This window comes from Lithobates pipiens, unplaced genomic scaffold (genome assembly GCF_037356315.1).
Source record: "Lithobates pipiens isolate NorthernLeopardFrog02 unplaced genomic scaffold, aLitPip1_a1.2 Scaffold_16, whole genome shotgun sequence".
NCBI lineage: Eukaryota > Metazoa > Chordata > Amphibia > Anura > Ranidae > Lithobates > Lithobates pipiens.
The window spans coordinates 134849242-134921330 of NW_027507748.1; the positions used below are offsets into that span (position 1 = coordinate 134849242).

The following is a 72089-nucleotide window of genomic DNA, read 5'->3' on the forward strand; positions in this document are numbered from 1 at the left end:
GTATAAATTTTGAGGGCACCCCCACGCCATTTAAAAAAAATTGGCGTGGGGTTCCCCGCAAAATTCATACTAGAACTAAGGGCCCAGTACAGATTTAGGGGGGACCACACGCTGTTTTTAAAAAAAATTGGTGCGGGTTTCCCCTGGACTATCCCAGAAGGGTCTAGTATGGATTGGTGGACCCCACGCTGTTTTTTTTTTTTCAGTGAATTTTTAATTGCCGGTGTCCAGTCAGAATCGGCGACCCATCAGAATAGGTAACCGAAGTGATGTTCCATCACAACACTGGGCCAATCATCTTATTACACCCTTAACTCATCCACAGTAAGCTTGCAGTCAGAAGGCGGCAGCGGACATCTTTTTACACCCAGCCAAGTCTTGGATTTCACACTTATTTTTACCAGTAAACAGCTTATTTAGTGAAATACAGTATTTTGAAATCTGTGACACTGTTTTTATGTTGAATTTTAAAAGCAGAAACAAACCTGCTGATCTCACAGGTTTTCCAATATGACAGAACAATAATGCTTTTAAAATGTTTAAAAATGTGTGCAGCCAAAAACAGCAGCTTTAAAAACCTCCAAAAATGTCCAGTGTGCATAAGGCCATAAACTAAACCATAGTAATTGCCATGGTACCGATCATACTTACTGTCCTGCCCACATCTGATTCCCCCTGCTGCCCGGGCCCCGTACAGGGGGACAGAGGGTACTCCTTTATCGGCAGCCCTGAAGCTAAACTAATGCAGCACTACCCCTTCTGGAGCCTCAGAGAATAATGAGTTCCCTTGTTCATTTTTGAGCCCTAGGAGAGGCACGACCCCTACTAACACAACTGTAAAACTGTAACACAATGCCACCTTGGATATCACACGAAGAATAAACATATCACTTTTGATGAGAAAAATATTTGGCTTATGTAAAATTTAGGTAGGCAGTGATATCAACACAAAAATCAACATATTGTACACAAAGAGAGTCACAAGTAACAAAGTAAACAATAAAAGCATTTAACGGTGCCACTTTAAATAGACCAAATTGTCCTACAGGATTTTAACCACTTCAGCCCCAGAAGAATTTACCCCCTTCCTGACCAGGCCATTTTTTGTGATATGGCACTGCGTCGCTTTAACTGACTATTGCGCAGTCGTGTGACGTTGCACCCAAACAAAATTGATGTCCTTTTTTTCCCAGAAACAGAGCTTTCTTTTGGTGGTATTTGATCATCTCTGCGGTTTTTATTTTTTGCACTATAAACAAAAAAAGCGACAAATTTGAAAAAATATATATTTTTTACTTTTTGCGATAATAAATATCAAATAAAAAAAAATTTCCTCAGTTTAGACCAATATGTATTCTTCTACATATTTTTTACTTTCAATGTTCCTTTATTGAGACAAATAATCAGTACAAGATACAACGTTTGTCCAAAATGGACCAAATCAAGACATACAGTACAAGTGATCTACAATCAGCGAGTAATTAGTATGACAACCACACATCAGTGGAACCCTGTTCCCGTAGATAATCCCCTGCACTCAAGGGCTGGGTGGGCGAGGGGTCAGCATCTGAACATCACACACGTGATCCTACTGACAAACAACTACCCTTTAGCAAATTTCTTGAGACAATTCCTGTTCAAGTATGTTAGCTTGTAGAGAGGAAGCACTGCGCTAACTGATCTCTCCCATGAAGCAACTGTAGGGGGGAGGGGGCATTCCATTTCAAAATAATTTCCCTCTTCGCATAAAAGAAAAGGTAGGACAGCAGTAGTTTCGTACATCTTGGCCTCTGATCTTCATCCTGGATTCCCAGAAGCGCCAGTTTCGGGGGGAGACAGGAAGATCCAGCTGAAGGCAACGATTGATAGTCTCCGGATGTATATCTGTGAGCTTCCGCGCTCTATGTAAAATTGGGAGAGGTAAAAACAAAAAGCAGCAGCAATCACTATGTGAGTGAACTCTCAATCTATGAAACAAATTTAAAAAAGGGGGTGTGTGCGCTCGCTTTAAACCAAAAAGACAGAAAAAAATAACGAACAATCTTATAAATAGTGACCAGGTGTAAATAAATGTGAAAATATGTGGACCAACAAAGGTAATAAACAGGTGGACATAAAATATGTGGACCAGCACGAGCAATAAAAAATAAAAAGTGACGTTAGTGCAAACTCTAGGTAAAAATTACTGCATACATAAAAAGTGCATAAAACATGTGCATAAAATATTCAAAACAAATCAGTGAATCGCAGCACAGAATGTCCCAAATAAGATGCAGACATGCAACTAAAAAAATCGCAGCACAGAAAAAACATCAATAAATTTAAAGTGCAATGTGCCAAAAGTGGGACGATCCTCTGGTGGTGATCCGTGCCAGTAGTAGTGCTATCGCTAGGTAATTACCTCCCCGCTGCGGGATTAAGCAGCGAAAAAAACACAAAGGCAATCAGGGAACAGAGGATGATCCAGGAGATGGCTGTACAATAGAGTCTTGGGGATGACACAAATGTCTCCAGTTTGCTCGTGTATGGTCACCGGGCTAGGAGCCGGAAGTGACGTCTACATCCGGGCAAGACGCTCGGCGGTCTGCTGTGCTTTTGTTTACATTCCCTTGTGAGTAGTTACTTTTATTTGAAATAAAATAATGTTTTAAAATACTACACTATGGCGGTATCTTTTGGTTTATCCTTCTGAGCCCGGTGACCATACACGAGGAAACTGGAGACATTTGTGTCATCCCCAAGACTCTACTGTACAGCCATCTCCTGGATCATCCTCTGTTCCCTGATTGCCTTTGTGTTTTTTTCGCTGCTTAATCCCGCAGCGGGGAGGTAATTACCTAGCGATAGCACTACTACTGGCACGGATCACCACCAGAGGATCGTCCCACTTTTGGCACATTGCACTTTAAATTTATTGATGTTTTTTCTGTGCTGCGATTTTTTTAGTTGCATGTCTGCATCTTATTTGGGACACTTTAGTTTGATGCACTGATATCACTGTGTTTCACATATATGGTTTGTGCCATATTGCATTCTACTATTTACTGCTGCGATTCACTGATTTGTTTTGAATATTTTATGCACATGTTTTATGCACTTTTTATGTATGCAGTAATTTTTACCTAGAGTTTGCACTAACGTCACTTTTTATTTTTTATTGCTCGTGCTGGTCCACATATTTTATGTCCACCTGTTTATTACCTTTGTTGGTCCACATATTTTCACATTTATTTACACCTGGTCACTATTTATAAGATTGTTCGTTATTTTTTTCTGTCTTTTTGGTTTAAAGCGAGCGCACACACCCCCTTTTTTAGATTGATAGTCTCCACCACCTCAGCCCAGTACCCAACGATCTTGGGGCAGCTCCAAAACAAGTGAAAGTAGGACCCTACTTCATTCTGGCACCGGGGACAGTCTTGTGATCCATGCGGGTAAACCTTATGAAGCCTTTGGGGAGTATAATAGACCCTGTGGAGGAACTTAACCTGAATCAACTTCTCTTAGGAAGAGATCAGTATAGGAGGCACTATTAGCCAAGCAGTCGTCCCAGTCCTCCCTGTCTATGACATGCATGTCTGCCCTCCACCTGTCCCAGAGCCTCTCCAACTTGGTGGAGTCTTTTTTCAGCAGGTCCATGTATAACGCAGATAAAGGCTTCCTGAGTTCCTCCTGAGCCAACATTTCCTCCACAGGGTCCATAGTAAGGTTGGGTATTGCCGGGAATTGTGCCCGAGCAGCATGTCGCAGCTGGAGGTACCGAAAGTACATCCACCCCGGTAGTTGGTGGTTATCCCTGAGGGATGTAAATGGCAACAGAATACCCTCCGAAATAATATCTCCCAGCTTTTTAATGTCGTACCTAGCCCAAAGATGTGGCTCGGGAATTGTCTTAAACTGTGAGAGGTTGGAGTTTCCCCATAGCGGGCAAAGGGGGGACCAGTTTTGAGGGTGGGCAAGTCTCTGTGTCACGATCAGGGGCCAGGCTCAAAAACCAATTGCTATAGCAGTTGCAGGACTACCACTAACCAGCAGGATAGGAACACAGGCAGTCACCCTGGCAGATGACACAGGCTCACTCGAGGTGCAGAGTCTAAGTACTAACCGGTTTTCACCAGAGCTCCAGATGGTGGAGATGGATTTAGCTGCATGTTAGTACCAGGTCGTGGTCCTCAGGATCGCCCCATCAGGAGGTGAGCAAGCCAGGGTTCAGTAGGCGATGAGCAGGTAAGGATCAAACAGAAGCGTAGTCGTGGAACAAGCCAAAGGTCAATAACGAGCAGTAGCAAATATAAATGGCAGCAGGGAAGACAGGAGCGAGATACAGGCTGGAGATAGCAGAATATTCTGGCAAGGAGGAAGTGCAGAGACATGGCTTATATCAGGAAGTTCATGGGAGGAGCAAAGAGTTCAAGGTTCAGCTGAAATCCAGGTACAAGGCAGGGTTGTCTAAAGGATATGACAAGGCACTGTCCAGCATCTCAGAGCGAAGATTTATTGCCAGACACAGCTGAGGTCCCGGTTTCAAGTCCAGGTCCTGATAGTACTCCCCTCCTCCCAGGACGTCCACTGGATGTCTTAGGGCCCGGTTTGTGAGGGAACCTCTGGTGGAATTCTCTTGTTAATCTAGGAGCATGAACATTCTACTCGGGCTCCCAAGAATTTTCTTCTGGCCCATATCCTTCCCATTGAACCAGATATTGCAATTTGTTCCTATAGATCCTGGAATCAAGAATTTTCTGCACCACACATTCTTCTTCACCCTGTACCTTGACAGGTGAAGGGGGTGGAAGAATTCTTCCCGAAAAAGTATTTTCATGAAAAGGTTTCAGTAGCGATATGTGAAACACAGGGTGAATCTTCATACTGGCTGGAAGTTTTAGGTGAAAGGAGACTGGGTTGATCTGGGCCGAGATCTGGAAAGGTCCCACAAACTTTTGTCCCAACTTTGCAGATGGAACATGAACCTTCAGATTTTTAGTAGATAACCAAACTTGATCACCCACTTGAAAGGTAGGAAGTGCTCTGCGATTGTCTATTTGCAGCCTTCTTGTAACTTTCCTGAGCTTCCCTCAAAGTTTCGATCAATTTATCCTGGATCTCCTGTAAAGCAGTTAATCTGTTGGTAACAGCAGGAATTGGAGTTGAGATAGGGAGATCAGGGATAAAAGCTGGATGATGCCCGGTATTTAGGAAAAAAGGGGTCTGAGAGGTGGATTTATGTTTAGAATTGTTATAAGCAAACTCTGCTGTAGGAAGATAGTCCACCCAGTCATCCTGAAGATAATTAACAAAACATCGAAGGTACTGCTCTAACGTTTGATTGGTCCGCTCGGTCTGACCATTAGACTGAGGATGAAAAGCAGAAGATAGATTAATTGTTACTCCCAGAGCTGAGGAAAAGCTATTCCAAAATTTTGAAGTGAACTGTACTCCTCTGTCAGAAACTACATCTTCTGGAATTCCATGTAGATTTCTCGAACCATCAATTCCGCAGTTTGTTCTGCAGAGGGTACCCCCTTGACCGGTATAAAGTGAGCCATCTTCGTGAAGCGGTCAATAACAACCAAGATGGTGGTCATTTCTTTAGAGGGGGGTAAATCGACTACAAAGAGAAGCTTGGGGTGTCTTATTGCGAGCACAGACCAGGCACGAGGCTACATAACCTTTGACATTTTTTTTGTACCCAGGCCACCAAAAGAACGGGATAAAAGTTCCTCTGTCTTAGAAACTCCAAAATGTCCAGCAAGTTTGGAGTCATGAACCAACTTGAGGACTTCAACCCGAGCAACTTCAGGCACATAGAGGTGATGTGCTTGAGTCCAGAAGCCATTTTTGTACTCAAGGATGATGTCCATAGGAGGATTTTTGAGGAGTGGGTCATTCTCATACCCTTCCTTGAGGAGACTCAAGAGTGCTTTAGAACTTATGGCACCTAGAAAGTTATTTTGAGGCAGGACTGTGTATTCAGAGTTGTTTTCCTGGAGAGGTCCAGACAACATTCGTGATAAGGCATCAGCCTTACCATTCCTTGACCCAGGTAGATATGTGATAATAAAATTGAACCTGGAAAAGAACAATGACCAACGTGCTTGTCTAGAAGACAATCTCTTGGCAGAACGAATGAATTCCAGATTCTTATGATCTGTGAGAACGGTCACAGGATGCTTAGCACCTTCCAGCAAATGCCTCCATTCAGAAAATGCATCCTTAACCACTTCAGGACCGCCGTATTGCCATTGTACGTCAGCACAATGGCACAGGCAGGCAGAATCACGTACATCTACGTGATTGCCTTCCAGCGGGTGGGGGGTCCCATCGGACCCCCTCCCGCTGGTTACGGCGGTCCGATTCGGTCCAGCAGCGATCCGTGATGAGGGGATGGCCGTTCGTTTTCGGCCACCCCCTCTGGATCGCTCCTGGCCAATGAGAAGCTTCCTCCCCTGTGTATTGTTTACACAGGAAGGAGGAAGTGATGTCATTCTCCTCGGGGCGGTCTTTTTGACCGGACTACGAGGAGAAGAGTAAAAGTAAGTCTGCACGAACACTACACTGACATGTAGGTACACACAGGCACACAAACCCCCCCCGATCCCCCCCCCGATCGCCCCCCGATCCCCCCCCCGCCCCCCTCCCCCCCCAGTCACAGTGTCACTGATTGCATTGATCATTTCTTTACTGATCAATGCATTCAGTGTCAGTTGTGACAGTAAAAACTGTCAGGACAGTTAGTGTTAGGTCCAGGGTAGCCCCCTATCACCCCCCAATAAAGATTTAACCCCCTGATTGCCCCTAGAGTTAACCCTTTCACCCCCTTTTGCCAGTGTCACTAAGCGATCATTTTTCTGATCGCTGCATGTGTCGCTAGTGTCGCTAGGTAGCTAGTTATTTTTTTAGGTTCACCGCCAGGTTTTTATATCGCTAGGTACCCCGATATACTACCCAATAATGTTTTTAACCCCCTGATTGCCGCTAGTTAACCCTTTCACCCCCTTTTGCCAGTGTCACTAAGCGATAATTTTTCTGATCGCTGCATGTGTCGCTAGGTAGCTAGTTATTTTTTTAGGTTCACCGCCAGGTTTTTATATCGCTAGGTACCCCGATATACTACCCAATAATGTTTTTAACCCCCTGATTGCCGCTAGTTAACCCTTTCACCCCCTTTTGCCAGTGTCACTAAGCGATCGTTTTTCTGATCGCTGCATTAGTGTCGCTACAGTCGCTAGGTAGCTAGTTATTTTTTTAGGTTCACCGCCAGGTTTTTATAGCGCTAGGTACCCCGATATACTACCCAATAATGGTTTTAACCCCCTGATTTCCGCTAGTTAACCCTTTCACCCCCTTTTGCCAGTGTCACTAAGCGATAATTTTTCTGAACGCTGCATCAGTGTCGCTAGTGTCGCTAGGTAGCTAGTTAACTAGGCTCCCAAAAAGTCCCCCACATGTGGTATCCCCGTACTCGGGAGAAGCAGCAGAATTTATTTTGGGGTGTAATTTGACTTCTGCCCATAGCATGTGTGAGCAATATATCATTTAGTGACAACTTTGTGCAAAAAAAAAAAAGTTTGTAATATTCCCGCAACTTTTGGCAAAATATAAAATATTCCATGGACTCAACATGCCTCTCAGTAAATAGCTTGGGGTGTCTACTTTCCAAAATGGGGTCATTTGGGGGGGTTTTGTGCTATTTTGGCATTTTATGGCCTTCGAAACTGTGATAGGTAGTGAGGAGTTAAATCAAAAATTTGCACCCTTAGAAATCCTGAAGGTGGTGATTGGTTTTCGGGGTGCCGTGCGCGAATAGACTCCCAAAAAGTCCCACACATGTGGTATCCCCGTACTCGGGAGAAGCAGCAGAATGTATTTTGGGGTGTCATTTCACATATAACCATGGCATGTGTGAGCAATATATCATTTAGTGACAACTTTTTGTAAAAAAAATTTTTTTTTTTTTTTTTGTCATTATTCAATCCCTTAGGACAAAAAAAATAAATATTCAATGGGCTCAACATACCCATCAGCAATTTCCTTGGGGTGTCTACTTTCCAAAATGGGGTCATTTGGGGGGGATTTGTACTGCCCTGCCATTTTAGCACCTCAAGAAATGAGATCGGCAGTCATAAATTAAAAGCTGTGTAAATTCCAGAAAATGTACTCTAGTTTGTAGACGCTATAACTTTTGCGCAAACCAAAAAATATACGCTTATTGACATTTTTTTTACTAAAGACATGTGGCTGAATAAATTTTGCCCTCAATGTATGACTAAAATTTAGTTTATTCGATTTTTCTTATAACAAAAAGAAGAAAATATCTTTTTTTTTCAAAATTTTCGCTCTTTTTTCATTTATATCGCAAAAAAAAAAAATCGCAGAGGCAATCAAATACCATCAAAAGAAAGCTCTATTTGTGGGAAGAAAAGGACGCAAGTTTCGTTTGGGTGCAATATTGCATGACCGCGCAATTACCAGTTAAAGCAGCGCAGTGCGAAATTGCAAAAAGACCTCTGGTCCTTAAGGTGTTTATTGGTCCGGAACTGAAGTGGTTAATTGCCAGTAACTCCTTATTCCCAATATCATAATTTGTTTCGGCTGAAGACATTAAACGACAGAAGTAAGCGCAAGGATGAAGCTGCATCTTTTCACCACGTCGTTGAGAGAGGATAGCTCCCACGGCAGAGTCCGAAGCATCCACTTCCACTATAAAAGGTAATTCAGGATTGGGATATACCAATACTGGTGAAGAAGTAAAAAGAGTTTTTAACCTTCCAAAAACAGCCTGTGCCTCAGATAACCACACAAAGGGCACCCCTTTCTTTGTTAGTTGGGTAATTGGAGCTATCACCTTAGAGAAGTTCCTTATGAATTTTATTTAAAAGTTGGCAAACCCGACAAATCGCTGGATTTCCTTAAGGTTTCCAGGGGCAGGCCAATCTACCACTGCTTTGATCTTCTCGGGATCCATGCTCACTCCATCTGGAGAAATAATATACCCTAAGAACTGGATCTGGGCTTGTTCTAACTCCAGTTTGATGTAAAGTCGATTCTGCCTTAATCTTTCAAAGACAGTGCAAACATGCCTGCGGTGCTCTTCCAGGTTATCGGAAAAGATAAGGATGTAATCCAGATAAGCAATGACAAATTGGTCCAACAGATCTCGAAAAACATAATTTATGAAGTGTTGAAAGGTCGCAGGGGCATTGCAGAGACCATAAGGCACGACCAAGGACTCAAAATGTCCATATCTGGTTCTAAAGGCGGTTTTCCATTCGTCTCCTGGACGAATACGAACCAGGTTATATGCCCCCTGTAGGTCAAGTTTTGTAAACACTTTCGCAGAACTAAGTCTTTCCAACATTTCCAAGATTAAGGGGAGTGGATAACGGTTTTTAATAGTGACCTTATTCATGTACCTGTAATCAATGCATGGACAAAAGGTGGAGTCTTTCTTTTCAACAAAGAATAGGGCTGCTCCTGCAGGAGATGTTGAGTGTCTAATGATGAACCGTCTCCATCTCGATAGGAGCAGATGTATTTCTGGCTTGAATGTTATTGCGGTGGGCAAACTCTATGTCCATAAAATTTCCTCCAGCCCCAGAGTCCAGCATAGCAGAGCAGGGGATTTCACAGCCCTCAGAAATAAGCTTAATAGGGATGACAAAATGACACAGTGGAGAATTTTCTTTATTTTCTTCGAGAATCAATGGGGAGATAGACTGGGTAATAGAGTTGATTTGTTCAGGCAGGATCACATCAGTCGCCGCAATTGTTCTTCTAACCTTGTTAGGACAGTTAACTGCGTAATGCCCAGAGTCTCCACAATATAGACAGAGGTTCTCCGAATGTCTTCTTTATTTCTCCTGAAAAGAAATGGATCTCTTAATTGCATCAACCTGCATAGGTTCAGCTGTGTCAGAATCTGGAGAAAATCTTGGATCCTTGTGAACAAATTGACTAGCAGGGAAACGCATGCCACCATTACTTCCAAACATTCCCAGCCTCTCCTTCCTCTTTTCTGTAAGCCTCTGATCAACTCGGATACATAGTTGGATGAAGGCTTCAAGATCATTAGGAGTCTCTACTCTGGCAAGCTCATCTTTTACCTGTTCAGAAAGCCCTTGGCGGAACTGACTTTTTTGCGCTGCTGGGTTCCAAGTGGTATCTGCCATCCAACGTCTGAATTCAGCTTTGTATTCAGCAACAGAGCGTTTACCCTGCCGTAAACTATGCAACTTTGCTTCAGCCGTAGCGCAGCGGTTGGGATCATCAAAAACTTGATTCATTGCATCCTCGAAAGTCTGGAAATTATTCAGCATGGCACTGTTTTGTTCGATATAGGGGGAGGCCCAGGCTAGAGCTTCCCCAGTCAGGAGGTTGATAACAAACATTACCTTCTGTCTTTCAGAAATTAATGCAGTGGGTCGCATTTTGGAAATAGATGCGACACTGGTTAAGAAAACCTCTGTAATGGCACACCTAGTCCTAAGTTGGGACATGATCGGGCGCAGATTCAGGTCCGTGAAGCTGGTCATATCCCTGCCAACCTGGATACCCAAATACCTAAATTGGTCAACTCAGCATAACGGTATTGTCGTGTCAGGGTCACGGGCCTGGGGTCTAGAGGGAAAATGTTAGATTTAGACCAGTTGATACATATTCCGGAATACTTACCGAACGTTTCAAAAATCTCTAATGCTGCTGTTAGTGACTCGCCTGTGTCTTGCAGATACACTAGAGTGTCATCTGCATAGAGGGAGATTTTTTCTTCCAGGGGGCCCATCCTCAGTCCCTTCACTCTGTCCAAATTCCGAATCAATGTCGCCAGAGGTTCAAGCGCCAGTGCGAACAGGGCCGAGGATAGCGGACAGCCTTGGCGCGTGCCCCTCTGTAATGCAAAGGGCTCCGACAGCCTGTCATTGGTTTGGATTCGAGCCACAGGCACCCGGTACAGCATGTGTAGCCACCTGATGAATCTAGGGCCAAAGCCAAACCTCTTCAGTACCTCCCACAGAAAGACCCACTCCACTGAGTCAAAAGCCTTCTCAGTGTCTAAGGAGGCGATGACTCGTCTACCGCTGTTAGCGTGCGTCATAGACATATTAAGAAAGAGGCGTCGTATATTGATATCAGTTCCCTTCCCAGGCATGAATACAGTTTGATCCGGATGAACTACCTCCTCCAGGACCATTGACAACCTATTTGTCAGTATTTTTGCCAAAATCTTGGCATTGACGTTTAGGAGAGAGATTGGCCTGTAGGAGGAGCAGTCCAATGGATCCTTACCCGGTTTAGGAATCAAAACCATGACAGCCTCAGTATCAGGGCTCTGCTCGTGCTTTGCGGGCGAATCTGCGTGCGCGCGTGCTCCTCAGGTGCACGCGCGTGCGCAAAGGCCGCGTGTGCGCGCTAGCGCGGTTTGGCACCAGTGGCCCTATTTAAAGGTACAGCTGCATTTGTTCAGCGCTGTTTGTCTGCAGCTTGTACCTCAGACTCCTGTTACCCGTTCATCTGATTGCTATTACTGACTCGGCTTACGTCTGACTCTGCTGATCTCCCCTGCCCTGATCCTGGCCTGCCTGACTCTGTTTATGGACTGCCTATTTGTTGCTGAACCTTTGCTAGCCTGTGACCTTGCCTTTGCTTGCCGTTACTGCCTGATTGCTTATCTGCTCTGACCCGGCTTGTCTGACCAACCCTCTGCTTGTTCCAAGTGTGCTGAGTCTATCCAGGATCCGCTGCTGCTGTTCCTGTGCCGTCTTCAACCCGGCTTGCTATTTGTCCTCCTGCTCTACCTACTTCTGCCAGCTCTGCCAATTTCTGCCAGCTCTGCCAGCTTCTACCAGCCTCTGCCAGTTTCTACAGTTCCAGCCATCCGGAGGACCATCTACACTGCCTGCATCAGCTGCTGCATCCAGCTCAGACACTCATACCCCGCTGCGCTCACGGGACCACTGTCTTCACTCCAGTGGGCCCTGAACCAGAGTCGTAAGAGAAGTCTTCTTCCACCAAGTCAGGCTCACCACCCAGGTACCTAACACTCAGACATGGAATCAGGGAGTGCCTCTAACTCGAAGAATTGGGCATACAGTGCCACCAACCGAGGGGACAGCAATTCCTGATGTTGGGAGTAAAATTCAGTCGGCAGACCGTCTGCCCCCAGGGTCTTCCCAGCCTGGAGCTGGGATATAGCGGTCTGAACCTCCTCCAGGGTGACAGCAGCCTCCAAGTTAAGACACGTCTTTTCCCCAAGAGTTGGGAGAGGAATATCAGCTAAGTATTCGGATAACTCCTGAGGAGAGTAATCCACCCGGGAGGAGTACAGGCACCTGTAGTATTGGGCGAATCTGGAGTTGATGTCACTAGGTGAGTGCAACAGGTTCCCCACTGAGTTTCTGATGCCGCCAATGTGGGTAGTGGCAAACTGGCCCTTGGCCAGCCACGCCAACAAATGACCGCTCTTGTTGCCATATTCAAATATTTTGTGGGCTGTGGTAAGGAGTGATTTCTGAGTTGTCTCCACTCTACACAATGATAATTGCTGCAGTGCGAATTGCCATGCGTCATAAGTAGCCCTGTTGGGGTCTGCCACATACGCCTCCTCCCCCACCCTGGCCTCCTCCTCCAACTTCTCCAGGGAGTACACAGATCTCTTACGAGCTGCTGATATGTGTGCCACATACTCCCCAGTGGTCCAGGCCTTAAAGGCATCCCAGGTGACCAGAGGAGTAGCAGTGCCAGCATTGTCCAACCAGTAATCACACAGCCCATCCTGTTCTGCCTCCTGGACTCCCTCATCCTCTATCCAAAACCTAGAGAGCCTCAACAACCTTACCCCCGGTGGGGGGGCAAAAGATACCTTGAGTAACAATGGGGCATGATCTGAGATTCCCCTAGACAGGCTGTCAACATTGGTGACTTTTTTTAAGCATAGAGTGGGAAGCATACATCATGTCTTTTCGGGATAGAGTTTTGAATGTAGCGGAGTGGCAAGTAAATTGTTTAGTAACAGGGTTACAGTGGCGCCACACATCCGTCAAAGCAAAAGAGGTGGCCCAATCTGAAAAACCTGGCACCAACGAGACACAGAGTGTAACCTATCCATGTCTGGCATGGAGGTTAAATTGAAATCACCCATCGCTAGAATGTCCTCCACTCCATATTCTATCACCTTCTGCATAATTGTATAAAGTAAAGACGGATCAGCCTGAGGAGGGAGGTACAGCCCCACCAGAACACACGGGTTGTTGGCAATCAATGCGTGGAGAAGGATGTACTTTCCCCCTGGGTCCATCCTGACACTCAGAATTTGGAAGAGCAGTTGTTTACGTGTAAGGATGCTAACCCCCCTGGAGTAAGTGGAATACTTTGTATGGTAATGAGACCCCACCCAAGCCTTTTTAAGGCTTAAGATTCAAGATCCAAGGAAATGGGTCTCCTGCAAAACACAGATGTGCGGTAAGTACTTCTTTAGATAGTTAAATACCAGTGATCTTTTATGGGCAGAGTTTAGACCCTGCACATTCCACGAAATCACAGATATCGGAGCCATGGCATTCTAGCAGGGCATTGGTGTATCGAACAGTGGGGTGTGGGTGGAGCCACTCCAATCCCTCCAGGTGTCAACCAGTCAACACCGGTTGTCCCAGCTCCTCCCATACTGCACGTGATATCGAGATGATCCAGCCATAAAGGAACAAACAATATACAGAACATTTCAAGCTGAATACTATATGTCAAACCCAAATATAAAACCAAACCTTGGTCAGCAACGGCTGACCGCCCCTCCCCCCCACCCCGCAGATCCCAGCCAGCGTAAGATTGCATGTTTCCCAATTTAACGAGCCCAAAGGCCACCATCATCTGGGAGGCGTGCATGTATTGCACAAGTATCAGCAATATAGCAACCTCAGTGTCCTAAAAGTAGGTAGAGATAAGTGTGGGATAGTTTAAGCTCAAAAATCATGACACAGAGGGAGCAAACAGAGTTCCCGAGAGGTGCTGCTATGTCATTGTAACTGAGACATATGGATCTCCTGGACAAGCCAGGGGCTTCAAACTTATGCCTTACTGTATCAACAAATAGGGATGTGGTAACCCAACAAAAGTACCACAGGCAATCTGCTCCTTGTCTTTCTTATAGACAGGTTAAGCCATCAGTGAAGGAGATAGCGGCCACCTCCATGCTAGTAGACAGGGGCAAATCACAGTGACAAGGTATATGCAACAGCATGTCTACCAACATGATGCCTCCGCCCAAGAATCTGGCAGAGAATGTATGAGTGTATGAGTTTTGCATGCATGCTGTCAGTCAACGGTTGGTGTTGGAGGTACCTCCGTGTAGAAGAGTAGGTCTGTCAAATTTCCCATGTATTACCGCAGCTTTGTGAAATGAGTAGTAACATCTTGAAACTGTTAAACCAAGGAACGTAGACATCCGGAAGAACAAATAGAGTTATTGTAGCTCCATGAGAGTTTTCACCCCAGCGGGGGCATCACAGCTGCACAAAATGTCACCCCTGTGGGGGCACCGTTTCCAGCCAGCGTGTGTCCTCCCTTGGGGTAGTGAAAAAGCTAACCATCTCCCCGTCGATCACGCACAACTTAGCGGGGAAGAGCACACTATACTTAATTCCTTTGGCGCGGAGGCCAGCCTTGACTGCATCGAATGAGCACCAGAGCTTTTGGGTTTCGATGGAAAAGTCCGGAAACAGCATCAGGCAGTTGTTCCTGTATGTCAGCTCTCCGGCAGCTCTGGCCGCTCTAAGCAGTTCATCATGGTCTCTAAAGTTGAGGAGACGCATAATAAAAGTACGAGGTGGAGAGCCTTGTGGGCCTGGTTGCGGTGGAAGTCTGTGCTCTCTCCACCGTAAAGTATGGGGATAAGTGAGCCGACGGGAGGAGGGAGCGAAGCAGCTCCTCCGCAAAGACCATGGGGTTCTTAACCTCTGCGCCTTCTGCCAGCCCTATGATGCGGAAATTGTCCCTTCGGCATCGGTTCTCTGAGTCCTCGGCCCGATGTTCCAACAATTTCACCTTGGATTGCAGAGCGCGGATCGCTCCCGTGCTCTCCCCCACCGTGTCCTCCACCAGACCAATACAATGTTCGGCCATCGTTAGCCTGGTGCGGACTTTATCCAGGTCTTGCCTAATAAGACCCACATCCATCTGCACCTCCTCGATCTTGGATGTGAGGGCCGCCTGGCAGGAGACAACAGCCATTTGGCAGGTAGCAATTGCAGCCATGACCTCCCCGGGGGAGAGGCAGCCAGTCCCTCCCGCGTGTCTGCTTGAGATGCCATGTGAACGCGGTGCGGTCGCTCCCTAGGCTGCTGCCTGGTGGGACTGGGCTCCGGCGGTATATTCAGGGGAATTTGAGCTTCTTACCCCTTTTGCCCCGACTGGCTGGTGGAGAAGGCATTCACCAAGGTTCGGTGCAGATACTGGGCTTCTGGTGACCCGGCGTAATGGGTTTTAGGAACACTGAAGCAGCAGAGCTCTGAGGCACGCGTCTGCCCACACTGACATCTTCTACATATTTTTGGTAAAAAAAACAAATCATAATAAGCGGATATTGGATTATTCAAAAGATATAGCATCTACAAACTAGAGGATAGATTTTTGTAATTTTTTTTACTAGTAATGGCGGTGATCAGTGATTTTTATCATGACTGCGACATTGTGGCGGACAGATCGGATACTTTTGACACTTTTTTGGAGACCTGTGACATTTATACAGCAATCCGAGCTAAAAATAGCAATTATTTACTGTATAAATGTCATTGGCAGGGAAGGGGTTAACACTAGGGGGGAGATCAAGGGGTTAACTGTGTTCCCTTAGTGTTCTAACTGTGGGGGGGCTGGGACTGACTAGGGGAGGAGACCGATCAGTGTTCCTACTTAGTAGGAGCACACAATCTGTCTCTACACCCTTGAGAGAACCAGGATTTGTGTGTTTACACACACAGATCCCGATTCTCGCTCTGTCACGAGTGATCTCGCCTGCTAAAGCACCTTAAAGAGCTGTCATACAGCTACTATGGCTCACACAGGGGAGCCAACCTGCCACAGTATAACTGGTCCAGAAGGTTAAATGTAGCCTTTCTACTGAGAGGTAATTTCCCCCAAACAAGCATAAAAGGAGAGAACATAGGATGTTAGACTAACTCGCTTGTGGGCTCTCAGTAATCATAGCCAGGGCTCACTCTATGAGGGTTTAGGCAAGAAAGAAAAATGTCCCACTCAGAATCTATTACTAGATGTGGGAAACTCTTCTGCTGGCTTGATGGAGCACTTTATGTTGGTGCACATTGGAGGGGTAGTCCTTTTGTTTGATAAAAGATGACACTTCCCCAGAAATAATAACACAGCAGGCAGAGTTCACCTTTAATAAAGGTGATAAGTTGGGAAGTCACTTTAAAGATGACAAGAAGGTACAAAAGGTTATTCAAACTGAAGACACTTAAGGCAGAGTTTAGCAGTAAGGTGTCCCTTTAGGTGTAGAACTTTACTTGTGGAACTTGTGGCTTCCTTGGATAGAAAAGACCTTAGGTAATATACATAAACAGTCCCTGCCTAAGCAGGCAACAAAAGGCATTATGAATGATATCCTATGTGCATTACTTCAAGGGATGGCTAGTGTGGACAGGCTGCAGCAATGATTGGGCAACAGAGCTAGGCCACAGCAATGATTGGGCAACAGAACTTATGCCTCTATGTGGCAGTCTATGTTGTGAAAATCTTGAACTCGAGTAACTAGCAATAATGACAAAGTGAGCTTGTAGCATGTAGTCTGTCAAATAAATTATTTTTTTACATCAACTATTTTCACACCAACTCTCTGCTGCTAAAAAAAAACCCTGGGGAAATTTCCTGTGTTTTTGTAGCAGTGTAGTATGGGTTAAAAACCTTCTTACCCATTGCTTTATGTAGCGATGCGAAACATTGGCATTGATGCTGCTCTCTATGTCCACCTGCTGATGTAGTGGTGCAGAAGGCAATGACAAATCTGTTTGTCGGCAGGACTGACTATCCTGCCTCTCAGTATGATCAGTAATCTGGCAATCTTCTCTGCTTTCCATCTCAATCCGTTTTGGCCTGTGGTCTCCTGGATAGCCTCCATTCTCTCACATGTCCTGTCTCTTTCCGGGTCTTCTCTTCTGCTACAGGTTCCCAGGCTTTCCTTTTTAAGTGCCCCTGCCCCTGTTGCTCACTCCCATGGGATTTGTAGTTCTCTTCCAGTATATCTGAATGGAAAGGCTCTACCTGCAGCATACAAGTCCAGCATTCTTAGCATGGCTGTATTAGTTACAGTGACCAATAAACTGCAAAGCACTGCCATCCTGTGGCCATTTTATAATCTGCAATCTGTAACCATCCAGTGTGTTACATTAAATTTGCCTAGCAACCTACTCTACGTGAGGAGGGTACAACATATATTTTTAGTTTTAGGAATAGTGCAGGTTTTTGATACTCCCCACTGCCGGGGATAAGAAACTTTGGAGTTGGGAATGGCACCTGGAGTGCTGGATAATTCTAACAGGCTATATTGTCAGTGATCATCCAGCCATGATCGTGATTTGGATCTGCTGAACTTTAAGGCCCCTTTCACACGGGCGGATAGAATGGTGCTTTTAGCTGTGGATTTTCTAGTTTTCCACCGCAGCCAAAGGCACACAATGCTTTCCTATGGCCCTGTTCACACACAGCGTTTAACTGCGATTTCGTTACGTGCGGTGCGAATAGAAAAAATAGAATTGTATGCGTCCAGGTGCGATGTAGCGCAGCTATAAGCACATAACCGCAGGTAATCGCAGTCTTTTGTGTCAACTGCGGCCAGCAGCGTGAAAGAAGAAAAAAACACCCGGAAGCACATCCTAATCAGCAGGTGTACCTGAGAAATGACACAGGAAGTTGAGAGGGATGAAAGGGGAGAAGACAGCATGGCGGCAAGAGACATCTCGCACGAGCCCATCATCGCACTGGTGCATGCCCGACCAGAGTTATGGGACTCAGAATGCCCAGGATATGCAGACCGAGTGCTGAAGAGAGCAAAGTGGGAGGAAGTCTACAAATATGTCACACCGAACTGGGACGAGATGTCTGCAACTGAACAGGATAACCGAGGTGAGTGCAAGGTTTGTTGTGTTTGTGGTTTGTTGTGTTGTGTCTATGCAGCAGGGTACACATGCATCCTAGTAAAGATTTTACCCCCTAATGACCAGGCCATTTTATAGCAATACAGCACTGCGTCACTGACAATGCTGCAAACAAACTAAATTGAATGGGAAATCAATGGTTGGGGTCTTCCCTATAGTGTTGTCCGGGTGGGAGGGGGCAGATCTGTCTCGACTTTTGTCCCTAACGTGTTATGTTTTTTATATATTGCAGGAAAGGAGGTTTATACACGTTGGAGGTCCCTGCGCGACCGTTACAAAAAAGAAGTCAACGAAGAGAAGGCTGCGGAGAGAAGCGGAGCACCCTCAACTCGTCGCAGGCCTAACCCCCATGCAGAGGCTTTGTCATTTTTGAGGCGCACCACTGAGATGTGCGCGTAAGTATATCCATTTATTTTACTTAGCGATTTGTGACCAGTAAAGGCATATTCATGTTTTTTTTTTAAACGTGTAATCTTTATTGTTACCAAGAACTGTGTCAAGTGTCCCTGTGAGAGCAAGCGCAAGGCGCGAAAGTTCGTCACCATCACCATCAGGAGACGCAGACACCAGTCAAGAAACCACAGAGACAGTGTCATCCCAAGAATATCATCCATCCACTCAAGAACCTGCGGCATGTATTTTAAAAATGTCACAATTTCTGTCCACAAAAAAACGTATTACTTACATTTTGAAAAGGAAGCTGGTGTTGGCACAAATGTTGGAGAAACAACAACAGCTTATTTTTGGGCAAAGTGTGACTTGTTCTTCTGGCTTTGGAGGTCTTCAGTGAGATCAGGTTTTTGCGGCAAAACAAGTACCTGTGTGTGATCTATTCTAAACAGGTGCTGCAATATTTGTACAAGCCTTATCATCATCATATGCTGTTCACTAAAGTGTGACCTCAGTATCAGATGCATAATCTATATATTCTAACTATTGCAGGCAAATCCAGATAGGAGAGTCCGGTCTACTTCCACCACCCGTCGAACACGCCTTACTCAACAAGAGACACCTTTTGAGGAATATTTCAACCGTATCATTGAAGAAATGAGAAACCAATCACAAAACCAGGCCAAAGATGATAAATTCCTCAAAATCTCAGACCCAGATGTTATGTTCTTGAGAATGTTGCTTTGTGTAATCAGGGAGATTCCTGCAGATAAGCGCACTGAGGTCAGGGGTGATATACATGCCTATTTAACGTATATTGTGTCCGCTTGCAAAAGAGCAACGCCCATATCCTAAATTTCAGCCATGGGCTATGGGTTTTAATTCACCTAGTGGCTCTTTCAGTAGACCAATGCCCAGTCAGCAGTGCCATGACACAACATCTGCCATTAACCCTTATGCAGGACCCCCACCACTGTATACACCTTAGCAATCTAATCCTGGTTACAAAAAGGATGCATGTGCAGCCACACCCAGTGTCTTCACCCTCATCTTCCCATTCAGGATCACCCGTAGATGTTGGCAGTGAACCAAGCCATTCTTCTCTGCGTAACCCTAATTATCCAATTTATGAAAACTTATAGTTTTGTCCTTCTTATTTGTTATTCCTATGGCAGTGATATGACAGTTTTATTTTTCTTGTTGTGTTAATGTTACTTAATGTTTTACCTACACTACTTAATGTTTTACCTACACGAACTAATGTTTACAACCAACCCCAGATTCCTCCATCTACACTGAACTGTACGCACAGAAGAATCTCCCACTGTCCCAAGCTTATACATGTTGCTACTTGGCCCCACTTGCTCTCACAATACCTGAACTTTCTGATTGGGTGCTAGCATTGTTTAGGTTGAGAGCCTTGGCCCAGTGAGAGATTACCCCATCTACACAGTGGAGTGTACATGGAGACATCTTTTGCACTTTCTCCATCTAGCCAAATATTTCAGAACTGTTTACCGCACTCAGTGCCCATCTTTGGCCCCTTTCACACGGGGCGGATCAGTAATGATCTGCCCCGTGATGATCCACTCGCTCAGCGGGGATCGCTCCGTTGTCCCCGCTGAGCCGGCTGCGGACAGGGCAATCTCCGCACACTGTGCAGGGACCGCCCTGTCAGCTGTCCGCTCTCCTCTATGGGGATCGGACGAGCACGGACCGTCTGTCCGTGTTCATCCGATCCGCTCTGCAGACGGATAGAATAGGATTTTCCTCCGTCTGCAGAATCGGACTGTTGCGGAGGCGGACGATATCGGGTGTCTGCGGATGTGCATCCGTAGACACCCACTATTGTCCGCCACCGCAATTGTCCGATTCTGTAGACGGAGGGAAATCCAATTTTTCTAGCCGTCTGCAGAGCGGATTGGATGAACACGGACAGACGGTCCGTGCTCTTCCGATCCCCATAGAGGAGAACAGAGAGCTCACAGGGCGGTCCCTGCACAGTGTGCCGGGACAGCCCTGTCTGCCACCGGCTCAGTGGGGACAATGGAACGATCCCTGCCGACCGAGCGGATCATCACGGGACGGATCATTACTGATCTGCCCTGTGTGAAAGGGGCCTTACAGCACTTCAGGAATACTGTAACCTTTTTTTTTTTTTTAGGGGGGGTAGTGGGGGATATTTTGTGGACTCGTTATCTGTTGCACTTGAAATGCAATACTTGAAACTAAAAGGAAATTTTATATATATATATATTCCAAAGGAATTAAAAAACAGTTTTCTATACTTGCAAGCATTCAATGTTTTTGTAAGGTTTGTCTATTTTTTATACACCCTATGCATAGCTAGATAGAAATAAAAACAATTTAAATTGTTGAAAATTGTCGACTACTTTATTTAAGGCAAACGTGAAAACTGACACAAAAACTTGAAAACTGTGATGAAAAAACTTTGACATGTAAGGTCCATGCAACACCGGTTAAAAATTTACACATAGTCCAATTGCCATGGCAGCTGTCCATCTTCACTCAAAAAGTAATCAGTGAAATGTTCACGGACTTGTAGGGCCTTATTACTTGGACGAGTGCCAGTAACATGACCTATGGGTTCCTCAGAAACAGGGGTTTCGGTGGCCACGATCTCCTTACCCCTCAAAAAATTGTGGAGAACACAACATGCTAGAACCACATTGACGGCATGATCAACTTCTAGATGCATGGCTGTCATCAAAACACGCCATTTGGCAGTGCAAATGCCAAATGCGCACTCAACCATTCTTCTAGCTCTGCTGAGTCGATAGTTAAAAATTCGCCTCCTGGCAGTGAGACCATGCCTGGTATAGGGCCTTAGCAGGTGAGTAGATAAGGCAAATACCTCATCTCCGAGCACTACAAATGGAAGATCTGGTCCAGTAGTACCAGGGAGAGGCCTTGACTGTGGCACCTGAAATTCACCATATTGAAACCGCTGCCCCATTACGGAATTTCTGAAAATTCTAGAATCTCCAGAACTCCCATACACTCCAACATCCACAGCGATGAACTTCATATTTGCATCGCTGAGTCCCAGAAGCACAATGGAAAAGTATTTCTTATAGTTGAAAAAGCGGGAACCGGATTTTGGAGGCTTGATGAGCCGGATGTGTTTCCCATCTAATGCCCCAATGCAGTTTGGGAAGTTGGTCTTCTCCCAAAATTCCTCCGCTATTTCCTCCCACAGACTGGATGTTGGCTCCGGCATGACTGATGTTTTCAGTTCTTCCCATATAATATGACAGGTATCGTGCACAATGGTGGATACGGTGGAAATTCCCATCAGAAATTGATGATGGAGGGAGGTGAAACTGGCACCAGTGGCAAGGTATCTGCAATACAAAATTGATAACAATTCAGAAAATATAAAATATAGTAAAATAAATAAAATTCAAAAAAAATAAAAAATCAATATACATATGGAGTTCTACATGGTAACAAATAAACATCAGCATCTATATAAGCTGATGACTTTTAACACATTGCAGCCCAAAGATGAAACATCCCTCGGCTCTGGTAGTAGGTGCTGCCATCCAAACAGGAAGCCTGGTGGTGGGTTGGTCTAGTACAAAATATTATTTGGTGGTACCTTGCTTGTTAATGCAAAATTCTGCCTTTGTGTTCAGAGCTCACCTACATAATTAGAAACTACTGAAATTTGATGACGTTTCCTATTTGCAAAAAATAAAACTGACTGTGCAAGGCACGATAGATAGTTTTCAAGGATAAAAAATAATGGTAATGGTAGTAATGTGCGAAAAATCGCTGTTGTGATATAGATTAGGTCATAGATTCATCTATATATATATATATATATATATATAATTATATATATATATATATATATATATATATATACACACATATACATACACACACATACATACATACATACACACATACACACTATTGCCAATATTGCCTAAACCTGCATGTACATGATTTTAAGCATTTGTTCAACATATGGAAAACCTACCTTAAAGTAAGTAACAGCCGTTCTTCTGGACTAATGCTTCTTCGCATATTGGTCGTGGTTCTGGTCAGGTGTCCTCTAACAAGTCCCAACAGCTCATCGAAGCACGCCACCGACATCCTTGTGTAATTCTGGAACTTGTCCCCATGAGTCCTCAGCTCACCGAACATGAGGGCAAAGTAGCCGATCGATAGGGATGGACCCAGTAACGACGAGGACATCGCCTACTCTGGATCGCTCTTCTTGTCTTCATCCTCATCATCAGCAAAATGAGCACTGCAAGCAAACTACCCATATTTGCATTCATTTTTTCAAAAAACTCTGGCACAAAACTGAGCACTCCTCTCCCTGCAAAACTCCAACACACACTCAGCCAAAGAACAAAGAAACAGGTTTAAATACAGAGGACCGCAATGCATCATGGGTACATTCCAGGGAACAAAAACATAAATAAATAAAAGGGTTGCTATGGGAATAAAAACTGCAGTTAAACGCATAAAAACGCACGTAAACGCAGGTAAGCGCACTGTGCAAACGCAGCTGATCGCTGTGCCTGGAGCCTTGAATTTTGCAGAAAAAAATAAACATGATAAACTGCGGCAGAACAGCCGTCCGTGTGAAAGGGGCCTAAATAAATCTTTCCTTTGCCTTTTCTGTTCCTGTATCAGAAACCATGAAATCAGACCGAGACAGAAGTACAGTTAAATCACACTTGTTTAATAATAAAAGTAAATAGAACAAATGTAGTCAAAACATAGCCAGAGTTCAGGAACTGGAATGGCTAGTCAGACAAGCCAAACATCAGAGAGCCGGAGATGAACATAGTAAAACAGAAAGAAGGATCTGGAGCCAGAAGGGATGTTAGGCCGCGTACACACGCGGGGACTGTTCGGCCAACTTTGTCCGCTGAACAGTGTTTCGGCGGACAGTCCGCCCGTGTGTGGGCTTTCAGCGGACAGTTTCAGCGAACAGTCCGCTGAACAAGGTTTTTCGGAAATTCCGAAAAACTGTCCGCTGAAACTTTGTTTCCAGACATCACTCGCGAGTAATGCCACTAGATCTGGTATTGGGGCTATATGCCTTTCCAGCTCAACCCAAGGTGGTGAATCTATAGTTTTGAACCAGTGTTGGAGTTGGTCCAGTCTAGATGCCCATAAATAATCAGAAACTTCTATCAGTCCTACTCCACCTACTCGGTTATGCGGAATCAGGTTGCTAGGAGAGCAGCGAGCTTTTTTACCATTCCATATGAATTTCCACAGAGTAGTAGACAAGGTTTTAAGGAAATGGGTTGGGATAGGTATAGGTATGGATCTGAACATATACAATATGAGAGGGAGAACTAACATCTTACATGCTGCCAATCTGCCCATCCAGGATAATTCGGTCTTGGCTATAAATTTGAGCGTTTCATCTATCTTTAGAAGCAATGACTTAATATTGACGGAGACTAGAGTTTTCGTGGAATTAGTAATTGTTATACCTAAGTAGGGTATGCCATCTTCTTTCCATACATATGGAAGAGTGGTTCGAAGTTGGAGTTTGGTACGTTTGTCAATTCCTAAATCTAGAATCAATGATTTGGCGAAGTTAACTTTATAGTACGAAATCTCACCAAAGTTTTTTAAAGTTTCATGGACTAAGGGGAGAGATCTGGTCGGGTTCGTCAGCATCAGTACAACGTCATCGGCAAACAGGTTAATAACGTGGTTACGAGATCCAAACACGTGTCCAGCAATATCGGCCTGGGATCTAATGGCCTCCGCCAGAGGCTCTATCATAAGGTTAAAAATGGTTGGAGATAATGGACACCCCTGACGAGTGCCATTAGAAATAGGGAAAGGTGTAGAAAGCATTCCAGCTGTTAAGACTTGGGCGGAGGGATTGGAATATAAAGCCAACATTGCGTTAGAGATAAAACCTTGAAAGCCAAATTTTTGTAGAACTTCCTTCATATAACACCACTCCACCCTATCAAACGCCTTCTCTGCGTCTATGGAGAGCAGCAGAGAAGGAGTTTTAGTTAAATTAGCATAATGAACAATGTCAATAATACGTCTTGTAGCATCAGAAGTTTGTCTCCCCCTGATGAAGCCCATCTGGTCACTTTTAATTAAAGAAGGCATAAACTGATAGTCTAAGGGCGATAAGTTTGGCGTAGATCTTTATATCTGTGTTCAGGAGAGAAATAGGTCTAAAATTACTAGGGGTAGTGGGATCTTTACCAGGTTTGGGTATAGTGGTCACGTATGCTTTTAACATTTCATTTGGAAAGGATGCTGAGTGTGCTGCCTGTGTGAACATCTTTTGGAGATATGTGGAAAGAATAGTGGAAAAGGTTTTAAAATATTCATTATTTAGTCCATCAGGACCTGGGGATTTCCCATGAGGGAGTGAAGTAATGACTGATATTATTTCATGGTTTGTGAACGGTGAATTCAGCAATTCAAGCTGTGATTCGGAGAGTTTAGGGAGATCTAAATCTTTGAGAAAATGCTGTATTTTGGGAACAGTGGGTTGAGGAGTGTGGGGGTCGGTGTTAAGATTGTAAAGCTCACTATAATATTGTGCAAATTGGTTTGCGATTTCTTGAGGATTGATTACTTTATGAAGGGATGTAGGATGTATCAGATGGGAAATCCTAGTTTTGGTGCGTATTGCTCTAATCCATTGGCAAGGTATTTACCTGCTCTATTCGCACAGGCATAGGTACGTAACTTCAAACGTCTAAGGTAGAAATCATAGTTTTGGGCCAAGTGATCTCTCAATTTTTCTCTAAGAGAGGTTATTTGGGTAGTCCGCTGGTGAGAGGGAGATGCTTTGTTGAGGGTTTCTAAATTGTGGATATCGAAAGTAATGGAGTCTATGGTTGCAGTATACTTTTTTTTAGCTCTAGCTCCTAGCTGGATAAGGACGCCTCTAATAAACGCTTTGTGGGCGTTCCAGAGTGTGAAGGGACTCTCTACTGAATGTTCATTTTGTTGGAAATATGTTTTAAGGTTTTTAGAAATCAGTTCTTTGGTATCGGGGTCCTGTAGTAATCTAACACTGCAGCGCCAGATGGGTGAAGAGGAAGAGACACCCTTCTCATGAATAGAAAGTGATATGGCAGAATGGTCAGACCACGTAATATCATGTATCTCAGAGGATGAAACATTTTGTAAGGTCCATTGATCGGACAAAAAAAAGTCTATTCTGGAAAAAGACCCATGTACATGGGAGAAGAAGGTAAAGTCTTTCTCGTTGCCATGTGTGCATCGCCAGACGTCGTCCAGTTTTTCAGAGTGCAGGATCGTATTTAGGCAGTTGTTGTTGTTGCGTTTAGCATTAGAAGTGTCAAGTTGTGGGTCAACAATGAAGTTAAAATCGCCACAAAGAATGAGACTGCCGTATTGGATAGGTTGTATTTTACGGAGTAGTCTATTTAAAAACCGAATCTGTCGGGTGTTTGGAGCATATAAAGATACAATGGTGTACGGTTTAGAATTAATATCACCCTGAAGAATAATATAGCGACCATTGTCGGCTGTGATGGATTTCTTGAGATGGAAGGAGACCGTGTCACGGATGGCAAGAAGGACACCTCCGCTTTTTTTATTCGGGTTATTTGCCAGGAATATATGTGGGTAGTTTTTATGTGTACATTTAGGATGGTTGTCCTGTTGAAAATAAGTTTCTTGTACACATAAAATATCCGCTTTTAATTTCTGAGCTTCTGTCCACAGCGAGTAGCGTTTCACAGGGTGGTTGAGGCCTTTGGCATTAATGGAAACAAAGGTAATGGTCATTTTTCAGGTAAGAAAAAAAGAAGTGTAAGTGTACTCACAGAATCCTTCGAGAATTATTAGAGTCATCTGAGCTCCAGGCGATTGACAGAAGAGATGCCGCTATGGTATTTAGAGATGTAGTAGAACAGGGGATGAAGAGTCCATCACGTGTAGGTCCAGTGCTAATGGAACAAAGGGTGTAACCACAAAAATAAACAATAACATATAGAACAATAAAAATAGAATCATATAAGCGATCCATATGCAAACAAAGCTGCAAAAATGACAAATGTCAGGGGTAAGAACAAGGAAAGATGAAGAAATCCTTGTGCCCAGGGAGAGAACATATTTGTCAACGGTGTGTGATTATTTACTGCCATCAGTGACATTTTTGGGGGCTCTTCTGTGTGAAACTACTTGCCACTCATCCGGAATAGGGCGTAGTTGTGTTGTAGGTGGTTCCAGAGGGTTTTGTTGTGGAAGTATGCCCCATTGACGCAGGAGTGCGATACCTTCAGCTAAAGTAGTAACTGTGTGCGTGGTACCATCATGTGAGATGGACAATTTCGCTGGATAACGCCATTTATGTGGTATATTATGGTTGCGTAAGGCCTTAGTGATGGTTGCCAAGTTTCGGCGCAATTGCAGAGTATGTCTTGATAGGTCAGGGAGGAGGATCAATTCAGCATATTGAGATATGTTGTTGCCTCGAGTACGAAACGCAGTCATAATTTGTTCCTTGATATGATAGTAATGCATCTTGAGCAAAACATCCCGAGGGGTACCTTCAGGTAGAAATGCTGGCTTGGGGATTCTGTGAATCCTGTCAATGGTCAGATCCTGAGGAGATAATGTGGGGATAATGGTGGAAAATAGCGTGTGTACATACTGCAATAATTGGTTTGGAGGTATGGCTTCAGGAATACCTCTGATTTTAATATTGCACCTCCTAGAGCGGTCCTCAAGGTCTGCTACTTTACTCTTTAGCCATGTTATTTCTTCATCATGGGATTTGTGGGCCTCTACTAAAGTATTGAAAGAAGTTGTGCATTCCCCTATGTTACGTTCCATTTGGTCCACTCTATTACCTAGTGCCAATACTTCTCTATGGCAGTTAGTGATTTCTACAGTGAGGTCAGCTTGTATGGAGGCTTTGAGTGACATAAGCATCTCCTTAAGGACCGTATCTGAGACCGGACGATCGGATGTGGGGTAGGCCGCAATCAGGTCGGATGCCGGTGGATGTATAGCGTGGCCTATGGGAGCGGATCCGCTTACCTCCATGTCCGCTCGGTTTACCTCAGGAGAAGATATCCGTTGCCTTTGTTTGGCTGGGCTTCTAGTCGTGGGGCTATTCGTTCCTGAGAAGGAATCGCTGAGGGAAGTCGTTCGGAGGTGAGATTGTTGCGAGGCCTGCTCTTGATTTTCAGTCACGCACGAACCGGCGCCATTTTGTGAGATTCCGTGCGCCTTGAAAAGGTTCGGAAGTTTCCGCGGCGGTTGCTGACTCTTTCTATTTTTTGGCATCTTCGGTAGAAGCGAAGGTGTCTACCCTACGTTATGGATAGGTTTATGTGGAAATATGTCACCAATGGAGTCGTTATAGAGTTGTTCTCTCAGGTGGTCGAACGGAGCTCTCAGCTCAAGCGTCCATCTTAGCGCTCGGTCGCCACGCCCCCCCTGGATAGGCATTTTTAATCGTGAAATGATTGAGACCCCTATAATCAATACATGGTCTCAGTTCACCACTCTTCTTCTTCATGAAGAAGAAACCAGCATCAGCAGGGGACGAGGATTTGCGGATGAAACCTCAAGAAAGTGCGTCTGCATCATACTCCTCCATGGTATTATCCTCCAAGACTGACAAAGGGTAGAACCCAGCCACGAGGGGATATGGCACAAAGTTGAAGGTCAATTGACATTTCATACGGCCAGTGTGGAGGCAAACTAATGGCTTGACCTTTGTCAAAGACAGTGCTAAAATTGTTGTACTCCTCCAGCAGGGAGGAGAGTGAAGAGGTGCACAGGACCTTGGCTACCTTCTGGAAGCATGTCTTACTGCATTGTGGCGACCAGGAGAGAATCTCAGCACAGAGCCAATTAAAAGAGTGGTTGTGCCTATGTAACCAAGGATAACCAATAACCAGCAGAAACTTAGGTTAGGAAAAAACTTGAAATTGGATTATCTCATGGGGAAGAGCCCCTACAGCCATGGACAACGAAACCGTCTCATGAGTCACATGGGAAGGCTGTAGAGGTCTCCTGTCAAGAGCCTCAATTGGCAAGTGGAGTGTCACGCAGCTGCAGCGAAATCAAGTGCTTTGATACAAAGGCATCATAATGAACAGGCCTGCAGCCCCAGAGTCGATTAGAGCCTGTATCTCGACTGACGACTCAGCCCAAGAAAGGGTGACTGAAACCAGGGGCTTATCCTTCTGGATAACTGGGGATGAAACAACGCCACCTAAGGTCTGTCCATGACAGAACGTTAAGGTTCAGGCATTCCCTGGACGGGTAGGACAAGACTTCAAAAAGTGACCTGCCTGATCACAATAAAGGCACAATCTCTCCCTCCTCCTAAAGGTTCTCTCATCCGCAGATAGAGCTCCTCTGGACTGGACGGTTTAAGTAGGCAGGACTAACAAGCAGGATATCAGCAACAGCTGAGTAACTGTGGAGAGATAGGAGCTAGAAATGAGCCAACAGCTGAGCAGCCAGCTCAGAGAAGGAAGGGCTGAGCACAGCCCTGACACCCTGTGCTTTGAGACCTTCTGATGCAGGCCCAGGTTGGGGTAAACATTGCTTTGTTTACAATCATTCTGTCTGTCTGCAGTGCAATGTAGAGAGTTGTGTTTAGAGACCAAGGTTGGAAACAACACTAGAAGCTAGCTGCTCCACATTCCTCTGTGATTCAGCATCTTTAGTGCTAGGAATCTAATTTAATAAAGTGTATACTGCACTGCACTGGTGTCATCTATAGAGATACAGATCACAGACTGCCAGAGGGCAGCACTGTATACGCTTAGCTAAGTCATACCCATCAGGAGAGGGTAGTTCATTAACTTAAAAGTTGAAATTAAAGTACTGTACTGAACTGCTACCCGAGGGACCCCAGCCACCAAGAATCCCGGAGAGATTCGCTGCTTTTTCAAGCAGATTCCAGCTCATTCTGTTGGAGCCATAGTCTCAGCTCCGCGGGGCCCTGCACGTGGCACCTTGCGGGAGGCCCCTCACCGAGAAGATTTACCTGGCTCCCACAGCTCCTCTCCACAGCCCGGCGACTGCCGTGAACCATCGGATCGGCCCCAGTGTGGGATGTTCTCCGGGAGCCCCGCTGCACCTGTGGACATGGACCACGATATTCGGGCCCTCCTCCAGGCGACGAGGACGGACATAGAGGTGCTGATCCTCTGCCTCGAGGAGACCCACCGCATGGATATACAGGAGGTGCGGGTAGAAGTCTGCAGCTTGGCGGAGCGTGTGACCATGGGTGAAACTTCGGTAGCCTCGTTGGAGGGACGGGTGCTGGCATTGGAGCAAGCAAGGGACCAACACCGGGATTCTGCAATTACTTTACAGCTCCACCTGGAGGACGTTGAGGACTGGAGCCGCCGCTCCAATGTGCGGCTCCGTGGCATTCAAGAGTCCTCGGGGTCGGACAGCTTAGGGGACGTGGTGCTGGGGATTTTCCACACACTGGTGGCCAACCCTGAGATGACATTCGAACTGGATAGAGTCCATAGAACTCTGGGCCCTAGATTGGCGGATCCGACAAGGCCATGGGACGTCGTATGCCGGTTTCACCGCTACGTCCAGAAGGAGCAGGTCCTCCAGCGGGCGTGGGAGCATGGCGTGGTGGATCTGGAGGGCGCACAAACACAGATCCTGCCAGACCTTTCAAGGGCCACGCTGCGGTGCAGAGCCCTGCTCCATCCCCTGCTGGACCTAGCAAGACAGCGCGGCTTCACTTACCGTTGGGGATACCCCCTGTCGGTATCATTTTGGAAGGAGTCCTCCTCCTTCACGCTCCAGGCTCTATCGGATCTCCCAGCTCTGTTCTGGTTCTTGGGTATGGAACCAATCCCGGTTCCAGACTGGCTTTAGCTACTGCCTCGCCCAACTGGCAGGTCGGGCACCTTCCCGCTCAATGGTCCTCTACCCCGCCGCCACCAGCGCCTGGGAGGAAGACGGCGCTCGGCTTCAAAGGAGGCTCAACGTGAGTAACTTGAGGGATGCCCCTCACCCCCCCAATTACCAGCTCTGACTTTCACCCCCCTGCCCTCTCTGCCCCGGTCATCTGGCACTCTCTGACTCCCACCTACTCCTGGTCCTTACCAACATTGACTTCCACTGCTCCCGGGAACACACTGGATGACCTGTCTATTTATCCTACCTGTGAGAGTCACGGGCATCCCCCTGCCTGACACCGCCCCCCCTTGGAGGTTTTCCCTCTCCCTGTTTGGGTGGTCCCTGCCTCCCCATGGTTACTCTTCGCATACCCTGATGATGATGCCGGAGAGACACCATTTGACAGGGCACGGAGCTGTTGTGCTGGTGGAATGTTCCATTGAAGGGAGGGGTGATGACCCTAACCCACTGCCAGCCAGTCTTTTCATGTACAGTCCTGGGCAGCTCATCTTCCCCTCTGGAGTCCTGACCATAAAGGGGAGGAGTTACGCTTTACGGGGTCTGGGGGATGCCTGGTGAGTTGTACTAGAAGGGCTTGACGTTTCCATCTGTGTGTCCCCCCCCCCCCGGTTGCCACCCTGGCCCCCACCCTGGTTGACTTATTCATTTTGTCTATTTGTCAATTGCCACCGAACCCCACTGGAGGGTTTACTCCCTACTTTTTGTGCGGCCCTTGCCTCCCCCTAGATGCTCTACATAGACCCCGTTGACGATACAGGAGAGTCGCTAATTGGCGGGCCACAGGACCACTGTTCTGGTGAATTCTCCCGTTGGAGGGAGATTTGGTGACCCCAGCCCCTTGCCTGCTGAATTTTCCACGCACTAACCAGGGCTGCTCTTCTTTTATCCTTCTGTGGTGGCGATGGGGGGGGGGTGGGGCTGGGAGTGTACTAAAGACCTTGATATTTTTGTATGTATGTCCCCTCTCCCCGGCCACCCCCCCTCTTCCCCGCCCCTCTCCCCCCTTCCCTCCCACCCTTCCCTCCTTCCCTCCCCACCGCCCTCCCCCCCTTCCCATCCCCTCTTTTTCCCCTTCCCATCCCCTCTTTTTTCCCCTTCCCTCCCCCTTTCCCCCCGGGAGGGAGTGCAAGGCACAGATGATGGAGTTGGGGTAAAGAGAGAACATTCTGCTAAAGGGGGCTATGTATTTGTTCGGGGGCTGCATGTATTTTTGTGGTATGCGATGGGGGGGTGGTGGTTCCCACTCTGTGATGTCTTTTGCTGCTGTGGCGGGCTCCCTCGAGCACGCCCATGATTAGGACGAGCCGAGGAGGCCCTTCAGTGCTGATAGTTCTGTGTTCTAACTCTGTTTTGATCATATTATTGTCTTTTGGTTCTATGTTTTTGCTAATTGTTCTTAATTTACATACCGGTATCAGAAATGACACTTACCACTGCCGAGATTGAGGGGACTGAGATGCCGAGATTGAGGGGGCTCCCTCTCCGACCTGTTTATCCACCAACCTTCATAGGGCGCGCTTTAAACCCAGTGTACTTCTGGTAAGCGCTTTAGCATAATTGTGCTATCTTAGTGTACCCTTCCCTTACTATTAAGTGTGGACGACCTTCCTTCTCCTCCCCCCTTGGGTTTTGAGGCCCTGCTTCTCTTCCCCCTTACCTTCCCTTCCTTTTGCCCTTCCTCCCACAACCTACGTTTCCGCCCTCCATTACCTACCCCATACCTACCTTGGTCTGACTTTCTTTACTTCTCTTTGACGTCCTCCTCCCCCTCCCCGAGACGCGATGGCAGACTCTATTAAGGTCACCTCTTTAAATGTTAAGAGACTGAACTCCCCTGGAAAATGGCGAATCCTCCAGCGAGAATTGCAGACTTCCCACACTGATGTGGTCTTTATTCAAGAAACACATTTTAAAACTACTAGCCTCCCATTCCTACGGTCGCGATCCTTCCCCCAGGTCTATCACTCTACTAACCCCTCCTCTAAGACCAAGGGGGTCTCCATTCTGATCTCTAGCAGGCTCCCCTGGGTCCTCCGGGATTCTCTGGTGGACCCTGGGGGCCGATATCTTTTCCTTAAGGGCCACGTTGGAGAGCTCCTTTTTACCTTTGCTACTGTGTATGCTCCTAATGATCACCAAGACACGTTCCTCAGAACTGCCCTCTACAGATTACGTGACTTTCAGGAGGGCCAGCTGATATTAGGTGGGGACTTTAATGTACCCCTCTCCCCATCGGTGGACACTTCTACCTCTTGCACTTCAGTCCCCATTTCGTCAAGAAACCGGATTACTAAATGTCTACTGGATGACCAGTTAGTGGATGTCTGGCGTCTGCAACACTCAGGGGAAAGGGACTACTCTTTTTACTCTCCCCCTCACAAATTATACTCGAGGATAGACCTCTTTTTGATTCCACATGACCAACTGCATTTGGTGAGCTCTTCCTCCATCGGTCATATTACTTGGTCCGACCATGCCCCTGTAGCCATTACCTACACGCTCTCTAGGAACCCCTCACCCAGGTCTCTATTCTGGCGTCTTAATGAGAGTCTCCTCCAAACACCGGAAGTTTTAGTGCATGTGACCAGGGAACTGGACCTTTACTTCCAGGAAAACGAAACGCAGGACTGAGACCCAGGGATAATTTGGAAGGCTCACAAGTCTGTACTCCGCTGGGTATTTATCAAGCATGGGGCGTGCATCAAGCGATCGCAGAATGAACAGCTGGCTAAACTGTTTCGTGAGCTTGCCTCCGTGGAGGCGAAACACAAACATGCTCCTTCACCTCCTAGAGGTTGAGTTGGGGACACTCCGTACCCAGATTACTGACCTACTCCACTATAAGGCGAAAGCGGCACTCCAGTTTTGCCGTAAACTGACGTATGAGTCGGGGGGCAAATGCGGGAAAATCTTAGCCCGGTCGGTTAGGGAGTTGAAATCTGCCTCTTATATACCGCAGTTGACTGATGAGCATGGCCAGAGGGTCTCTACCCCAACTCAGATAGCCGAAGTCTTTGGAAAATTTTACACTGATCTCTACAACCTACCCGACTCAGGGGCTGGACAAGACGATATAGACAGATATGTGGCCGGTTCTGGTCTACCGACCCTCTCACCGGAGTCCTGGGAGTACTTGGAGGACCCGATCACACTGGAGGAAGTCCAGACGGCCGTGGGCTCTCTGAAAGTGGGTAAGGCTCCGGGCCCAGACAGATATACCGTGCAATATTACAAGACCTTTCTCCCTATCCTTGGCCCGCGCTTAGTGAACTTATTCAATACTCTGAGCTTGAGTGGGGATTTTCCTGTGGATACCCTTAGAGCCCACATCTCATTGATCCCTAAGGAGGACAAGGAGCCAGGCTTGTGCAGGAGCTACAGACCCATTTCCCTTCTAAATTTGGACCTAAAACTATTCTCTAAAACCCTTGCCATGCGATTTGCTCACCATTTGCAGTCCCTTATACACATTGACCAGGTGGGTTTTATTCCCACCAGGGAAGCTAGGGACAACACCATTAAAGTGCTTACCCTAGTGCATAAAGCAAAATCATCGGGGACCCCATGCCTTTTTGTGAGTACCGATGCCGAGAAGGCCTTTGAGAGGGTCAACTCAACTTTTATGCTTTCGGTCCTTCGCCATATAGGTCTGGGTGACCGGATGCTGGCATGGATCAGTAAGATATACTCACGACCATCAGCTCAAGTCAAGGCGAACGGGGTGCTCTCATCTCCCATATCCATCAGGAATGGGACCAGACAGGGTTGCCACCTATCACCCCTACTATTCGCACTGTCATTGGAACCCTTTCTGTCCACAATTCGACAAAACCCAGACATAACCTCCAAATGGGTACCACTGAGTGCAAGATATCTGCCTACGCGGATGACATGCTGTTCTCGCTGATGAACCCCAGAATTTCCTTGCCAAACCTCCTTCGAGAATTCCAGATATATGGGAAGCTTTCTCACCTAAAAATAAACTTGTCGAAGTCGGAAGCCATGGGGGTTGCAGTCCCTCCGCACACGTTACTAGACTTGCAGTCCAATTTCCGATTTAAATGGACTCACACAGCCCTTAAGTACTTAGGTACTTACATTCCACCGGACATCACACGTACGTTTATGCTTAACTCCCCCCCCCCCTTGTCACTAAGACCCGCAGTTTGCTTCACAGGTGGCATTCTGGCCTCCATTCCTGGTTCGGGAGATGCAACTTAATTAAAATGAAATTACTCCCTAAGTTTACCTATCTCTTCCAAGCTCTCCCTATCCGGATTCCGGTCCCGTTTTTTAAACAAGCTCAATCCCTGCTCACTCAATTTGTATGGGCCCACAAAAAACCTAGACTTAAGCGGTCACAGTTGACATTATCTAAACAACGGGGGGGTTGGCTCTCCCTGACTTGCGAGGCTACTACCTGGCCTCCCATCTAGGACGTATATTGGACTGGAATCGCAACAAACTTACTAAGCTCTGGGTGCAACTTGAACAATATCACTCCCGCATTCCACTAAGAAGCGCCATGTGGTCCTTTAAGGCTTTACCCACAGAATTGAAGTTGCATCCCACTATAGGGGCTTCGTTGAAAGTCGGTCATCTGATTGATACCCAAAACACACTCACGTCTTTGACTTCCCCCCTATTTCCTATACTTGGCCTTCCGCACTTTGAACCGGGGACTCATTCCAGGGATTATAACTCTCTTAGAGATTCCAACCCAGACCACGTGTCTAAATTCGTCATTGACGGAAAATGGCCTCCTATCTCAACCCTAATCGATCCGATGGGGCGGTTCCAACTGCCTTTTTGGAGGGCGGCACAACTACATCACTTTCTCCATTCCATCCGTAATCCTCTGGCTTTCGCCGGCCCTCAGACGGAGTTTGAGATTCTTTGCAGGTGCGAGGGCCCTCTGGCCCACATACTCTCTCAAACATACGCTCTCCTGAATAGGCCACCAGATCACCCTCATTTAACCTGCCTGTCCAACTGGGAAAAAGACCTTGATTGTTCGTTTTCCCCAACACAAAGACAACGCATTATCACCTTGGCTCTCAAAACCTCGCTGTGTACTAAGATACAGGAGACAAATTTTAAACTTCTCACCAGGTGGTATTTGACACCATCAAAACTGCACAAATTTTTCCCTCCACCTCTGACAGATGTTGGAGGTGTGGAGAAGAAGAGGGCACATTGCTCTACATTTTTTGGTCCTGCCCCAGCTTGACGGACTTCTGGACAGAGGTCCGATGCATTACACAAAAATTCACGGAATTCCCCATCCCGGAAGATGCTGCATTCTTCCTCTTGCACCACTCAAGGATTCCCATTAAGAAGTACAAAAAATCAATTTTACGGCATTTGATGAATGCGGCAAAATCCTGCACCCCTCTTTATTGGAAACAATGTCCCCCCCCCCTTTCCATTGCGCACTAGATTAGGAAAATAGAGGATATTATAAAAATGGAGGACTTGATTCTCACGTCCCAAAGTAAACAAGAAATTTTTAAACAAACCTGGGACAGCTGGAATATCTTTGTATTCTCGTTGGAAGGATGTCGCCTACTATCGTCTTAGTGCTATGAGCTTTCCTTGACTAGCCCCCTGGGCATAGACTGCCATCGTGTCTCGTCCTGTCCCCTCCCCTCCCTTTCTGTGTTTTCACCCCCTCCCCTTTCTGCCTCACCCCTTCTACCCCCTCTCTCTTTGGAAAAAGTGGAAAATTGGGAATGATGGCACCCCCCCCCCCCCCGTTGATGGATTATACCGGAGGGACCTGGGGTTGTTGTCACCCCAGATCTTGGTACAGTACCTTATCCGTACTTCAAGACTGATGGAAGGCAGATTCACAGTTGCAAATATACCCATATCAAGTGTTGTTCAACTGCCTTTTGTTCTGTATCTCTCTGTTATATTATGTACTCTGGGGACCGTCTTCCCCTGTTTGGAGCTAAATAAAAATTATATTTGAAAAAAAAAAAAAACAGGGGTGAACAGGGGCACTAGATATGGCGATGACATAAAATTATATAGCAACTGGAATATAGGTATACATAAAATGTGTGTGTGAATAAGCACACATAATAAAACATTTGTTAAAACATAGTGTCCATGAATGATCCAAGATCTTGTATGATTAGCACATGGAGGCAGCTCCCTTAAGCCCCATACACACTATCAGATTTTCTGCTGATTTTTTCCTTCAGATTTACCAAAACCATGTAGTACAAGGGTCTGCCTGATTGCATACAAATTGAAACTCCTAAGGTGTGACCTAATATTATATGGTTTTGGTAAATCTGAAGGTAAAAATCAGCAGAAAAATCTGATAGTGTGTATGGAGCTTTAGAGTGGACTCTGTGTAGAAATGGGAACAGAGGGGCGCCAGACTGAGTGCAGTATAAAACATATATTTAATAGAAACAAGAAATAAATCACAGGTTAAATTAGATGAGTTCAGTATGTGGTGAAAATCGCCAGTCCTGGAGTCTCATAAATGTCCTATTTGACGTCTTGTTTTCCCTTTGCAGCCTGGGGCACTGGTGTGATCGTACAGGGATCCAGAGGAGGCTGGGAACGAGGAAGAAGGAAACGGAAAGCAGCTGGTTGTGACATCACAGGAACAGGAAATGTGATTATTCACAGTCAAAGTACCTGTCATCACCCATCAAAGTACCTGTCATCACTCGTTCCAGCCCATCTGAGTACCCGAGTACCTGAGTACCTGTCACAGTCCATCTGAGTATCCGAGTACCTGTCCCACTCGTTCCAGCCCATCTGAGTACCCGAGTACCTGTCCCAGCCCATCTGAGTACACGAGTACCTGAGTACCTGTCACAGTCCATCTGAGTATCCGAGTACCTGTCCCAGCCCATCTGAGTATCCAAGTACCTGAGTACCTGTCACAGTCCATCTGAGTATCCGAGTACCTGAGTACCTGTCACAGTCCATCTGAGTATCCGAGTACCTGAGTACCTGTCAGCCCTTCTGAGTACCCGAGTACCTGAGTGCCTATCACAGCCGATCTGAGTACCTGTCACAGTCCATCTGAGTACCCGAGTACCTGTCACAGCCGATCTCAGTACCCGAGTACCTGTCACAGCCCATCTGAGTACCCAAGTACCTGTCACAGCACATTTGAGTACCTGAGTACCTGTCACAGCCCATCTGAGTACCTGAGTACCTGTCACAGTCCATCTGAGTACCTGTCCCAGCCCATCTGAGTACCCAAGTACCTGTCCCAGCCCATCTGAGTACCTGTCCCAGCCCATCTGAGCCCCCGAGTACCTGTCACAGACCATCTGAGTACCCGAATACCTGAGTACCTGTCACAGTCCATCTGAGTATCTGAGTACCTGTCACAGTCCATCTGAGTACTCGAGTACCTGAGTACCTGTCACAGCCCATCTGAGTACCTGAGTACCTGTCACAGTTCATCTGAGTACCCGAGTTCCTGTCCAAGCACAACTGAGTACCTGAGTATCTGTCACAGTCTATCTGAGTACCTGTCACAGTTCATCTGAGTACCCGAGTACCTGTCACAGTTCATCTGAGTATCCGAGTATTTGTCACAGTCCATCGGAGTACCCAAGTACCTGTCACCAGCCCATTGGAGTACATGAGTATCATTCACCAGCCCATCAGAGTAACAGAGTACCTGTCTCCAGCCCATCAGAGTACCCAAGTACCTATTGGCAGCCCATGCCTCATAGAATATATGTTTGATTGTTTGCTTTCCAAAATGGGGTCATTTTGGGGGTAATTCCATTGTCCTGGTGCTCCAGGACCTTCAAAAGTGTGATAGGTAGGAATGAAATGAGATGTGTAATTTCTGCTCCTAGAACGCCTGAAGGTACTACTTCAATGTTGAATTTTCATGTTTTCCACGTTTTCTGAAGACTTGTGTAAAAAAATTAACTGTTCAAAAGACTCATAATGCTTCATAGAATATACTTTGGGGTGTTTGTTTTCCAAAATGGGGTCATTTTGTGGGTAATTCCATTGTCTTGGTGCTCCAGGGCCTTCACAAATGTAATAGATCGTTAGGAAATTAGACGGTGCTCTCTGCATGTTGGGCCTTTGTATATGGCCAGGCTGTGTAAAAGTCACACACATGTGGTATCGCCATACTCAGGATGAGTAGAAAAATGTATTTTGGGGTGTTATTTTTGCTATGTACATGCTTTGAGTTAGAAATATCTTATAAACTGACTACTTTATGTAAAAAAAAATATGTTTTCATTTTCTTTCCGCATTTTCCAAAGATGAACTGTTCAAAAGACTCATTATGCCTCATAGAATAGACGTTGGGGTGTTTGCTTTCTAAAATGGGGTAATTTTGTGGGTAATTCCATTGTCCTGGTGCTCCAGGGCCTTCACAAATATAATAGATCTTTAGGAAATTAGAAGTGTCTCTGTGTGGCCAGGCTGTGTAAAAGTCCCACACATGTGGTATCGCCATACTCGGGAAGAGTTGCAGAATGTATTTGGGGTGTAATTGGAAGTCTGCATATGCTGTGTGTGAGAAATAACTTGTTATGGCAATTTTGTAAAAAACAAAACAAAAAAAACACATTCTTCTTTTTCCCAAGAATTATGGGCAAAATTTACAACTGTCTACTTTTCAAAAAGGGGTCATTTGGGGGGTATTTGTACATTCCTGACATTTCAGAGCCTCAAGAAATGAGATAGGCCGTCAGTGCATCAGGTGTGATCAGATGTGATGAATTTTCAATGATTTGCACCATAGCTTGTAGACTCTATAACTTTCAAAGAGACTAAATATCCACCAATTTGGGTTATTTTTACCAAAGAGATGTAGCAGTATAAATTTTGGCCCAAATTTATGAACAAAAATGACTTATTTGCAAAATGTTATCATAGAAACTAAAAAAAAGTGTTTTTTTTTTTGTTTTGTTTTTAATTTTGAAAAAATGATACAAATTTTGTTTGGGTACAGTGTTGCATGACTGAGTAATTGTCATTCAAAGTGTGAGAGCACTGAAAGCTAAAAATTGGTCTGGGAAGGAAGGGTGTATAAATGCCCTGTAAGTGGTTAATGAATGTCTCAGAAGCTGATGGGGTTCCCTTCATGGGCAGGTAATGCGCCATCTTTGACAACCGATCAATGACTACAAAGATGGTGGAGCAGCCTTCGGAAGGGGGACATTCAATGATAAAATCCATTGAGATCATTTGCCAGGGTCTATCCAGGTCTGGTAAGGGTCTCAACAGACCCCAGGATTTTGTAGTGCTAGTTTTATTTCTGGCACAAGTGGGGCAGGCTTTAATGTACCTCTTGCAGTCTTCTTTTAGACAGGGCCACCAAAAGGTACGCTGTAAGAGTTCAGCTGTCTTGTGGACTCCAAAGTGTTCTGCAAGGGCATGGTCATGGCAGAGGCCCAAGGCGGAGACTCGTAAATCTTCATGCACAAAGATTTTATTATTGTGCCATAAGAGACCATCTCTATGCGCCACAGCCCGGTTTCCGTGTGCAACAGGAATGTGCATTCTTCTGCGCCTCAGGGGTCTTCTGGGAGAATGAGACTGTCTGCTGGTGGAAGCATCCTGATACCTTGCTATATTCCCCAGATGCTGTTTAGGCTCATTTTCTTTGCTGCTATAGCATGTAAGATCCCGAAGAAGCGTATTATTTTGTGAAACATGTCAACCTCTTGGACAATTCATCAAAGCTAAATGTGTTATTATGAATACAAATGGCCTAATACTATGTGGGATTTGTTCCTATGTGATTTTAGCACATTATTTTAATATTTGTTAAAGATTTATATTTTTGGAATTTTTGTGCCAGTCCTTTTCTGGTCTCATTAAGATCTGACATACAAGGTTCCTTGTTAAAATTATATACATTATGGATGTGGTACAGAAGCCAAACATTTCTCTTTTTAAGATTATTCCAAGTATAGAAGGCTTTCTATTATCCCTTAATTTGCCCTCTCTCTTATCCTATCAATTGGCCACTCTAAACGCTCCTTTCACACCAGCTGAAATAGCTAGAGCCATAAAATCTCTTCCTCTTGGTAAATCTCCTGGGCCTGATGGATTGTCTAATGACCACTACAAATATTTCCAGCACTTAACACTTTTGCAGATACATTCTTTACCAAAATGCTTTTAAGCTATGGAACATTGACCAAAATTTTAAACAGCATTTTAAGTGGACACTTCAACAGAAGTTTGTCCAGATAAATTATGCAATTGCAGACCTCTTCTTCTGAAAATGGCCAGTCTGCTCATCTAGTAGCTTCAATACTTTAAGTCAATGACCTAGAACATGCACACAGATCAGAAGCTCTGACTTTTCTAGGCCTTTACTTGACACATGCCTGTTTCCATTCAGTGATTCAGATTTTTTTAAAGCCAGAGACAGCCAGCAACTAGCATTTCCAACAAAAACAGTAGCCTACAAGTTTCATTTTGTAAAGTTTTCAGTTAAGGAGATTTTGGTACAATTTGTTAAATCAGTCGGAGTAGATGGTTGTCATCAGTTTGGTCCTTCCAACACACAATCAAAGCCTTACCCTCAGGCACATCCACTGTTCTAATAGCAAGACTTTGAAGATCTGTAATGACACTTCAACACTATTCATGTTTTATTGGCGGCAAGGAACAGTTTGCACTTAGCAACTAGCAGAGCCTGGGAGGAAATGTATCCAGCTTCTTGAGATCTCAGATGTAATACCTTCAGCAACAAGAAAGTAATTAGAATACAAAAAAGATTAGCAGTCTCCCTTTGGGCTTAACAGTGTAACAACATCAATTGTCTGTGCTAATTCATAAAGACAAACTAGCTGTCACATTGAAAATCAAACGATCGGGCTCTTTTCTAATTAACAGAACTGCTGCCAAAAAGCATTAAAAACTTGATTGGAAAATTGTTTGAAGACTATACTTTGACTTTTTGACCTTAGAGAATCCAAATTAGCTAATTTTGTCACCAGGGATTTGATGAACGATAGAGATCATGAAATAAACATGAGAAGATGAATTTATCTTGCCTCCTAGATTACTTAGTATGTTACGTTGATAACACACTTCCCATGAGCAGTATACACAGGACAGCAAGTCAACAGTGGAGCACATCTAAAATAAAAAAAATAAAAAAATACTGATTCTAAGCTATGTAATGAAAGAAAACACATTATTTGAAAACATTTGAATACGGTTAAAAAGTACCTGTATTAGCAGAGCTTTTGCTCTATAAAGATCACGTAAAAAACAAAACAAAGGGCCCTCTTTCCTGACCATATCAGTGATAATGTTAAGGTCTTCAGGTGGTGAGTCTGACTTAGTGGAAGGGGACCGCTCTTACGACTCTGGTTCTGGTCTCACTGGAATGGGAACAGGGAGACCGGAGCACAGCGGGGTAGGAGAGTCCAGCCAGGTGCAGCAGCAGGCACTGGATAGGAGAGGATCCTCTGGAGCAGGAACTCGCAGTGGCAGGAAGGCAGCTAGGAGAAGGCTGCAGACCGTGGAAACAGGATGGCAGGCTCTTCAGGATGCAAGGTACAGATGCAGGAGCAAGCAGGAACTAGCAGAGGCGTCAGGTACAAGCAGAGGTTCGGCAACAGGTAGACAGTCCAAGAGAGGTCAAACAAGCCGGGGTCGGAGCAGGAGAGGTCAACAGAGTCAGATGGAGCCGGGTCAGGTATCAGGTTGGTAGCAGACGGATCAACAGGTTTCTTCAGGCACAAGCTGCAGACGAACAGCACAGAACGACTGCAGCTGCTCCTTTAAAAAGGGCCACTGGCGCCAAATAGCGCTAACGCGCACACGTGCGTGCGTATGCCGCGCGCACATCCGAACGACGTGCACCCGCTCGTGCTTGGAGACGCGCGTGCCCACGACGACCCGCGGCACGAACGCGCGTGCGCGAACGGACACCCGATTGTGCAGAACGGGCGGATTCCTGACATTGCCCCCCCCACAAGGGGCAACCTCCGGGTGCCCCTAACGACTCTCTTCTCAGGGTGTGCAGTAAAAAAGGCCTTAATTTATCTATCTGCATGTAAGTTGGCAGCAGGTTCCCAGGAATTATTCTCTGGACCATAACCCTTCCATTTAATTAAAAACTGACCTTGTCCATGACGTCTTCTAAAATCCAGAATGGCCTCCACTTCATATTCCTCATTGCCATCGATCAACACAGGATCAGGAGGACCTGTTCCTCTACCGGGAAAAGGATCAGGTACAGCAGGCTTAAGCAGAGCTACATGGAAGACCGGGTGAATTTTCATGGAAACAGGCAAAGACAGTTCATAGGAAACTTCATTGATCCTCCTTTTAACTGGAAATGGACCCAGAAATTTGGGTGCCAACTTCTTAGAGGGGCAAGCTAATTTCAAGTTAGAAGTGGAAAGCCATACCTGGTCCCCGACTTGAAGGATCAGTTCTCCCCTTCTTCCCCGATCGAAGTTTCTCTTGCTATCCGCCTGAGCCTTGGTTATGGTCTCTTGGAGGATTTGGTTGTTCCGCTGCAGAAAAGATACGGTGTCCTGTACCGCTGGAACGTGGGATTCTGAAAGAATATCAGGAAGAAAGGACAGGTTAAAACCAAAATTTGCAAAAAACGGGGATTGGCCGGTGGTAGCATGGCTGGCATTGTTATAGCCGAACTCCGCCAAAGGTAAGAGGGAAACCCAATCGTCCTGAACAAAGGATGAAAAGCACCTAATGTATTGTTCAAGGGTTTGGTTGGTGCGTTCCGTTTGTCCGTTGGTCTGCGGGTGGTAGGCGGAGGACAAGGCCAATTCTATTTTCAGGGCCTCACATAAGGCTCTCCAGAAACGAGAGGTGAATTGCACCCCTCTATCAGAAACAATATTGGAAGGTACCCCGTGAAGCCTGACCATCTCCTTGATGAAGATGTGAGCCGTCTCCGATGCGGTGGGTGTTCCCTTCAAGGGTAGGAAATGGGCCATCTTAGACAAACGGTCACAGATCACAAAGATGGCTGTACAGTTCTCAGAAGGGGGAAGTTCCACAATGAAGTCCATCGTAATCATCCGCCAGGGGCGGTCGGGTACGGGAAGTGGTTTAAGCAGACCCCAGGCCCGGTTTCTGGGGACCTTATTCCGGCTACACACAGGGCAGGAATTCACATATTTCTCATGTACCAGCTCCAGAGTCTTGCGGACACCGAAGTGCCCGGCGAGAGGGTGATCGTGGAGGAGGCCCAAGACCTTTATTCGGACGTCTTCCGGGACAAAGATTAGATTGTCCTTCCAAAGCAGACCTTCTCCGGAAATAAGCGTAACTCCTGGAGGACACGAGGGAAGCTCTCTTTAACAGGGACAGGAGGTCCGGCTGGACAAGCAAAAAGGTGTTGGCAGGGAGGATGGTATCGGGGTGCGATGTCCTTGGAGCTATCGAACATGCGGGAAAGCGCATCTGGCTTTATGTTTCTTGACCCGGGGCGGTAGGTAATATGAAAGCTGAACCGGGAGAAGAAGAGGGCCCAACGGGCCTGCCGAGGTTTCAGACGTTTGGCGGTACGGAGGTACTCGAGGTTCTTATGGTCTGTGTAGATAAGTACGGGGTGTACCGCCCCCTCCAGTAGATATCTCCACTCCTCCAACGCAGACTTGATGGCGAGTAGCTCTCGGTCCCCCACATCATAATTTCTCTCTGCCGGAGAAAGTTTGCGAGAAAAGAACCCCACGGGGTGCATCAGGTCTTCTTTACCTTGACGTTGGGAGACCACCGCCCCTACTGCTACCTCGGAAGCATCTACCTCCAGGATAAAGGGTCTTGATGGATCCGGGTGCCTGAGAACGGGGGCAGAGGTGAACAGATTCTTGAGTCTCTGGAAAGCGGCCTGCGCTTCGGGTCCCCAATGAAAACGTACATTTTGTTTGGTGAGCTGAGTGATGGGAGCGATAATGGCCGAGAACCCCTTTATGAATCTCCTATAAAAATTAGCGAAACCCACAAAGCGCTGGATTCCCTTCTTGTCAGTGGGAGCTGGCCATTCGAGAACAGCAGAAACCTTTTGCGGGTCCATCTTGATGCCTGCTGGAGAGATTTCTAGGCCGAGAAATTGGATACTCTGCTGCTCAAATTTACATTTCTCGGCCTTAGCGTAAAGTCCGTGTTGCCGGAGCCGGAGCAGCACTCTGCTGACGTGCCCACGATGCTGTTCTAGAGACCCGGAAAAGATTAGAATATCGTCCAGGTAAACAATGACAAAGATGTCCAGAAAGTCTCGGAAAACATCATTAATCAGGTGCTGGAAAGTGGCCGGGGCATTGCAAAGTCCGAAGGGCATTACTAAGTACTCGTAATGCCCAAAACGAGTCCGAAACGCAGTTTTCCACTCGTCGCCTGCTCGTATTCTGACCAGATTGTAAGCTCCCCTCAAGTCCAACTTAGTAAAGATAGTAGCTGACCTTAATTTTTGAAAAAGCTCCGGAATCAGTGGTAAGGGATAACGGTTTTTAATCGTGATCCGATTTAACTCCCGGTAGTCTACACAGGGCCGAAGGGTCTGATCCTTCTTTGTAACAAAGAATATTCCGGCACCGGCAGGAGATGTGGAATGGCGGATGAACCCCTTCTTAAGGTTTTCGGTGATGTAGACCTTTAGGGCTTCCTGCTCTCTCGGACAAGGGGAAGACACGCCCGAATGGGATCTCTGCCCCAGGAAGGAGCTCGATGGGACAATCGTAGGGGCGATGTGGGGGAAGAGAATCAGCCCCCCGTTTACTGAAAACATCCAGAAACTCTTGGTAGGACTCTGGAACTAACTGACACAAGTCCTGGTCTGGATCCAGACAGAGGAGCGTTCTGGGCTGTACCGAAGCTCCGGGCAGACAGTGGTCCTGGCAGTAAGAGGAGAGGAAACTCACTTCCCCGGAAGACCAGTCGATGGAGGGGTTATGCGCCTGAAGCCACGGAATACCCAAGATCACAGGGAAAAGTGGTGATGAGATAACGTCCAAGGTTAGCAGTTCGGCATGTTGGCAGGAAGTGGTAGTGGGTAGCGGAAGAGTCTCCTGGGTAACTCGGCCAGACTTAATTTGTGAACCATCAGCCAGGAAGATGGAAAGTTCATGGGGTTTCTTCCGAAGGGGGATGGAGTGCAGACTGGTGAATGCAGCGTCGATGAAACAGCCGCAGGCCCCTGAGTCAAGGATAGCGCTGACGTGAATCATTCTTCCCTGCAGCTGGAATGAGAGCAGAAGAGCGACATGGAACGAGTTGGAAGGCAGAGTTACAGGGTTGTGAGACACAGAAGAAAGGCACTTACGTGTCTTAACAGGGCAGTTGACCACGTAATGTCCGGGGCCGCCGCAGTATAGGCACAAGTTCATCTGCCGGCGGCGGGCTCGCTCTTCAGGTGACAGGGTAGGCCGGAGTAACCAGAGCTGCATGGGTTCTTCAGATGCTTGGGCGGCACTGGCAGGTCTCCCTTGAGAGGATGGAATGAAGAAGGGTGCTGAAGAAGGGGTCCTGGCGGACATCCAAGCTGGTCTTTGGGATTGGGTGGAGCGTTCCGCCCTACGCTCACGGAGCCTCCTATCAATCCGAATGGCCGAAGCGATTAAGTCCTCCAAGGAATCCGGGGTTCCAACACGGGCCAACTCATCTTTAAGGCCCTCTGACAGGCCCAAGCGGAATTGATGTCTTAGGGCCGACTCGTTCCACTGGGTATCTGCGCTCCAGCGTCTAAAGTCTGATACATAGTCTTCTGCCGACCTCCGACCCTGCTGGAGCTCAGTTAATGCAGATTCCGCGGTAGCGGACCGCTGAGGATCCTCGTAGAGCTGGGCCATTCCCTCGAGAAAGGTAGCAAGGGTCTGGGTGAGAGGACTGTCATTTTCCAGGAGGTGATGGGCCCAGGACTGGGGCTCTCCTTGCAGAAGAGAGATAACGAATCCCACTTTAGTAGCCTCCAGAGAAAAAGTCCTAGGCTGTAGGGCAAAGTATAGTTGGCAGGCGTTACGGAAGGCCCGGAACTTGGAGCGGTCCCTGGAAAACCTCTCTGGAATGGGAACCCTAGGTTCAGGTGGAAGCGTCATCACGGCTGGTTGAATGGCAGGCTGAACAGGAGGAGGCTGGGGAGCGGTGATTGGAGGACCGGAGGTAGATAGGTGTTGCACACGTTCCTCCAGCCTGGAGTAACCATCCTGAAGGGACTTCACTGCTTGAGTCAGGGCCGCAAGATGCGAGCAGATCTCCTTCATGGCGGAGTCCCCTTCCGCAGACTCAGACATTTTTGGCTGTTCGTACTGTTAAGGTCTTCAGGTGGTGAGTCTGACTTAGTGGAAGGGGACCGCTCTTACGACTCTGGTTCTGGTCTCACTGGAATGGGAACAGGGAGACCGGAGCACAGCGGGGTAGGAGAGTCCAGACAGGTGCAGCAGCAGGCACTGGATAGGAGAGGATCCTCTGGAGCAGGAACTCGCAGTGGCAGGAAGGCAGCTAGGAGAAGGCTGCAGACCGTGGAAACAGGATGGCAGGCTCTTTAGGATGCAAGGTACAGATGCAGGAGCAAGCAGGAACTAGCAGAGGCGTCAGGTACAAGCAGAGGTTCGGCAACAGGTAGACAGTCCAAGAGAGGTCAAACAAGCCGGGGTCGGAGCAGGAGAGGTCAACAGAGTCAGACGGAGCCGGGTCAGGTATCAGGTTGGTAGCAGACGGATCAACAGGTTTCTTCAGGCACAAGCTGCAGACGAACAGCACAGAACGACTGCAGCTGCTCCTTTAAAAAGGGCCACTGGCGCCAAATAGCGCTAACGCGCACACGTGCGTGCGTATGCCGCGCGCACATCCGAACGACGTGCACCCGCTCGTGCTTGGAGACGCGCGTGCCCACGACGACCCGCGGCACGAACGCGCGTGCGCGAACGGACACCCGATCGTGCAGAATGGGCGGATTCCTGACAGATAATTATGCTAGGTGTGTTCTATAGTCCTGTCCCATTTGTGCTAATGGAAAGAACAATGGACAGTCAGACAAAAATTTTAAATATGCAGGTCTTAGGCAGGGCCGGGACAAGGCAGGGGCAGAAGGGGCTAGACATGTGCAGACTAGAATATTTCGTTTCGTTTTTTCGTTTTCGTCTTTAAATTTTATTTATTTAGTTACTCCCGAAATTCGTTTTTATTTATTTCGTTTTTCGTGCAAAAATTGCATTCGTCCGAAAATCCACATAAATTACGGTCGAATCTGTCTTGGAAGGCTTATGGTATCTGTCGAATGGATAAAGAAGATTCGATGGAGCTGCTAAACTATATAGCCTATAGGCGGAGCATTCGATTGCCGAAATGTACGATTGCAGTGTCGTATAGTTGCGACGATCCCGCCGAATATTATTATAAACGTGCGACGATCCCGTCGAATATTATTATACACGTGCAACGATCCCGTCAAATATTATACGTGTATGTTTTAAGTTGCTATGTCGAAACTGCGTCGCTCATGTCGAATCTGCGTCGTTCATTTCTGTGCGTCTCCGCCCCAGCGTCCGCCGTCCGCCGTCCAGGCAGTCAGTGGAGAGAGACTGGAGACTGGGAGACAGATCGAAAATGGCGGCGAGCAGCAATAACACCAGCACAAACATGCGCTCGGCCTCGGAGGAAGCACTGGCAGGGCCATCTACTCTGGCAGCAGATGTGCCAGTGCCAGTGAGGACTCGGAGAAGATCACAGGGCAAGAGGGGGAAACAGGCTGCATCCAGCAGGAAGAGGAATATCACCTGGACTCATATAGAGTCCCAGGTCCTCATCAGAGAAACTCTTCCTTGCTGGATGCAGCTGTGTGGCCCCCGCTCAAGAGAGACCACGCCAGAGTGGAAGAGGCAGAAGTGGGAGGAGATTGCCCGGAAGGTGGAGGAGCAGTACCACCACCAGCGTGACCCGACTGCCTGTCGCAAAAAATTCAGCGACCTAAAACGGTAAGTAACGTTTCCGATTTATTTAAAAAAAAATGTATTTACATTTTAACCACTTCAGCCCCAGAGGATTTGGCTGCCAAATTACAGTGCCAATTTTTGCGATTCTGCACTGTGTCGCTTTAACTGAAAATTGCGTGGTCGTGCGACGTGGCTCCCAAATAAAATTGGCCTTTTTTTCCCCTCAAATAAAGCTCTCTTATTTTTTTTTTTTGTCTTTTTGCAATAAAAAACAATTATTTATAAAAATGTTTTTCCTTCAGCTTAGGCCGATACGTATTCTTCAACATATTTTTGGTAAAAAAAAAAAAAAATCCCAATTAGGGATTATTGATTGGTTTGCGCAAAAGTTATGTGTACAAAATAGGGTGTAGTTTTATGGCATTTTTTTTTTTATTTTTTTTTTTACAAGTAATGGTGGCGATCGGCGATTTTTATTGTGACTGCGACAATATGGCGGACACATCGGACATTTTTGGGACCATTGTCATTTATACAGCAATCACTGCTATATAAATGCAGTGATTCCTGTGTAAATGACACTGGCAGTGAAGGGGTTAACCAGGGGGTGGCAGTGTAGGGGTTAAAGAGGAGGGCCGGTTAAAATAAAAAAAATAAAAAAAGTCAGCAGCTGCAAACACTGCAGTTGCTGACTTAATAAACACACTCACCTGTCCAGGGCGCCCGCGATGTTGGCTGCCCGAGGCCGACCCGTCCCTCGGCTCTCGGGTCCCGGCGCCGCCATTCCCTGTAAGGGAAACAGGCAGTGGAGCCTTATGGCTTCACTGCCCGTTTCCTACTGTGCATGCGCGAGTCCCGCAGCTACTGCGCATGCGCGAGTCCCGCAGCGCTTTCCGAATGGGACGCGCTGTGTTCTGGAACACACAGTTCCCAGAACACAGCGCGACTCATTACCCAGAAGACGCCGCGACGAAGACAGAAGACAGAAGATCTCCGCGGAAGAGGAAGATTAGGATAAAGTGCCTAGCAACAGGCATTTCTGGTAAGTTAAAAAAAAAAAAAATTTTCATTTTTTTTTTTTTAGAATTTTTTTAAATGTTTTTGTTTTTCAGGGTGGCCCTCCACTTTAAGTCTGTCCTAGGGGAGTGTTACTAAAGCCTCATACACACAGTCGGACTTTGTACAAACTTTTCCGTGGACTTTTGTACAAAGGGCGTGGTCCACAAGTTTGTATTGTATACACACGGTCGGACTTTTTCATAACAAACACGAACGTAATGATGTCACAACGTACTGACGCTGCTTCAAAAGAGGACGTTCAGTGACTCCAGCGCTACCTTTGGTGAACTTCTGTATTGTTGTCTGATCTTTTGCATTGGTTCTGAGCATGCGTGTTTGTACCTTGTACAAAAGTCCGATACTTTTGCGTACACACGGTTCGGACTTTGCTCCATCGCACTTTTGTTGCCAGAAAGTTTGTCCGTTCGCACAGCCAACCAAAGTCACATGAAAACAGAAAAAGTTTGTCCGATGGAGCACACACACAGTCGGATGTTGCTCCAAAACAGCTAATTTGCATGTTTGTTGTCAAAAAGTCCCACCATGTGTATGGGCCTTAAAGAGGAAGTAAACCCTGATGAGTTTACTTCCTCTTTTTTTCCCTGCAAAGGTAAAGCATAATGGACTACTATGCATCGCATAGTAGCTCATTATGTGTCACTTACCTGACACAGGAGCCAGCGAAGTCGCCGCTGATCCCTGTAGTCCGCCGCATCCATCTTGCTGGTGGCGTCTCGCAGCTCCGACCAATGACATCGGTGAAGCCGCGATGACGTCACTCCCGCGCATGCGCGCGGGAGTCGCGTCTCGCAGCTCCGCCGCTGCCATTCGGCGAAGCTGCGATGACGTCACTCCCGCGCATGTGCACGGGAGTCGACAAATTAGGCAAATCCATTCTTGGACTTGCCGCATTTAGTGCGCCTGCGCGCCGCTGTCTACGGCGCATGCGCCGTAGACAGCGGTGCCCATTTTCGGGCAAATATCTCCTAAACCATATAGGTTTAGGAGATATTGCTTGGACCTACAGGTAAGCCTTAATCTAGGCTTACCTGTAGGTCAAAGTGGTTTGAAGGGGTTTACTTCCTCTTTAACTTTGCGTGGCGTGGCTGTGTGTTAGTGACTGAACACTGATCTCTGCTCCAATCACATGTAGCAGAGATCAGTCACTTGTTGCTAGGCAGAATGGGGAGATGCTGTTTATGGCATCTCCCCGTTCATCCGCCCAGCGAGACGATCGCGGGTATCCCCACAGCGATGGAGCCCGCGGGACCCCCGACCGGACTCATGGGGGTCCCGACTGGCGGCACGCACGCGATGGCAGGGTGGCATATAGAAATGCCCATACCTGTACGCCAATATGCCTGCCCGTGGCATTCTGCCGACGTACATTGTCGTGCGCCGGTCAGGAAGTGGTTAACTGACAATTGGACGCTCCTGCGATGTACTACCCAAATTAAATGTATGCCCTTTTCCCGCCACATATAGAGCTTTTATTGGTGGCATTAGATCACCACACTGGGTTTTACATATTTTGTTATTGAAAAAAAGTTAGGGCCGGTTCACACTGCGGGCGATGCGAGGCGACACCGACTTGCCTCCCCGCGACCTGCCGCGACCTCAGCGGCGATTTGCAAATGACTTCTGTATAGAAGTCAATGCAAGTCGCCCCGAGGTCGCCCAGAAGTAGTACAGGAACCTTTTTTCTGAGTCGGAGCGACTCGAGTCGCTCCTCTCAGAACGGTTCCATTGTACAGAACGGGGGCGACTTGTAAGATAGCGGCGAGGCGAGTCGTGTCGCCTCGCATCGCCCGCTGTGTGAACCGGCCCTAAAGTATAAAAAAAAAATATTTTGTTATGGTGGCTGGACTTAACCAGCTTGCGGACCTGCCACCATATGTGGAGGGGTCCAAATCCACAAGTGGTTAATGCAAAAGACACAAGAAAGGTAATTTACACCATACACAGTTCACACAAGCGCCTAATTAGAAAGGTGGACTGGACAGTGGACATTTATATGAATATTTATTTACTCGGCACAATCCCAATCGTGTCTTTTATATTTTATTATGGACCAAAAAAGCATACCTTTTTCTTAAAATGAATTTGGTTAATAAAAAAAAAGTGAAAATCTTGGGCTAAATGAAAAAAAGTGCCTAATCCAAAAATTCCATTTGCATTTCATACTACTGGTTCATTCTACAATTGTTTCCTGTGTTGATGTCATTTTCAGATTACAATTGTCGATTAATTATGGAACCCGTTTCTCTTCTCCCTTTGTTTTGCAGCTCCATTGCACGTAAACGCAGGCAGTCGGGTCGCAGAGGGAAGCGGGTGCCTCTCCTCCCCCATGAGGCGGAGCTTTTAGAGGGCATAGGGGAGGAGGAGATCAGCCAGCTCCTGGCTCATCAAGGTTGGTGTCAGCATTACATTGTGCAGGAGGGTTTTGTGATTGGCAAGCATCGGGCATTCACCATGTTGTGTTTGATTTTATTTAAAGATCGTATCCAGGAGCGCCGCCGGAAGCCGAGGCCGGAGGAGGAGTCCTCGTCATCATCATCCTCTGCGTCAACACCCAGTAAGTACAGTAGTACTGTAGTAGTGACACTAATACAGGATCCTTTTCCATTTGTCCAGCCTTCCATTGTCGATTCCAATGTCATTGCTTCTCACTCAAGCAGTGACAGGTGGAGCCTCTATGATGTTCTGTCAGGTAACGCAAGCGCTTGTGTAATTTACGTAATCTGACAGAACGTCGCCGCTCTGAACTGAGGCGCCTGATCAGTGTCGTGCACCTAGCACTCGCCGCTGGAACCAGGACAGGTAAGTGCCTCCCTGTTTTTATTTTTTTTTTACTGTTTTTGTAATTTATTTTTGGATTGCCATGCTAATGGATAATTATTTAATTTTATCTTTATACAGTATTTATAGTAATATCTTTAAAGCTTGAACATTGTAAAGTTCATCATTTCTCCTTTATTATTAAATAGGTCTCGTCATCATGCAGTCAGAAGGGGAGACTGAGGAGGAGGAAGAGGCTGAGGCGGCAACGCCCACATGTAAGTTAGTATAATCTTGCTGGTATATCTGCTGCTGAGTGATCATACATGTTTCAATGTTTTTGTACTAATGTGTGTGAGATTGTTGTACACTGCAGATTGTAATTGTCTTTTCTATATTAAATTGATCAACAGCTGCTGAGCAGGAGGTGGAGGAGACCTGCCCTGGAGAGGCTGCTGGGGATGCGCCGGAAGGTGACCAGCCAGACGCGGCAGATGCAGGGAGTAAGTACAACTTTTTTAGTGTTTTCCAGGGAAATAGTATTTTAAATATGAAATGCTGGTGGCATACACTGACTGCTCTGTACACACTCAGCCCGCCCATTACATGGCACAGTAAATCGTTCCTTCGCTGTCTGCAACTTTCAGGACAGGATGATATGATATCAGCGTTCAGTTCAGCTCTTCCTGATAACCCCTGAGCTCCCTGGAATGTCCCCCCTCCCCTGATCACTGCACAGCAGGTTGGAAGCAGAGGATGTGTGTGAGTGATGATCAGTGTCCAGCTACACACACAATGCTATTACTGATATCAGTGCTGTGCAGGGCAGTCATTGTGTTGGCTCTGTTTGTTTCTTTCTTCTGCTGGCGACCAGGCTGCTGCCCATTACTAGTCCATAGGGATTCTCCAGGTTACTGCTGCTGATACTAGTGCAGCATGCCATTTACTAGAACTGGGCTGTATTTTCCCTCACTTGCAGCATCTGAAATTGTCTTTTTCTCCTCTCCCTTCCACCAGCAGCTGCAGGAGAAAAATATAGCCAATAATTTCTAAAATGCTGCCCCCCCCGAGGTCTGCACACCCGCTGTGCCCATTATGAGGGGTTCCCATCATCCCTGTGCTAATTTCTGGGGTCTTTACAACTGCTGTGTCCATTATGAGGGGTTCTCACCATCCCTATGCTGAGTTCCCGGGTCTGTACACCCACTGTGTCCATTATGAGGGGTTCTCACCATCCCTGTGCTGAGTTCCCAGGTCTGTACACCCGCTGTGCCCATTATGAGGGGTTCTCACCATCCCTGTGCTGAGTTCCCGGGTCTGTACCCCCGTTGTGCCCATTATGAGGGGTTCCCACCATCCCTGTGCTGAGTTCCCAGGTCTGTACACCCGCTGTGCCCATTATGAGGGGTTCTCACCATCCCTGAGCCAAGTTCCCAGGTCTGTACACCTGTTGTGCCCATTATGACGGGTTCCCACCGATAGGCTGCAGTGATGGAGGTGACACTGCATATAGGTATCACTCAGTGCCCATGGACACTGATAGGTGGTACTGAAGGGCCTGCACTGATTATCAGTGCCTTAAATTATCTGTGTACATATCCCCTGTACAGGGCCAGTGCTACCTATAGACAAGGTAGGTGCTGGCCTAGAGCACACATCAATCCTGGGTGCCTTACCGATGCCCCCACCCACCACCTCCAGGCTCAGTGACGGACTCCACCCCCAAAATGTTAGCAATCTATAAAAAGGTGGTGTATACATGGGCAGGGCAAAAGGGGTGGAGTCAGTGGTGGGGCCAAAGGGGCGGCAAAATTAGGTTTCGCCTAGGGTGTTAAACTCTTTCCTCATGATGTCTGATTTAGTGATGTCCAGTTCATGAATGATTCGTTCTTTTGAATCGATTATTTTCAGTGAACTGGATGTCGGATGAATCGATTTATCTGAGTGAACTGATTCGTTTGAAACACTTCACTCTGTGCACTCACTCAGTACACTACAGTACATACATAGCAGAGCAGGCCTGGTAATATGATCCTTGAGTGAGATCAGCTGACTCTAAGCACAGGACACTCAGGAACTGGATACAAACTTAAAACAAGAGTCAGGAGTTCATTCACAGTACACCGAGTTAACCACTTCAATACCGGGGGGCACTTAAACACCTTCCTGCCCAGACCAATTTTGAGCTTTCAGCGCTGTCGCACTTTGAATGACCATTTGCGCGGTCATGCTACACTGTACCCAAATTAAATGTTTATCATTTTTTTCCCACAAATAGAGCTTTCTTTTGGTGGTATTTGATCACCTCTACGGTTTTTATTTTTTGCGCTACAAATAAAAAAAATACCGAAAATTTTCAAAAAAAATATATTTTTTTGTTTCAGTTTCAAAACTTTTTAAATAAGTACGTTTTCTCCTTCACTGATGGGCACTGATGGGGCTACACTGATGGGCACTGATAAGGCGGCAGTGTTGGGCACCAATGAAGTGGCACTGATAGGCGGCACTGATGGGCGACACGGACGGACACTGATAGGTGGCACAAATTGGCATGGATGGGCGGCACGGATGGGCGGCACAGATGGTCGGCACAGGTGGGCATGGATAGGCGGCACAGGTGGGCATGGATAGGCGGCACAGGTGGGCACTCATAGGCGGCACAGGTGGGCACTCATAGGCGGCATTGGTGTTATGCTATAGTAATGGATGCCAATCAGTGCCAAACAATAATGCATGCCAATCAGTGATGCCCATTGTGGGCACTGATTGGCATCCATTATGGGCACTGATTGGCACCCATTGTGCTAACTGGCATCCCTGGTGGTCTAGGGAGGATTACCTTTTCCCTGGTGGTCTGGTGGTGTCCCTGGTGGTCCAGTGTGGTCATCCTCGGGGGGGCTGTGCTGATAATCGATCAGCACAGACCCCCCCCTGTCAGAGGAGCAGCCGATCGGCTCTCCTCTACTCGCGTCTGACAGATGCGAGTGAGGGAAAGCCGATCACCGGCTCTTCCCATTTACACTGTGATCAGCCGTGATTGGACACGGCTGATCACGTGGTAAAGAGTCTCCGTCTACGAGTACGACTACGACTCTTTACCGAGATCGTAGTTGCCGGGTGTCAGACTGACACCCCGCAACAACGATCGCCGCGATGCGCGCCCCCGGGGGCGCGCAGCGGCTCATAATCCTGATCACGTCATAATACATCCGGTCAGGATTATGAAACCACTTTGCCGCCGTCAATTGCCTATAGGGTGGGCGGCAAGTGGTTAAATAAAGAATCATACAAGTTGTTACCGAGTTAAAGAGTCATATCAGTTTTTAGAACCCAGTACACTGAAAGAATCACGAGTCACCACCAGTAAAAAAAATACACTAAACCAGTGATCAGGTGGTATGGACAGCCTCAGGCCCTTTCACACTTGTGCGACTAGTCCTGCGACTTGAGACTGCAAAGTCGCATGACAAGCCACACACCATGATTACCAAGGAGTTCAGTTCATATCTGTAGTTTTTGTACTACTTTTGTCTGACTTTGATGCGACTTGTGGCAGAGACATCAAGATTACACAAACATTGCTTCAAGTCATGGCAAAAATCATGGCAAAAGCATTTGACTTTCAAGTCGCACAAGTGTGAAACTAGCTCATGGTAGTGGTAGTAAAATCTGATCATCGTTCCTGCGCATGCGCTGTAAAGGCTACGGGCAAATCTGATGGCTAGCAATGTTAACTGGAAAGTTGGCCCATCAGAATGCAGTTCACATGCACAAAAACCCACTTTTCATTTAGGCTCCATTTCCACTTCTGCAACTTGTCCTGCGACTTTGTACTCTATGATTTCCAATGAGTATTATATTTGTATCTGTGCGACTTCAAAGTAGTCCCTGCACTACTTTGGTCCCACTTTGATGCAACTTGAGATCCATAGACCTCTGGAATACACAGGCATTGCTTTAAAGTCGCATCAAAATTGCGGCAGAATTGTACAAATTTCAGGCTGTGTTGGCCTGAAAAGCCTGAAAGTTGCACGATTCTGCCGTAACTTGAAGCCATGCCTGTGTATTCTGGAGGTATATGGACCTCAAGTCACATTAAAATGGCCTAAATGAAAAGCAGGGTTAGTGTGCATGTGAACTGCATTCTGAGTCAACTTCACAGTTAACATTGCTATCCATCAAATTTGTGGAAACCTAGGCTCAGGGCCAGTTCACACTGCTGCATAGTGCAAAATCGCATGCGATTTGCACTGCAGTGCAAATTGCAGGCGATGTCCGTGCAATGAGATTTCAGCCATACAGATAGTATGACTGAAATCGTATCGCATTCGGACTAAACTCGCACTGGAACCTTTTTTGTTTCCGCACCAGAATCGGATCGCATGGCACCCATGCGATCTGATTCATGTCCAAACTGACACTTTGCAGTGCGACATGCTAACTGAAATGGGGGTGTCATTAACATTGTATGACACTCCCCAGCAGTTCGCATATGTCGTTGTGAACTGTTGTGCGAGTCGGGTGCGATGGAGGAACCCGTAGTGGAATCGCAGGGTTCCCGCATCGCACAAGTGTGAACCCAGCCTAACACAGTTGTTTGCGTATCACCAAAATTCATGACACTGAGCTAATCTGACAATAGGCTAGTGCTCTGCGCCGATGAACTAAAACAAAGTAACCGTCCCCATGTTACCATGTTATGTATGGTTAGAGTGCAGAAGCCATGTGTAATGTTAATGTATGTATTGTATTATCTATCTAATGTATTTGCTTTTCCTCACAGGTGAAGTCTTCATCCTGGAACTCCACCCGGTGGATGAGGAGTCCAACCTGCCCGCGTCTGGTTGGCCTGACCGTCCTTCCTCAGCAGCTTCTCCAGGGCCCTTCCATCCTCCAGTATCCCCCCCCCACCTGGATACAGCCATGGGTGCTGCCTCCTCCTCCTCCTCCGTGCCTCAGGCCGCGGTTTCCCCCCCCCTCCCCCCCCCTCCAGAGCCACATATAGATTATCTGCGGCGCATTTTGGAGGTCCAAGAAAGGCAGTACGCCTATATCAGGAGGCTAGGGCATTCCTTGGGCCTCCACAATCGCCGCCAGTATGTGGCTCTGGAGAGGTGCCGAAGGAGCCTTCGGCACCTTGGTGAGCAGATGACTGGGATGAATATGTCCCTACAGCGTCTGCTCACCAGGTCGGGGGAGGATCAGGAGGATATGTAAATAGGTTTTTTTTGTTTATTTGTACATATTTTTGTATGTTTTTATATTTTGTTACATTAAAAAAAATTGTTGTTTAAAACTACTTGTTTTCTTGAATTTTGCTTTCCTAGTTCGATTCATTATGATATGTATGTGATGTTGTTTCTCTAAATTAACTACTCCATTTATAGTTATAAACTTAGTAGAGGCCTTATAATTGTGCTTTTCCTACATTTAACCATCAGGCTGAACTTAGAAAATTTAAGAGATTTCTCTCTACACTATTTCACTGTGCAGAGGGTAATCCCATGTATATTGTGTCCAGCAGTGGCGAAATTATCAGAGTCGCAACAGTCGCAAGCGGGACTGGGCCCTGTAGTTAACAATAAAAGTAGTGTGTATCTATCACAATATAAGAAAGGATTACGCTAGACAGGGTATTAATTACAGAACCGATCTTAAATATATTCTGGCGCTCTACATGTTTCGTGTTTTGGTCAACGCTTCCTTAGGAGCTTTATCAATTTTTTACATTTCTTCATGGGGGCACCCCAAGAGAAATATGCAGGAAGAAAAAGGAGAACCACAAGAAAGTATTTCTCTAGGCAGATAGAGCGATTTTCACATCGACATCACACTTTAATATGTATAGGAGCCTGTGGTTGGCACTTGGCATAAGGGCTTCAGATATTTATGGTATAAGGCATCAACGGGAGGTGATTTTGCACCATACTCTCTTAAATTCAGTTAGCCAATTCCTGTATCTTCTCCAACAAGGTAAAATGTAGGCGAGCTTGTCTCAATAGCTTCAGGGTTCAGAGGGGGACCTTTGAGCCCCTTGGGTGTCTTCCTCTACCGGGAGATAGGGCCCTGTAGTTCACCACTTCAGGGGGCCCACTGGCCGCCCGCCCGACGCGTGAAGGGCCCACCTGCCTGTCGGGGGTTTGTGTCTGTTAGGTTCATGCCGCGGGGAGGGGGGCTTTCATCAACTGTGAGGGGAGAGACTGTGAGAGAGAAGCGCTCCACCCCCGCCTATCCATAGGCAGAGATACTGTAAGGGATGTGGAGCAGACACTTAAAAAACTGGGCTGACCAATTCATTGAAGGCGACGGAGGAGCTCTCCCCTCTGCGATTGCACAGTGTTTAAGGATGAGATCGGTGGGGGGATGGGATCAGTAAGAAGTGCCCCTCCAGTACCACCATTGCCCCCCTGCAGTACCACCGCTGCACTGGTGTCCACACGCTGCATTGGGGGACACAGGCTGCACTGGGGGACACAGGCTGCACTGGGGGACACACGCTGCACTGGGGGACACACGCTGCACTGGGGGATACACGCTGCACTGGGGGACACACTGCACTGGTGGATACACGCTGCACTGGGGACACAGGCTGCATGGGGGGTCACACACTGCACTGGTGGAGACAGGCTGCACTGGGGGACACAGGCTGCATTGGTGTCACACGCTGCACTGGGGGACACAGGCTGCACTGGGCTCCACACGCTGCATGGGGGGGTCACACACTGTACTGGTGTCCACACGCTGCACTGGTGTCCAGTGTCCACACGCTGCACTGGGGGACACAGGCTGCACTAGGGGACACAGGCTGCATTGGGGGTCACACACTGCACTGGTGGACACACACTGCACGGGGGACACAGGCTGCATGGGGGACACACACTGCACTGGGGGATACACGGCACGCTGCACTGGTGGACACACACTGCACTGGTGTCCACACGCTGCACTGGGGGACACACTGCACTGGTGACACAAGCTGCATGGGGGGTCACACACTGCACTGGTGTCCACACGCTGCACTGGGGGACACACACTGAACTGGTGTCACAGGCTGCATTGGGGGACACACGCTGCATTGGTGTCACACGCTGCATTGGGGGACACAGGCTGCACTGGTGACACAAGCTACATGGGGGGTCACACACTGCACTGGTGTCCACACGCTGCACTGGGGACACACACTGAACTGGTGTCACAAGCTGCATGGGGGGTCACACACTGCACTGGTGTACACACGCTGCACTGGGGGACACACACTGAACTGGTGTCACACGCTGCATTGGGGGACACACACTGAACTGGTGTCACACGCTGCATTGGGGGACACACGCTGCATTGGTGTCACACGCTGCATTGGTGGACACAGGCTGCATTGGTGTCACACGCTGCACTGGGGGACACAGGCTGCACTGGGGGACACACACTGAACTGGTGTCACAGGCTGCATTGGGGGACACAGGCTGCATTGGTGTCACACGCTGCACTGGGGGACACAGGCTGCACTGGGCTCCACACGCTGCATGGGGGGGTCACACACTGTACTGGTGTCCACACGCTGCACTGGGGGACACAGGCTGCATTGGGGGGTCACACACTGCACTGGTGGACACACATTGCACGGGGGACACAGGCTGCATGGGGGACACAGGCTGCATGGGGGATACACGGCACGCTGCACTGGTGGACACACACTGCACTGGTGTCCACACGCTGCACTGGGGGACACACTGCACTGGTGACACAAGCTGCATGGGGGGTCACACACTGCACTGGTGTCCACACGCTGCACTGGGGGACACACACTGAACTGGTGTCACAGGCTGCATTGGGGGACACACGCTGCATTGGTGTCACACGCTGCATTGGTGTCACACGCTGCATTGGTGTCACACGCTGCACTGGGGGACACAGGCTGCACTGGTGACACAAGCTGCATGGGGGGTCACACACTGCACTGGTGTCCACACGCTGCACTGGGGACACACACTGAACTGGTGTCACAAGCTGCATGGGGGGTCACACACTGCACTGGTGTACACACGCTGCACTGGGGGGGACACACTGAACTGGTGTCACACGCTGCATTGGGGGACACACACTGAACTGGTGTCACACGCTGCATTGGGGGACACACGCTGCATTGGTGTCACACGCTGCACTGGGGGACACAGGCTGCACTGGGGGACACACTGCACTGGTGACACAAGCTGCATGGGGGGTCACACACTGCACTGGTGTCCACACGCTGCACTGGGGGACACACACTGAACTGGTGTCACAGGCTGCATTGGGGGACACACGCTGCATTGGTGTCACACGCTGCATTGGTGGACACAGGCTGCATTGGTGTCACACGCTGCACTGGGGGACACAGGCTGCACTGGGCTCCACACGCTGCATGGGGGGTCACACACTGTACTGGTGTCCACACGCTGCACTGGTGTCCAGTGTCCACACGCTGCACTGGGGGACACAGGCTGCATTGGGGGTCACACACTGCACTGGTGGACACACATTGCACGGGGGACACAGGCTGCATGGGGGACACACACTGCACTGGGGGATACACGGCACGCTGCACTGGTGGACACACACTGCACTGGTGTCCACACGCTGCACTGGGGGACACACTGCACTGGTGACACAAGCTGCATGGGGGGTCACACACTGCACTGGTGTACACACGCTGCACTGGGGGACACACACTGAACTGGTGTCACAGGCTGCATTGGGGGACACACGCTGCATTGGTGTCACACGCTGCATTGGTGTCACACGCTGCACTGGGGGACACAGGCTGCACTGGTGACACAAGCTGCATGGGGGGTCACACGCTGCACTGGGGGACACACACTGAACTAGTGTCACAGGCTGCATTGGGGGACACACGCTGCACGGGGGACACGCACTGCATTGGGGGACACGCGCTGCATTGGGGGACACGCGCTGCATTGGGGGACATGGGCAAGCTGCATTTTTTGGGCATGGATAAAGTTGTTCATAGAAGCTTCCTCTTGACAGTTATGGTAACTTTAAATCAGAAACAGAAATGTTTTACTTTTGTTATACATTGTAAAAAAAAAAAACAAAGTATCAAAATAATGCTTTTTGGGGGGGCCTTCCTGATTTCTTGCACCGGGGCCCTGAGGTTTCTAGTTACGCCTCTGGTGTCCAGTCACGCCTTTCAGCTTTCCCTCCACCAGAATACACAGCAGATAGTTACAGCAGGGGTTAACCATACAGCCCTCAACAGTTTACAGGGCATAGGTTGAAGGCTTGCAATCATGAGGGCAACAGTTAACTGGACAGAGGTCACAGGCTGAGGCTAGCTCAATCACAAGGGGAAACAGCTCAAAGGGCAGGCATCATTTCCAGGGCTTGAGTAACATGGCAGCAGGGTAGATTACTCACACCAGTGACTTCAGACAATTGCAGATGGTCATGAAACAGGCGGTGTAATTGTTATTTGTTATGCAGTGATCTTCCTCTGTCTGCTTACCAATACCTCCCCTCATGTGTTCAGACTAAGAGGCCAGACACTTCCACCTGGTGGTTTTTATAACCTCTCCTCTAGCATGGCTCCACCCCAGGCCCTATCAGGGAACCTTATATTAACCTGTGCACCGCAAGCTAGTAGTGATTAGAAACCACTAAAGTATCCAAGGTGTGGTTGGGTTCCTGCTTGCTGTGTGCTCTATGTTTGTCTCTGTTACTGACATTGGTGTGTTCTCAGCGATTCCTGTCTGCTTGTGACCTTCACTTTTTGGCATGTCCACAACCATCCCTGTCTGCCTGTGACCCAGAACCTTTGGCGTGTACTCTGTTCCAGTCTGCTAGTTGCCCTGAACTCTGCCTTATCCCCTTACTATCATTGTTGTCCCAGCCTGCTGCTTCCTTCTCTTGTAGTCTACTGAGAGTGTGAGCTGTGAGACCCTAGGGGCCGCGACCTGGAGCCAGACTGCTGCGAAGTCCATCCTCACCACTGGAGGCTCTGGCGAACACCTGCTGGCTCTTAAACTCTGCGCCCTGGGGAATCTATGCTCCAGCTCCCATTGGGATCTGTGTTAGTGATCCTGTAGACCTGTGTCCTGAATCTCCCTGGGTACAATCTGCAGCAGTCAGTCCTAAGATCAGCTACCTGTACCTAGCAGTGCACTTCTAACTTCTATGGAGTGCATCTGTCACCTGGTCTCAGGAGACCTTACAGGCAGAGGATCAGAGAGGGCCCTGGTGTCCCCTGGGTCAGAGATGGCAAATATGAGGGGTCATGGGCATCTGGGTGCAGCTCAGCAGTGACCAACTAATCTATCTTGCATAGAATCACGTTTCCAGCTGTATGTTTCTTTGTTCTATGTTGTGTTGGTAACATATTCTGATCCTTGAGTTGACAGTCGCTCCATCAATAATAATCATTGTCTCTTATTTCCAGACCATCATACAAAAAAAATGGTTAAATTAGCACAGGTTGCTATTTGTATGTACAAAGACAGCAACACGTGAGCAGTAGCGCCACGTCAAGGCTTCAACCCTTGCTACTGTCCATTCACACAACATTCATTCATGCAATCACACACACTCTAGTCACTCTACACATACACAATTACACACATTCATTACAAAAAAGGATGATGGAAGGAATAAAGGGAGTAATTGGATTGCTTGACAAAAACAAATTCTATTTAAATCTTGGGGTCACACCGAAGAGAACTGCTATTGTGAATGTCAACTTCAAGTGGTAAGAAAATAAAAAAAAATGCTTTTCCTCAACATTTGGATGGTTCCTCTGAGCCCCATGTATCTTCTTCACATGGTGGCAATAATTCGGGTCTCACAAGTTAAGGGTAGGGTAACCCAGCTTGGGGAGGTTAAATTTGAGGAAAGTTATTTGTTCCATCAAATGGGGTGTTAGTTGTGCACGGTGTGGATTAAGGATGTTCCCAGTAATAGAGAAAACTCTCTCACTTTGCACACTGGTTGGAGGACAGGATAGTAGTTTCTGGGCAACCAGGCAAAGACCAGGCCACACACTTTTCTTACCATCCCAATAGGTCAAAGGGTCCTCTGTAGGAAGCAAAGGGGCTTCATATAGGTAGGCCCTGACCATTTCAGAGGCACTGCTCTCCTCTCGATTACCTGCTGCTTGACCTGCATCCACCAGATTGTCAAGTGCCTCTACCCAACATGCACATGCTTCACTCAGTTGTTTTTGAGTGATGGTGTCAGGCCTTGAAATAGCAGTCATTGCAGGTGAATGTTCCAAATCGGCCTCATTCAGCATACCTCTTTGTTGCTGCAAATTATGGACTCTTTCAATTAGTTTTTCTTTCCAGTAGGAAAGGCTGTTGTCTCTGAGTGCCAGTTTACCTTTGATCCTGGGATCACACAGGGTAGCCAGCATGAGTTCAGGGCTTTTGCGGACACGGTCATTTAGCCGATCTTTTAAATTGTCTTGTAGCTTTCTGATGAAAGACGCTACATCGGCATGAAGTGGGCTGCCACAAACCGGCTCACTGCTTTCTAGGAATGATCGCATCTTATCAATGAGATAGGTAAACAAGGGTATGACCTGTCCTAGGCTGGCATTGCTCTGACTCAAGTTTTCCGTCACATTGCGAAAAGGTTTTAAGACAGAAACAAGCTGGCCAATTATACACCAGTCATCACGTCCCAGTGTGGAATCAATCCCAATGCTATGGTGAGATGATATATTGTGGATGGCTGTCTTTTGCTCCAAAATGCGTTCCAGCATTTCCAGGGTATAGTTCCACCGGGTGCTGACATCTTGTTTCAGGCGATGTATGGGGAGCCCTGATTGTTCTTGCTCCTCCCTCAACAGTTGACTAGCAACTACACTGCGGTGGAAATGCCCTGCAATTTTCCTGCAAAGGTCCAAAATGTGAGCAATCTTGTTGTTTTTCTCCACTGGGATTGCACCCTTGACCACTAAATGCAGTATGTGTGCAGAACAGCGCACACCGACAAAAGATCCATCTTGGAGTGCTTTGACCATGTTTGAACCTCCGTCTGTCACTATGAACCCAACAGAAACATTGGTGTCTGCCTGCTCTCCAAACCAATTGGCCAACATCGCTCTAATTGCCCGCAATATGTTGGCAGAGCTGTGTCTATCATCGCGGACTTCTGTGTGCAGCAGGTAAGCTTGATAACCCTGCTGGTCTTGAGCTGCAGACCTGCTTCCTGATGAAGTTTGAGCTCTTGCAGTAGTGCCACCACCAACAGGCACAGTGGCCTGCCACCAGTGTGCAGTCAAAGACAGGAAAGCATGTTGACCGCTGGGAGCTGTCCACAAATCAGTGGTCAAATGTATTGTCTGACCCTCAGCTTTGGCCATTTTTTCCTTTAGTAATGCAGCACACGAATGGTACAGTGCTGGAACAATCTTTCTGCTGAAAGTTGTTCGTGCAGGAATAACGTATCGTGGAGCAACGGCATGCATCAGCTGTTTAAATGGCTCCCCTTCAATCATGCGAAAAGAGGCTCCTCCAACAGCAATGAATTGGCCAATGAGGCGGGTGATCTTGTTGGCCTGCTGTTTTGACATGCCCTTGGAGCTAAAGCCAACAAAACTATCTAGGGTGGGCTGATAATGTCCTTGGGAGGATGAGGAGCCTGATTGGGCCTGCAGTGGAACTACTGCATGTGGACGGTTTGTCCTAATTGAACCCTCTCTATGGGCTGTGCTCTGAGTCTGTGGTGTGGCTGAGGAGGTACCACCAGTACAGTCAGAGTCTGTTATGCTGCTTCCTGCTCTACCATCTTTTTCTGCCTCTGCCTGCAGTAAAGTAGAACTGTGGTGATTTCTGAGATGCAGGTTCATACCAGCGTTGGTTAAATGTCCCAACTTTTTACCCCTGCTGACTTGCTTCCCACACAACTTGCACTTTGCAAAGAACCCGCCTTCCACTGTTTGGAAGTATTTCCACACATTGCTGCGGCGGGATGCAGCCCCTTTACCCTGATCACTAGTAGTAGTATGGGCTGATATAGCTGCAGCAGGTAGCACACCAGTGGTGGAAGCTGTTGCAGGGGTGCTGGGGAGGTCAGTGTTATCATCACAGGATTCTTCCTCTATAATAACAGAGGGAGAAGGGGAGTTAGCAGCAGATGAAAAAAGTGGACTGCTACCTGTCCTACTCCTCACAGAATATTCCTCTTGCACGTGCTCTACGTCATGCTGCAACTCTTGTGGGGTAAGAGTGTATAAAACGTCTGCAGTGGTTGGGGAAAGAGGAGCATCACATTCAGAATCATTCTCTTGGGACAATGATATAAAAGTCTCGCACTCTGTCTCTGCTGCTGTCTTCCTCAATTGCTTGTTTGGGGAGCTGGGCAGTGTCACTGGCTGTGTGATTGGTGGTTGTGAGTGTACAGGCAACGCCACTTGTTTTACACTAGGTTTCTTGCCTATCCCATAAAAATAAGAAGCCATGACACCTGTAGAAGCAGAAGGAAGCACTGCACTGGCAGTGGAAGCTGCAGCAGATGGTGGTCTGGCAGGAAAACTCATAGTAGAACTGGTGGTGGTGGTGGTGGCACCCACTGTTGTGGACAGCATGTTTGTGGTGGCAGAAGTGTCAGAGACACTAGTAGCAGAGACCTTGCCACTTCTTTTAGCAAGGCGTCCACCGCGACCGCGTCCACGACCACTACCTCTACCTGCCTTCGCGTTTCCAGAACGGTACATTGCTATTTCTGTATATATATTATATACTAGTACTCGTTTGAACAGAAACAGGTGGACTGGTGATAGCGATCACAGTGATGATGATCAGACAGGTAACACAAGTCTAATAGATCCCCACACAACACAGGCAGCCTCTGAGGCTATAGCAGCAACACTAGAATCACTAAGCTTCTCACACTAACACTATAGCATCAGATTTTTAGGAAAAAGCTAAGTTCAACTGTAGCTTGCTTCACTATTGTTCTGCTGCTGTGCTTATGCTTGATTGCTGAATGATTCAGGAACACAAACGGACTAGCTAAGATTGACTGTCTTCTGAAATAATTCAGTGTGTCTGTCTCTCTCTGCTAGCAAATCGTAAGTGAATGTAAGTTGGCTGTACACGTGTTCTGTTAGTTTACTGCTCCTCCTCTCTGGTTACAATCAGCCAATAACATTCATCATCATCATTATTTTTTTTTTATTTTACTTCCCCCACCCAATTCCAGTATCGTTTCTCTCTGTCGATTCTGTTCTCTCTATGTCGAATATTTACTCTCTGTCGAAGCTTTTCTATATAATAGGACTAATAGAGGTAAACGAAACTTAGGCACATTCGACCACAGGTTCAATTGACAACATATGGAGTCACGTCGAATCTCCTAAGGTAATAGAGGTAAACGAAACTTAGGCACATTCGACCACAGGTTCAATAGACAACATATGGAGTCACGTCGAATCTCCTAAGGTAATAGAGGTAAACGAAACTTAGGCACATTCGACTACAGGTTCAATAGACATATGGAGTCACGTCGAATCTCCTAAGGTAATAGAGGTAAACGAAACTTAGGCACATTCGACCACAGGTTCAATAGACATATGGAGTCACGTCGAATCTCCTATTCAATATCGAACGGTCACTTCGAATCTCCTATTCTATATCGAACTGTTGTAACAACGAAAACGAAAAAAAAGCATTTATTTATGTCGGATCTTTCGTTTTTCGGAATCTGCACTTTCGTTATCGTTTGTCAAAACGAAAACGAAAATACCTGAAATTCGGACGAAAATGCATTCGGACGAAAACGAATGCACATGTCTAGAAGGGGCACCTACCCCGGGTGCTGGCTGTATGTTCAGTAGAGGGGGTGCACTGGGAGCTAACCTTTCTCTGCCTCTCACTGACAGACTGCAGTGACTGCAGTGCCCGCCACCTATGTCACTTATCCTCTGCTCCCCACCAGCCGCTGTCACTTATAAAACACAGAAGTGCCTTCCTGTGCTGATTCTGTGTTTACATGTGACACAGCGTGCCTCAAGTGACAGCGCCCTCTCAGCTAAAGAGGAGTAGCTGCCAGGAGGCTAGGCATGGAGCACTTTTCACTAGTGCTGTACTAGGCAGCCAGGGGAGCTCGACTGGGCAGCCGCAGGAGTAGGGGGAGCTCTGTGTACTGGGTGGACATGAGAGGAGGTGGGATCTCTGTGTATTGGCAGGGCTAGGAGGTGGGAGGAGATCTGTGTATTGAGGGCTGGGAGGTGGGGGGAGCTCTGTGTATTGAGGAGTGCTAAGAGGTGGGGAAAGCTCTGTTTATTGGAGGGCTAGGAGGTTGGGGGAGTTCTGTATATTGGGGAGTGTAGGAGGTGGGAGGAGATCTGTGTACTAGGGGGCTAGGAGATGGGGGTGCTCTGTGTATTGGGGAGAACTAGAAGGTGGGGCATTGTGTATTGGGGGCTAGGAGGTGGAGGGGAGCCCTGTGTAATGGGGTTGCTGGGAGGTGGGGGAGCGCTGTGTATTGGGGGTACTAGGAGGTGGTGGAACTCTGTGTATTGGGGTACTGAGAGGTGGGGGGTATATGGGAGGTTCTAGGAGGCGAGGGGAGCTTTGTTATTTTGGGGATGATAGGAGGTGGGGGGAGCTCTGTGAATTGGGGGGCACTAGGAGGTAGGGTGAGCTCTGTGTAATAGGGGATGCTAGGATGTGGAGGAGCTCTGTGTACTGGGAGTGCTAGGAGGTTGGGGGAGCTCTGTGTATTGGGGGAGGTACTAGGAGGCGTGGGGAGCTCTGTGCATTGGGGGTGCTGGCTGGGAGGTGTGGGGCTCCGTATGCTGGGGGTGCTAGGTGGAGGGAGCTCTTTGTATTGGCATGCTAAGAGGTGGGGCAGCCCTGTGTGTTAGCAGGTACTAGGAGGTTGGAGGAGCACTTTGTATTAGAGTGTGCTAGGAAGTAAGGGGAGCTCTGTGTATTGGGAGGAGTATAAGCAGGTGGGGGTAACTCTGTGTTTTCATTTTAACAAGCTGCTTGACCTAGCTTCTTTATTCACACCAGTATACAATATACAGTCTGTACCTTGGGGAAACTTTTTATCATCATTTGGACGGCATATTTCAAGTGGTGTACTAACTTTTAATTTGGACAGAACAAAGGGGAAGAAGGGGCAATGCGGGGGCGAAGATGGGACTTTATATGAAACAAGACACTCAGGCCGCGTACACACGCGGGGACTGTTCGCCCAACTTTGTCCGCTGAACAGTGTTTCGGCGGACAGTCCGCTCGTGTGTGGGCTTTCAGCGGACAGTTTCAGCGAACAGTCCGCTGAACAAGGTTTTTCGGAATTTCCGAAAAACTGTCCGCTGAAACTTTGTTTCAGCGAACAGTCCCCTCGTGTGTAGGCTTGTTCGTCAAACTAAGTTCCGCGCATGCTCAGAAAGGATTTACACGCCGAAAGTTATAATGCAGTGTATAGGACGTCATATTTTTCGTCCCGTCGTACGTGCCGTTCACGTCATCGCGCACGGTTTCAGCAAACTGTTCGTTCGTCGTGTGTGGCCATGTCCGTCCATGCTAATTTTGAGCGGACTGTTTGCTGAAACTGTTTGACGGACAAAGTTGGGCGAACAGTCCCCGCGTGTGTACGCGGCCTAAGGGTCAATTAAATCAAACAATAAAATAATAAATTTAATGGCAATGCACAGGGAGATAGTACAATCAATAGGTTGATAGTAAATCGATAGTAATAATAAATAAAATTAAAAAACTTTATACATGATAATAACATAATCAAATTCATATAATAGTAACATTATTGTACAAAATTCATATTGCTTTAGCATCATTACACATAGTAACCAACCTAAAGTACATCCCAACGTGCATATACAATATACAACCACTAAAATGAATTGATGATTTAATTAGATCAAACCCATGGGAAAATCTTGGTTGTTGGGGCATAAAAATCCATTGGTAAAAGCTCTACGCGTTTCGTGGATTGTTTCCACTCATCAGGAGCTGCTATAAAAAGTTGGGGGTACCTGTGATGGATAAAATATTAATATTAATAATCAATGGTAATTGATTATGAGGGGAGAGCGGGAACATATCCAATGGTCCTACCAGCTCATACCTATTGGATAGCAAAAAATACATACACGGTAGTGATGGTTTATATCAGAGGCATTGGGAGGGGAAATCTGCATTCCTCCGGGAGCTGAGGTAACGTCCAAAAAGCCGGCAAGCGGGCCAGAAAATGAAGAGGTAGGTGTGGTAGGAGTGACCAAAAAGGACTGAAAAATATAAGAATAAAAAATCTATGGAAGTACATTGCAATAATGTAGGTGGAAGGGGAAAGAAGAGGGGGACTAAGTGACAAAATTCTATAAGAGGAAAAAAGGTGAGTCGGGAACGTGGAAATGGGAAAAAAAAAAGAAGGTCATCCCGGAGTGTAGAAAGGATGTGCATAAAGGGGAGCATGGAATTGTTAAACCAAAGTGACCATACCACCGTAAGAATAGGAGACCCAAAAACAAGAGGTCATACCCTTACCTAAAGTTAATCATCAATTCATTTTAGTGGTTGTATATTGTATATGCACGTTGGGATGTACTTTAGGTTGGTTACTATGTGTAATGATGCTACTGCAATATGAATTTTGTACAATAATGTTACTATTATATGAATTTGATTATGTTATTATCATGTATAAAGTTTTTTAATTTTAGTTATTATTACTATCGATTTACTATCAACCTATTTATTGATTGTACTATCTCCCTGTGCATTGCCATTAAATTTATTATTTTATTGTTTGATTTAATTGACCCTTAGTGTCTTGTTTCATATAAAGTCCCATCTTCGCCCCCGCATTGCCCCTTCTTCCCCTTTGTTCTGTCCAAATATTGGGATGGAGCCCTGTGTACCGGATGGTCACGGCTCATATAAAGTCCCACCTGCATCTACTTTTCATTAACTTTTCATTTGAGCTTTTGCTTTGCCCTCTACAATACTATATTTCCATGTTATTATTTATTAGTTCTGTATTATTCATTTATTATTTTATAATGTGTGTTAATGTGGTTGTAGTCCTCTGAAATGAACAAAGTATATCCTTCTATAATATGTACACACCCCAATCTATAGCACGTGGCACTTGTGACAGCCTATCCTGACACCAGTTAATCCTGGGAGACAGCCTTGCTATTCCTCCAGCACACAGCAGGTGAGTAACAGCCTCAGATGTGCATATTTCCCATTGAGGTCTCATATTACACTCAGCTATGCGTTGCCCAGTGTGAGACATCAGATCCCTACCCCTGCCTCCTGGCAGCTCAGAAAAGCAGTGTAAACTCTGTACTTTGAACGGCTTTGGAGAAGAGAGGGCAGCAGATAAAAAGGTACAACTTATGTAGGAGGATTTGCTTCATCACTGTGTATCATACTGAGGCGAATCGCTTCAGTGGATATATGAAAGGGTTTATTATCAATTTACACTTTTGGGACTTTAGTTTTTCAGCTTTACTCTTTGGTAACTTGATTATTTCTTTGCACATTTTATTATATTCTATATTTCATAAACACTACTCTATTTAAATGTTTTTTTAAAGTGCATTTTTTCCACATTATCGTAATTGAAACTTGCCCATTTGGAAACAGTAGTTTATTTTTATTATTTAAAAAAATATACACATTGATAGCACTTGATACAGTATTTATTTAAAGTATTTTTTTTAAAAGTGTACATTTTGTTTGAGTATCTTTATTAAGCATGCTCCCAGTCTAAAGAGAATAATCAAGTAATTTACACTTTAGTTCTTTTTAAATATTGTTTTTAATATTAAGTCAATTGTCGCCATATTTTGGTAATTATTGTCCAAGTGTTCCTGGACCTGTATATTTAATGAGGTACAAAACCTAGCAGATCTTATATGTTAGCTGTGTTGATGACATGTAAGTTGCAGACTGCATGATATATGTCTAAGAACAAATAGAATGGATAACTACCTAACTACCTTTTACACATGTACGTGTAGGGGCATACTAGCGTAAAATTTCTGATATACGTACGTAAACATGTGTATAGGTGAGTAAATACGTGTGTATTAGTAAACTTAAATGCAGAATTTTCTATTTTTGTTTTATGGTTCTGTTTTGATCGCTCTATTACTCATCTTTACACGGCTGTGTGTATGGTTCCATATGTAGCGTGTATTGCAGCCAAAGACTTACATTAACACAGATGGGCTGCATGAACATTAACACAGATGTACACAGGTTTTCCAGCCTGAAAGAGGGGAGAGAGCTGGCTGTCATGTCTGCATGGGCTTTTTCACCCCCCTCCTTCTTTCTGTTTTCACTGACTGAGTAATGTAATGTGAGCTGACACACAGAGCTATGCAGTCAGCAGCCTCTCTTGTGCCCCTATTGGCCGGAAGAAGAAAACCAATAAAAGGCACGGTTACAACTGCCAATGGGGGAGACTGTACTGAACTGCAGGGAGAGCTGCAATGGATTCTGAGACATGCAGTTCCCACACAAAATGGCCCCATAGCCTGGTATACAGGGAGAAATACAAATCCCAGCAGGCTTTGCTGTCAGGAAAGTAAAAGACTACATTTTGTGTCCTGGGATAAAAGTCAGGCCACGTACACACGGGCGGATTGTCTGCCCAACTAAGTTCGTCAGACAATCCGACAGACAGTCCGTTCAACTTTTGAATGAACGGACTTGACCACACACGATGAACAGACAGTCCGCTGAAAGCTTGCGCGATGACGTATACAGCACGTACGACGGGACTAGAAATACGACGTCCAATACACTGCAATGCAACCTTCGGCCGTGTAAATCCTTTCTGAGCATGCGCCATACTTAGTCCGTCCAACTTGCCTACACACGAGCGGACTGTCCGCTGAACCGTGTTTCAGCGGACAAAATTACGGAAATTCCGA

The 72089-nt window shown here is 46.9% G+C and overlaps 2 protein-coding genes across 2 annotated transcripts; one reads left to right on the top strand and one right to left on the bottom strand.

Moving 5' to 3' along the window:
• Positions 1 to 20878: 20878 nt before the first annotated feature.
• Positions 20879 to 22769, bottom strand: LOC143984113 (uncharacterized). The gene is made up of 3 exons (XM_077484426.1): positions 22552 to 22769; positions 21563 to 21907; positions 20879 to 20888 (listed from the first exon to the last, which is right to left on the bottom strand). The coding sequence occupies exons 1-3, from the start codon at positions 22767 to 22769 to the stop codon at positions 20879 to 20881; spliced, it is 573 nt and encodes a 190-aa protein (XP_077340552.1).
• Positions 22770 to 48017: 25248 nt separating this feature from the next.
• On the top strand, positions 48018 to 57397 carry LOC143984114 (uncharacterized). The gene is made up of 6 exons (XM_077484427.1): positions 48018 to 48328; positions 51688 to 51812; positions 51900 to 51977; positions 52390 to 52458; positions 52594 to 52683; positions 56964 to 57397. Exons 1-6 carry the CDS (start codon positions 48018 to 48020, stop codon positions 57395 to 57397), a joined length of 1107 nt encoding a protein of 368 aa, XP_077340553.1.
• Positions 57398 to 72089: the final 14692 nt, after the last annotated feature.

Excerpts from the sequence above, each read along its gene's own strand:
- LOC143984113 (XM_077484426.1), bottom strand. The coding sequence starts at position 22,769 with ATGTCCTCGTCGTTACTGGGTCCATCCCTATCGATCGGCTACTTTGCC. Across the intron at positions 21,908-22,551 it reads CGGCTGTTACTTACTTTAAG|ATACCTTGCCACTGGTGCCA; the intron begins GTAGGTTTTCCA and ends TTTGTATTGCAG.
- LOC143984114 (XM_077484427.1), top strand. The coding sequence starts at position 48,018 with ATGGCGGCGAGCAGCAATAACACCAGCACAAACATGCGCTCGGCCTCG. Across the intron at positions 51,978-52,389 it reads ATCCTCTGCGTCAACACCCA|GTCTCGTCATCATGCAGTCA; the intron begins GTAAGTACAGTA and ends ATTATTAAATAG. Across the intron at positions 52,684-56,963 it reads AGACGCGGCAGATGCAGGGA|GTGAAGTCTTCATCCTGGAA; the intron begins GTAAGTACAACT and ends TTTTCCTCACAG.